The sequence below is a fragment of the Zonotrichia leucophrys genome, chromosome 12 (assembly GCF_028769735.1).
Source record: "Zonotrichia leucophrys gambelii isolate GWCS_2022_RI chromosome 12, RI_Zleu_2.0, whole genome shotgun sequence".
Taxonomy (NCBI): Eukaryota; Metazoa; Chordata; class Aves; order Passeriformes; family Passerellidae; genus Zonotrichia; species Zonotrichia leucophrys.
In genome coordinates, this window is record NC_088182.1 from 19,016,082 (window position 1) to 19,077,029 (window position 60,948).

The 60,948-nt window shown below is 47.5% G+C and overlaps 3 protein-coding genes across 8 annotated transcripts; all 3 read left to right on the forward strand.

Annotated features, from left to right (window-relative positions):
- Positions 1-28,046: 28,046 nt before the first annotated feature.
- MAJIN (membrane anchored junction protein) lies at positions 28,047-44,309 on the forward strand. Of its 4 annotated transcripts, none has more exons than XM_064723931.1 (11): positions 28,047-28,170; positions 29,001-29,125; positions 29,416-29,461; positions 30,733-30,808; positions 34,680-34,805; positions 36,059-36,090; positions 36,866-36,975; positions 40,014-40,068; positions 42,835-42,907; positions 43,013-43,157; positions 43,949-44,236. In XM_064723931.1, exons 2-11 carry the CDS (start codon positions 29,025-29,027, stop codon positions 43,992-43,994), a joined length of 810 nt encoding a protein of 269 aa, XP_064580001.1. In that variant the 5' UTR covers positions 28,047-28,170; positions 29,001-29,024; the 3' UTR covers positions 43,995-44,236. The 4 variants fall into 4 exon arrangements, with proteins under 4 accessions (XP_064580001.1, XP_064580003.1, XP_064580004.1 ...); XM_064723933.1 differs by having other exon boundaries at positions 28,103-28,350; XM_064723932.1 differs by lacking the exon at positions 28,047-28,170 and adding an exon at positions 28,734-28,878 and having other exon boundaries at positions 43,949-44,309.
- A 3,626-nt stretch (positions 44,310-47,935) lies between these two features.
- LOC135453418 (T-cell surface glycoprotein CD1b-3-like) lies at positions 47,936-49,834 on the forward strand. Its single transcript, XM_064724454.1, has 6 exons — positions 47,936-48,014; positions 48,330-48,587; positions 48,747-49,028; positions 49,118-49,402; positions 49,509-49,605; positions 49,774-49,834. The coding sequence occupies exons 1-6, from the start codon at positions 47,936-47,938 to the stop codon at positions 49,832-49,834; spliced, it is 1,062 nt and encodes a 353-aa protein (XP_064580524.1).
- Positions 49,835-53,197: 3,363 nt separating this feature from the next.
- Positions 53,198-56,551, forward strand: LOC135453381 (T-cell surface glycoprotein CD1b-3-like). Of its 3 annotated transcripts, none has more exons than XM_064724390.1 (6): positions 53,198-53,335; positions 54,564-54,821; positions 55,362-55,646; positions 55,736-56,020; positions 56,145-56,241; positions 56,367-56,551. In XM_064724390.1, the coding sequence occupies exons 1-6, from the start codon at positions 53,263-53,265 to the stop codon at positions 56,410-56,412; spliced, it is 1,044 nt and encodes a 347-aa protein (XP_064580460.1). In that variant the 5' UTR covers positions 53,198-53,262; the 3' UTR covers positions 56,413-56,551. The 3 variants fall into 3 exon arrangements, with proteins under 3 accessions (XP_064580460.1, XP_064580459.1, XP_064580461.1); XM_064724389.1 differs by having other exon boundaries at positions 54,561-54,821; positions 56,367-56,539; XM_064724391.1 differs by having other exon boundaries at positions 53,209-53,335; positions 54,645-54,821; positions 56,367-56,546.
- The last annotated feature ends 4,397 nt before the right edge of the window (positions 56,552-60,948 follow it).

Consider the following 60,948-nt stretch of genomic DNA (forward strand, 5'->3'; position numbering starts at 1 on the left):
CTTTCGCATGTGAACATCATCGACTGATCTAATCTAAATGCCATCTCACACTGTGCCCTCCCTTCCTCAGGACCACTAGATACTACGATCTTTCCCGCAGGAGAGAGAAGAGGGTAGAGGTCAAGGGTTATGTTTCGAGGATGTAGTTCCCCATGCGAATCTTCCGTATAGATTACCGAGTTTCGCGGTTGTGATCCGGGTGGATCTTCTCGGAAGTCACTCCACTGACATGAGATTGGGCTCTTTTGCTGGGTCCAGACAGTGGGCTGGCCCATCTTCACTGGACTAAAGGTAATTAAGTTATGTTCAGGGGCTAGCATCAAGGGTTTAATTGTTAATACTAGCCGCCTTGTTCTCCCTTCTACCGGGTCAAGTTCTCGACACCCAATTTGGATTTGGTCTCCCTTGTATGCTACCATGGAGGACTGATCCCATACTTTACTCGGATATGGCTGATTGTTACGCAGAGCATAAACCTCGAAATAGGGTCCCTTCGTTTCCAACTCTGGGTGGATACACTGGTGTGCATAAGACCATGGGTCTATTGGGGCATAGTCTTGGGGAAGAGCTATACTTATCGAAAGTCCAATGATCAAAGTTGTAAGGGTTTGAGGTGAAGTCAGGATCATGATGTCTGCTCTTGTTTGTTCTCCGGAGCTTTCTTGACCCGTGAGTAATGGATCCACGCAGGTCGCTCCTTGATCCGAACCGCAGTGAAGGTAGTCAGCAGCACTTGGAAGGGTCCTTCCCACTTCTCTTGTAGGGGTTTTCCTAAAAGATTCTTAACATACACCCAGTCACCGGGATTAAACGGATGCAATTTGCAGTCAGGTTGTTTAGGTTGGTGCTCTATCATTACAGTAGCATTCTTATCGAACTGCTTCCCCACCGTAACTACATAATCGTAAATGTACTGATTACCAATTTGGTCTATAGCGTCCCCATTTACAACTTGCATAGCATAAGGTCTACCATACAGAACTTCAAATGGGCTTAACCTTTCTTTTGACCTTGGTTTGACTCTTAGCCTCAGCAGAGCAATAGGCAAAGCTTGATACCACTGCAAATTAGTCTCCTGGCATATTTTGGCAATCTGCTGTTTGATAAGATGATTCATCTTTTCTACTTGCCCACTGGCCTGTGGACGGTAAGGCGTGTGTAATTGCCATTTGATTTGTAATGCTTTGCTTATTGCTCTCACTACTTTTGCACAGAAATGTGTACCCCTATCTGAAGAAATGGTCTTCGGTACTCCAAATCGTGGAATAATTTCATTCAATAACACTTTTGTTATTTCTCTTTCCTTATTTGTCCTGCAAGGGAATGCTTCAGGCCACCCAGAAAATGTATCAGTTAATACCAACAAGTACCGAAACCCCCCTTTTCTTGGGAGTTCAGAAAAATCAATTTGCCATACTTCACCTGGGAATTTACCTCGATTTATTGCTCCCTGGTGTATCCTAGTCCCTGTATTCGGGTTGTTCTTCAGGCATCGCTCACACTGGGATGTGACATGTTTTATGGTGGTAAATAATTTTGGCCCTGCTATCCTAGCTTGCAGGTACTGATAGAGCGGATCCAAGCCCCACTGGGCTTTTTCATGTTCTGCTTTTACAAACTGCCACATCACGTTTCCTGGTATTACTAGCTGTCCCGTTTCCAATCTACCCCAACCATTTTCTAGTATTTTGCCCTTATTCCTTTGAATCCATCTATGATCTGATTCCTGGTATTCTGGCTGGATGTTGGTATCCAGCTCTCCTGGTATTAGGGCCATTATTTTCACTTCCCTAGCCCTTGCGGCAGCCAAATTAGCTTCTGTATCTGCCTTCCTGTTCCCTATTTCTGGAATAGTATTACCTTTCAGGTGTCCCTTACAATGCATTATGGCCACTTGTGCTGGGAGTTGGACCGCCTTTAGCAATCGCAGAACCTCCTCTGCATGCTTGACTGTTTTCCCTTGTGTAGTCAACAGTCCTCTTTCTTTCCAGATGGCCCCATGGGCATGCACAACGGAAAAGGCATATTTAGAGTCTGTCCATATATTAATTTGCATGTTCTGCCAATTCCAGAGCTCGAGTCAAAGCTATCAGCTCTGCCTTTTGGGCTGAAGTCCCCGCAGGCAAAGGGTTTGACTCAATTACTTCTTCTGTGGTAGTAATTGCATAGCCAGCCAGTCTTACTCCCTGCTTCACAAAGCTGCTGCCATCCGAGAACCAGTTGTCTGCATCTTCGAACGGCTCCTCTTTGAGATCCGGACGACTGGAGTAGACGGCTTCAATTGTTTCCAGGCAGTCGTGTTCAATGGATTCTGCTGGGGCTCTTCCTTCTAGAAATGAAGCTGGGTTCACAATGTTAGTTACCTGAATAGTTACATCATCTGATTCAGCCAGGATGGCCTGGTATTTTAGGAACCTGGAGGGCGACAACCAATGATTGCCTTTCTGTTCCAGCACAGCCGACACAGTGTGAGATACCAGCACAGTCACCTTTTGACCCAACGTGAGCTTCCTGGCCTCTTCTACGTTAATTATCACTGCGGCCACTGCCCTCAGACAGCCTGGCCATCCTTTACTTACTTCATCTAGCTGCTTGGAGAAGTAGGCCACAGCTCTCTTATGTGGTCCCAACTGCTGTGCTAGGACTCCTAAGGCCATCCCTTGTCGCTCATGGGAGAACAGCCAGAATGGTTTTGATACATCTGGGAGACCTAAGGCTGGTGCTCTCATTAGTTCCAGCTTTAACTTCTTGAAGGCCCCTTCTGCTTCGGGAGTCCACACTAGGACATTCTTGGATCCCTTCAACAAGTCATACAATGGTTTAGCGAGTATTCCGTACTGGTAGATCCATAGCCGACACCAACCTGTCATCCCCAGAAAGGCTCGCAGATCTCTCACCGTCTCTGGTTTAGGCATCTGGCAGATGGCCTCTTTCCTAGCTGCTCCCAGGGATCGCCGTCCTCTGGAGACTTCGTATCCCAGGTACACCACTTCCTTTTGCACCAGCTGTGCTTTCTGTTGAGAGACTCGATATCCGCTTAAACCCAGGAAATTTAGCAAGGAAATGGTCCATTCAATGCATTCTTCCTCTGTCACCGTTGCTATTAGGAGGTCGTCTATGTACTGCAAAAGGGTACCATCTCCCAGTGGCCTTTCCCACTGTTCTAATTCTTTGGCTAACTGGTTCTCAAAAATCGTGGGGGAATTGGTCCATCCTTGGGGTAATACCGTCCAGGTGAGTTGGGTCTTTCTCCCTCTATCTACAGACTCCCACTCAAAAGCAAAGATCTTTTGACTCTCAGGTTTGGGTTCCACACAACTGATTGTTAGGCTTATAGCTGTAATCAGTTGTTCCTCATTTACTTGAAATTCCAATTTGTCTTTGTTGAACTTTATTACGGCTCCCAAGTTTTCCAATAGGTCTCTCCCCAATAAGGGTTTTGGCGAATTTGGTAAATACAGGAACTGGTGAATTCCCATTTGTTTCCCAATTTTGTATTTAATAGGTTTCAAAAAGTAAGCCTTTTCTGGTTGGCCTGTTGCTCCCACAACTTGTACAAATTCATCACTTTTAGGTACCAATTCCTGATTTAAAACCGAAAAGGTTGCTCCCGTGTCAAACAAAAAGTTCAATTCCTTTTTACCTTCCCCTAGCTCCATTTTAACCAGTGGGTCTGCTAGGGTACGGCCCACCGGTCCCCCTAATTCACTATCCTGATGTGTGGTAGTAGTAGTGGCCATCAGCCTTTCCCTTAGTCGGGGCATTCTTGCTTCCAGTGTCCCATTTCTAGGCAGTAAGCACACTGATTTGGCCCTACTCTAGTTGGGTGGGGTTGGTACCTCCCCCTCCCTCCTATTGGGTTGCCTCTACCTCTTCCCCTAGTTCCAGGTTCCGAGTAACCTGTCTTCTGAGCTGCCACTGCTACAGCCACTACTGAGCTATCTTCCCGTCTTCCTTTTTCTTCTCCTCAACTTCTCCTATCCTCTATCTGAATTACTATATTCAGTTTCTGTGAGCTGTTCTCTGCCTCCCTTTCACGTCTCATCATTCTTCTCACTATATCTCAATTTAGAGACGTCACTTCCCAGTGAGTTACTTTTGTCCCCAGTCCTTGGTGTGCTGGTTTCCATTCTACAGATGCCTCCACTTCTGGGTGTGTGGTTATCTTCATATGGACTGAGTTTGGGCAGGCTACGTGTCTCCCTTCGGCTCTCCACTCCTGACGGACTGCCTTTCTCCCCTTCGACTTCTAGTCTGGGTGGGCTGTCAACATCCATGTAGCTTCTCGACCCCTGTGGACTATCTAGTCCCTGAGGGCTGCTTATCTTCTCATCGATCCCTGATTTTAATGGGGTACCCCCCCCGAATTCTTCCCAAGTCTTTCCAGTGCTTTAAGATACATCCTAAGGGGGTTTTCATATTTACGTCCTTACTCTGTTGACCTCCCATGGCTATTTTCTGTGTCTGCGTTTTTGGTTTAATCTCTTTCTCGCAAACACTGTATGTCAATTTATTTTAACACTTCATACACACAATTTCCAATCGCGTCTCATCCACTCTCATCCACACCCACACACTTTAATCCAAACCGTCCTACCTTTCCGGTCTATCAAAGTACACCGCTTTACCCCGAGATGTCGCTGGCAAACCTATAGTACCGATACTGGTCAACTTCGGGCTATTACACACCCGTAAAACAGCTGTAAACCAAGGTACAGTTTGCAGATGATATCACAATAAATTCTTACACACAAAAAGGTTACAGTTAACACAAAATACCAAATCCTTTACGAGATTCTTGCAAACAACATAACAGTTAAACAAAGGTGTAGCACAAATGTATCTCCTCAAAACCTTATCAGAGAAAGGGAAAAATTGGACAAGGTCCCGGACCTGGCTGGATACGTTCCCAGGCGTAGTTTAAAAATTCAAACAAAGCAACAACGCTTTTAAAAATTCAAACAAAACAACAACATTAAGGAAAAACATACACCCTTTTAACAAATAATCTTTTCCTTTCCTTTTTTTTTCCCTTTTTCCTTTTTTTTTTCTTTTTCTTTTTTTCCTTTTTTTTTTTTTCTTCCTTTTTTTTCCTTTTTCCTTTTTTTTTCTTTTTCTTTTTTTTCCTTTTTTTTTTTTTTCACTCTTTTAACAAATACTCTGATTCCAAATGGGGACTCAAACCCCGATACCAAATGGGGACTCAAACCCCAATACCAAATCCAATACCAAATGGGGACTCAAACCCCAATACCAAATGGGGACTCAAACCCCCAATACCAAATGGGATATACAATGGGATCCAAGGCGTCCCTATGGCTCCCATCGGGCGACTACGTCTAGTCCCCGTTTCCCAATTAAAGCGCTTTGTTCCAAATTCAATATGCAATAAACAATTAAAATACCTCTTAATTGGAGCAGGAGATGCAGGAAACCCCTCGTCCACCGAAGAGCGCTGGTCCGGGGGGGGGAGTCTCTTCTGACAAAAATCTGTCAGGGGCGCCCGAGGGTCCCGGCCCCGGACCCAGCTCCGGAGGACGTTCAAGGGTCTGCTCTCCCGTCTAGTGTCCCATCTGGGTCGCCAGATATGATGCCGAATTTTGCCCCAAAAGGCGAGAATAACTGCCTAAGAGACTCAAGTAAGTCAGCATAGACAGGAGGTATTTTATTACGACGCGTCGGAGAAATCACAAAGGGATTTCTAGCTACCTCATAACAGAAGCAAGCTTTTATACAATCTTGGGTGCAGGGTTACATCATATTCATAAGAGGCGTGGTGTGGGCGGAGCGTGGGCGGAGACATCTATTTTGAGGATTATTCATGGTGGTCCTTCGTTGCCTTCCTCATGGGCGCGGGTCTTCTGATGAGTCTTCCTCTTTAAACTTTTGAACTCTTATCCTAATATGGTCAATTCCCAGTGTACCTGGCTTGGTTCCCATGGCTTGGCACGGCTCTTAGGGTCAGTTTGACATTGTCACGGCTCTTAGGGTCAGTTTGACATTATTAGCTCTGATCATGCTTAGCTCGACAATTCCCTTATCCCTATCTCTCTTTATTGTTTGCCCTGCTTCAAACAGAAGGATCCACCAGGATTGCTTCTGGATTAATGAATAACCTATCATACAGCATTATCAATAATTCCAGGATTGCTTCCGGATTAATGAATAACCTACCATACAGCATCATAAGCAATTCCTGAGTGTGGATGGGGGCGAATCCCCTTGTACCTAACATGAGACCACCCGCCGGTGATATGGGATATGGCTCCAGTGTTAGGGGTCGCGTGAGTAGCTAATGGGATGGGAATGGGATAGGACTGCTCAGAGTTGATTTTCAGTCTGTGGCTCTGCCTAAGCATTTTGATAACAAAGTTATGTTCTTGTGCAGTAGTAAAATGCTGATCGGATGGGCAGTTTGGGGCTTCACTGAGCTTTGGCCTCCCTATTTTTGTTTCTGCATACTCTAGCAGCCTTCTTGAACACTTCCTTAGAGACCTGACCCTTCTTCCAACGCTGATACATCCTCTTTTTATTCTTAAGTTCCTCCAAAACCTCCTTGCCCAGCCAGGCTGGACGTTTACCCCGTTGACTGATCTTTTGGCACACAGGGATGGTCTGTTCCTGTGCCCTCAAGATCTCTGTTTTGAGGTATGCCCACCCTTCCTGAACTCCTTTGTTTTTTAGGGCTGCTTCCCAAGGGACGCTCTGAATAAGTCTCCTAAACAGGCCAAAGTCTGCCCTCCGGAAGTCCAATGCAAGAGTTTTACTGGTGCTCTTCCTGACTTCACCAAATATTGAGAACTCTATTATTTCGTGATCACTCCAGGGCCTCCCGCGGCTTTGCCAGCTTTCCTTGGCCCGCAGCCACTGCTGGAGGTGAGCGTGGCCGCACTGCAGCTGGTGCAGGTGACCCTGGGCGTGCTGGAGCTGCTGCCAATGCGCTGCGCTGCCTGAGCCCACACCCGCGTCAGCTGCTGCCTTTCCGCTCCCTGCACGGCCTCTGGGAGCTGAAGCTGCAGGCGCAGCAGCCACAGGGGATGCGCATGGTCCCACAACGCTTCTTCCAGCGCCTCAGTGCCTTGTGCTCGCTCTGCCTGTCACAGAACTCGCTCTCGGCCATCCCTGCCGATGTCTTTGGTGACCTGGCACAGCTGCAGTGTTGCAGCCTGAATAGCTGCTAGTAAAGTCCAGGGTAAAGAAGCAAAAAGGGCCTTTGCATAATATCCACAGATGTTTAATTCAGCTGCATGGCAACATGTTTGGGTCCCAGGCACACACACATGGAGGGTCCAGGTTTTTGTCTCCCCAGGGGCCTGGGGACACCTTGGTCTCAGAGCAGTTAAAAGATAAGGGCCAATCAGGGAATAGGGAGGGAGTGGCTCAGGAACATAGGAACAGGGGAAGGAGCCAATGCCGTCTTACCAGCTTTTTGAGAGAAGCTTCTTGTGTTTCCCCAACCCCGGGGATGCCCCCCAGGGTCTCCACAACTCCCCATTTCGATATTATTAAGAAAGCTTCTCTGAAGGATCAATTGAATCAACATAAAATGACAAAAACAATCAAAAGCACTCATAAGACAATTTTTCAAAATGCAAACAATTCCAAATTTATTTTCTTACAGCTGGCAGGACGGATGTAGGGTTTTCTGAGTACGGTTTATCTGGAAACTGAGTCAGGAGAAGGTTCCTTCAGCAGGGACTGGTTCTCTGCCACCTGCGGCAGTGTTGTGGTCTGTGACTGGCTCTGTATGATGTAGTGTAGGTGGTGGTGTGCCTGTTGGAAACTCCAAAATAGAAATTATTAACTTTTAAGAAAAATATGGTTGCTTTAGGGAAACATTCTTTTCTTTCCTTCCCAATCATGCTCCCTCTGGTATTATGAAGGAACAATGGGGAAAGGGATTAGTGGAGGGAGGCCATGAAAAGGGGGAAGAGGAGGTAGGAATTTGTGGGAACATAAAAAAGGGGTAATAGGACAATGGAAAGGAAAATGGGAAAGTGGGAGAGGGGCAGGGAGGCCACAGGGATTAGGGAAACGGGAAGAAGTGGGACTTATCCGATTGGAAGGTTCAGTCATTATGGAGGTGGACTTTTCAATGCAAGACAGCTCGTTGGTGTTCTGTGCCCTTTTGGATTCTAGGCTGTTGCTGGGGTTTGATGGCTGTTGGCTTTGGGTTCTATTTCCTTGATAGGTGTGTGGAGGAGTTCTATGGTGTGGATAATATTTCACAGTTTTGCAGTTCAGTACATGTTCACTACCTTGCACTGGAACTCCACCAGGTCCTGTCATATTGGCTGCTTGGGACTCTTTTATTCCTTGTATTATATTAAATTCCACAATTTCTCCATCTCCTAAACTGTGGAGGTATTTCCTGGGGTTATTCTTTTTAATAGCAGTCTGATGTACAAACACATCTTCTTTGTTAACATTGCAGGTTATGAAACCATATCTGTTCTTTACATTGAACCATTTCACTGTCCCCAAAACATTCAGGGCAAGGACATTTTTACCTTTGTCAGTGGGTCCGTGTTTCTGTTGCTGGACGTGTTGCTGGTATTGGGGTGCTGCTGTCCGAGCTTTGTCTTGCTCCCGGCTCTGGCAGCCATGCTGGACCTTGGCTCCCTCCCGGGAGTCTCTCTTGACTGGTGCCTGTAGGTACTGCCGGCACGAGGCTTTTATTGCAGCGGCAGTGAGCGGGTTTCACTGCCCAGACTGCAGACTGCGGCCCTGAGCCAACCCTCGGTGGGGCTGCCCACCCACCTGGCAACAGCGGTGCCCTGGGGCCACTGGCCTTACCTGCCCACCCTCAGCCACGGTTCCACAGGCTGCCCTGACCGGGCCTAGGCAGCGAGTATCAGACAGCTTGCTATGGCCACATGGAGCGGTGGCGGGGCAGCTGTGGGTTTTCCATGGGGGCAGCTGTTCGGTGCAAGGGGAGACGAATCCTCCTGAAGGCTGTTTTTGCCATAAAACAGAGTAAAGTCAAGGGACCTGCCCAGGAAATTCAGTTTTTAGAAGGAAAATAGCAAGATGGACATTGTCAGATCCCAGTGGATATGGTTAACAAAATAGCAGCCATGTCCCCACTGACCAAGAGGGAAATACAGGCTTTCCTGGCACTGTGGTATTTTGGAGAATGCATATTCCATGTTACAGTCAGATTGTAAACTCTCTCTATCATGTGACATGGAAGAAGATTGATTTCAAGTGAGGTCCTTCACAGCAACAAGCTTTTGAACAAATTAAAGAGGAGATTGTTCCTACAGTAGCCATTGGACCAGTCAGGACAGGACAAGGTGTGGAAAACAGGCTCCACACTGTAGCCAGGGAGAATGGTACATCCTGGAGCCTCTGCCAGAAGGGACCTGAGGAAGTTTGAGGACCACTGTATGGCTCTTGACTCTGGGATACAAAGGATCTGAGTCCAGCTGTACCCCTACACCACACTGCAGCTACTGGCAGCTTATGAGGAGGTTCCATCTGTGTCAGAAGTGATTGGCACCAAAGCACAACTTCTACTGGTGAAATAAACAGGGCAGGAGACTTTTTCTCCTTTTAATGCCTTTATTAAAAGTGATCAGCTCAAGATTGGGAAGCTCGACGGGTCTGCAGTCTCCGTCGTCTCTCCCAGGGCGACTCAGAGGAGGAGAAGGAATGTGCAGCTTTGTCCACTAGGGGCAGGGGTGGGGGTCCAGTCCTCCTGGGAGCCTTGGGCGTGGTGACCCAGATGATGAACACTGCAGCCTCCCCTCTCCGGTGCCCGGTTTCGGGATGACTTTCGTGCTCAGGGTGAGGGGCCACAAAGGTCTCCAGCATCTCAAGCACTCAAGAACTTCTCATCTCAAGCACTCAGCAGGCTCAAGCACTTTGTTCCTCATGTTCAGACATCACTCCAATTTCCCAACTCTATATTGGCTCGTTGTTTTGGGGGTCTTTTCATTATGTTTGGAGTAGTAGCCTCTCATGGCATGCTGGTCCTGAGGCTATTTTGCATGCTCCCCCTCCTATGTCCCTTTTCCTCACTGTCGGTGGAGGTCCCTGCCCTTCACTGTCTCAGGAGAAGAGCCATAAATGTAGCCCCAGCCGGGGCCTTTACTTATACAAAAAAAGAACCATTGTTGGGAGAGTAGCTAAGAATTAGAAAAGTACAAGACCGTAGCTAATTCCAAGTCCTGCACCTGCAAGACAGCGTGTCCTTGGGCCTAGCTGTAGTATGAGAACAAATAGTGAAAGAGACATGAGAAAAGAGAGATGTAACCCCTAAGGAATGGGGAAGAGCTGATGTTGTGGTGTAGCCATTTGGCGGTTATGAGCTTATTACTTGCTGTATAAATGTCTGATGCTCTCTTCAATAAACGGAGCTTGCTGAACACTCACATTGAGGGTCTCGAGCCTTCCCTGCACTGAGACAAATGGCTCATTCTGCAACAAACCATTAACGACAACGACTTGTAATGATCATAACAAACAGGTTGCTTCAGCAGCAACAGTGGCCTGACTAGTTTTTGTAACCTTTTTCTTCACAAAAAAAATTGGCAGATTTTTTGTTTATAACAACTGGCACCCCACTGCCAGTGCTGGGCTGGATGTACAAAGGGAAAGGCTTCTTGGAAGTCATTACGAACTGGCTCTGAGGCAAAAATTTCAGATTTTCATCAGAAGGGGAAAAGGTGAAGGTGGCACATGCTAAGGAGGCCCTGACCAGAAAATGAAAAGTGTCATTCTACCTTTACTGATAGTTCCTGCCATATTGTAGAGATGCATCAAAAATGGATAGCTGCTGTACGGAGTCCTACATGACAACTTGTGGAAGCCACTGAAGGACAAGCTGGATCCAGTCAGGTTACAGAGCTTAAAGCTTAAAGCTTTGGATATGGCTGAATGAGAGAAGTGGCCAACACTCTGCACTGACTCATGGGTGGTGGCAAATGCTCTGTGGGGGACATGCTGATATTTGAGTGCTTATTCCAGGTGTAATATTTGTAAAGCAGGGTAAATCATTTGCATGGCTAGTGGATGGCAGGCACATGCTTAAATAAGCTACATCAATGCTTCAAGCAAGAAGAATTGATCCACACTAAAATTACAGTGAGTGGTTAGGAGAATCATACATCATGTTACAGGATGTAACATGGTTATTTGATTTGTCTTGTCCACATCAGAAGATGTGGACAAGTGGTCAGTCAGTCAGGAGACCTGAATTTTAGTGCTTCATCTTTCCTTTTTAAGTTGACTGCCCTTTGTGCTGGGTCTACGTAGTGCTCCATTAGTTTTTCTGGTATTGGGAAATGTTAAGACCTAGGCTAGGCTTGGTGGGTTAATAGGTGCGAGTTGTTGGTGCTCTTCTGGTTTTTCAGTTTAGAGCAGGTTCAAAGAGTTCTAAAGAAAAACTATAGTTGAGGGAACTTCTCTGCTTCAGCTAGCTAAAAACAAACTAAAAAGTAAAGGAGAGCACTGTCTTGCTGTCTGTCTGTGCTGTAGATAATACAGTCTGGGAGCTGGAATGTGAAGGAGTGAGTGCAGTTTCAGAAACAAACTGCATGCTTCTTTTCTCCCCCTCCTTTGCTCTCAGAACTAGTCTTAAAGGTGTAAAACTTAATTTTGGGCTAAACAGATGAATGGGGATACAATTCAACATCAAAGTCACCCCAAGACAATCAAACAGGATGTAACTTAGTTATTAGATTTGTCTCATCCATGTCATGCAGGAGACCTGAATTTTAATGCTTTGTCTTTTCTTTTCAAGTTGACTTTCCTTAGTGCTCAGCCATTTTTGGTTTGATGTCCAAATCCCTCTCTGTTACTTGCTCTTCTTCATTTTTCCTGCCTGGAATAATTTTGGGTTTAAAAACCCTTAGTAATCCTGCATTTTGCCTGATGCAGGAAGGAGGAAAGTAATTTGGAGATTTGGGAAACAGGAAGACAATTTCTTCCTTTAATGTTATGATAAAACATAGAGGGGAAAAAAACCTGTTATGAAAAATCAGTTCTATTAATTTAAACAATTGCATTGCTTAGCCAACAAATAGTATTGAGCCAGACTTATATGCATATTTTAACTCTGGAAGCCATTTTAAATGAGGACTTGGAAATGTAATCATATAATTTTATTATATTGAAAGACTAGATAGAGTTGAGGGATCAGGAAGATGAATATGAGTCCCTATCTATTATATGTTGCAGTAAAAGTATGGTTTTCCTTTCACTCACATGGAGCCTTACATCTGCTCCATCTGGAGGTGCTTTCATTTGGTGAGAATGGAACATGCTGAAATTCTGAAAAGTCGTGACTGAAATGTCATTCAGTCCTTTTATGGACTAATGCAATTTGTTGATGTATTCAGTAACCTGATCCTGTGGTCTGGAGTCCAGACCAATAGGACTGTTTCTCCAGATTTTCACTCAAGCAAATAAATGGCCTAGTTTCTTCTGATGGTACTAGGGAGACAACCAGATGCAAAAGTTGGATTAGTTCTTTTTTCTGTACAAATGTGCAAACTAGATTTGGGGGTTTTGTCTCTGGGAAGAGGCAGGGATGAAACAATTCCTTAAAAGGTCAACAATGTTTGAGCATCCATCTGACCTTCACAAGATTATTTTCAATTTTTTTATTTTTTTCAATGCTCTTCTTATAAGACCTCATGTTTGTTTGCCTGCTTGGATGGGGTTTTTTATGTATTTGACACTTTTTAGAGTTCTTTGTCAGGTTTCAATACGGAAATCTTAGAAAAATTATTACACCATTTCAACTCAGTATAAATACATAAATAGAACTGCTAGCTAAAAAAGGAACTGTTTGGGCCATGCTTGTGTGGGTGAAGGGAAAAACCATAATGCTTATTCCTCTCCTTTGTTTGTATTTGATCTTGGATGTTCTAATTTGATGAAATCTTGGCCTAAACTTGAAGTTTTAGTATTCCTCTTAACTGCCTTTTTTTACTTGTAGTGAAATGTGTTCCAGGGTGACTTGATAAAACTGAGTAGCATACTCCGGGCTAGAGATGTAAGCAAACATCTGTGGGCTGAAAATTCTGATTTTGTTAGCAAGTGGAGCACTTAAGTAATGTTTCTTTGAGCCTTTCACTTTATTTCAATTTCTATATGATAAACCCAGAATATATTCTTCAAGGTCTGCATTTGTGGAGGCACTTTTCATTCACTTGCAGTAAGGATACCTGAAGACCCAGTTTGCCATATTCACCCTTGTGTGACCTCAAGGAGCAGCTCCAGAAAATGAGTGTTCTTGAAGTTCTGTGGTATATCTGGCAGCCTGTGCAGGTCTTTCAGGTTCTCCAGTGTCTGAAACAGTTCTTGGAACGTGCATGGAAGTGTTTCTGGCTTCCGTTTGAACCTGTAACTACAGTGGTTCTTTCAGTGTCACAACTCCTAGCATTACTTTCCATTTTCTGGTACATAGAATCACAATTTTCTGTGTCAGTGTTTCTGGCTTTATCTTGCATTCCAGGAACTTGCAGTGTTCAATTTTTGCAGTATTTTGTTGTTACATGTCATCTTACAACATGTATGTGTTGCAATACATAGAAGCCATTTTATAAACTAATTACCAGCTGCCTTAAGAAACAAAGATGTTAGGAAAAACATTCTCTTGGCTTCCTAGTCTCTTCATATTGGTGATACTTTTCAACAATGCAGATAGATTTAATCCTGAAGTTTCTGTATTTGTTCTTTTGTTTGTTTGCTGGAATTCTTCCCTTCTTCTGTCCTCATAGATCTTCAAACAATTCTCCAGAACTAGTGTTGCTACTACTGGATGATTAAAAAGCCTGTGAAATGAATTGTGCTAATCACTTAGCTGTGACTTAGCTTGTTTTAGAGCAAGAAACTTGTGCCTTTAAAATTGTCTTATTTACTAAATATCCTTTGAAACCTCCTGAGGAAGCTAGTCACGTTCACATGGTTAACCCAGTCATGTCACTACAGATTGCTTAGCAGCTTTTGATTTGTGCACTACAATTGGGCTGTATTTGTTTTTGATCTAAAGTTTTTCCTCTTCAAGACAAATTCTGGCCTTTTTTTTCTGTAGGGTTTTTTCTCCTCTAATTTTTGCCAACCAGCTCAATGGATCAGAAGCAGCTGCTTCAGGAGCCCTAGTCCATCTCAGTAGGGTTGTCTTGTGCCTTTGAGGTTTGAGTTTAAGAACTTCTTGCTCAGTGACTGATTCTACTTAGAATACAGACGCATTGGGTAAGAGATGGAAAGTGGGCTTTTTGTTTGCTTGTTTGGTTGGTTTTCCGAATGCTTTAAGTACAAGACACCTTATCTTATTACAAAGCAGTTTCTTAGCTGTGTATGGCAGACCAAAGGAGAGACTATGTAACTTGATGTAACTGAAATCAGCAAATCAGCAGGTGTGTGCCACTGTTGATATGCTGGAGGAGAATTTGGAGCAAAAAAATCTCATGCAGTTCAGATTTGTCCTACACATGCTTCCAGAATTTAAAGATGGGTCAGATGTGCACCTTTCAATTTATTTTGCTTCTGGTATTTCTGGGAATTTCTCATTCTGTAATTCTTGGTGGCTTCTTAAGACTTTTGATGAGTCCTTCCTAGCAGTGGTGAATCTCCAGTTCTCATCCATACAGAAGGCCAGGACTGACCAGTTCTCCGGGTGGTTTGGAAACTATGGTGTGTAAAACAGTTCTGTTATACAGTCAGGTCTCCTTTTCCCTGGGATGTATTAACCTTAGAGTTCCTCATTAGATTGAAGTGCTTAATCATAAATTGTACTACTCAGCCTATAGTTTGGAACCTGATATTGTAGCAGAAAATACATTTTTTGCCACTCTTAGGAGGAATTGCAATGTGTTGTTTTTTAGTTAGTTCTGTATGGTGGTTGAGATGCAGTTGATAAGATCTCCTGTCTATTATATTTTAGGTGTCTATTAAGGGTGTTTGTATTTTAAGTTGCATTAGCTATGTTCACCATGGTACTTGCTATTCTTGTGGGTCTAGTCACTTCATTGTCTCTAGATTGCATTCAGGGTAGGGAGTTTAATTTCTAGAGGGCTCCATATGTTGTTTAGCTGTTAGGACAGCTTACATTCGTGGACACTTAAGCTAACGGGCACTGCCTGTTGACAGGACTGTTTCTACGATGGATGCAGAGCTTTCAAGATGCTTTTCATCATCTGTCAGACAGTTTGTTTCCTCCAAAGTATTTGCTGATGGAACCTGTGTAGCAGATAGGGCCTGGCGTTCGGAAGATCTCGTGATGTTACGGGAAGACAGGGCCCCTGCCCCCTTAGATAAGAAAATTAACATAGGAATGTAGCCCCCCAAACCGGATTCCAGTAACTTTCCACTTGCCCAGGTAACTTTCCATCCCCTACTAACCATAGATGGTAAGGACAGACCCTCACCTGACGTAGAAGCCCCCTAGACTATAAAACCCCACGGGAAGAGAGAATAAAGGCCTTTGATCCTCCACCACATTGGTGTCTGCGTGTTTCTTAGGCCCGAGCGACCCTGGGGAAATGGGTCGCCGTGCTGCTTCCTGAAACCAGGCCGCCTGCCTTGTATCAGAAGGCAACATTCTGGTGCCGAAAACCCGGGAAGCCGATCAGCGCCCGGGGAACGGGAATTCGCCTGGACGGGAAGCAGCGGCTGCAGGGGCCGGTTCCGTCTGCAGCGTGGGGAGACGTCCCCGGACCAGCAAGGAACATGGAATCCATTGCAAAGGTCGTATCAGATATGCATGCACAGTTTGGGTTAGAATGTAAAATTAAGGATTTATCTCTCGCATTGCCGAGATTGGTTAAGCTTGGGGCTATAGAAAGCCCCACGGATATCCTCCATCCGGAGGTTTGGGATGGTTGCACAACGGTCCTGGCCGAAGACACTATGTGTTCCGGCTCAGGGAAAGCCCTAAAATCCTGGGGCAAAGTTCTCCAGGCTTTACAGAAAGCTCGACAAGAGCAGGAAGCCTGGAAAGCCGCACAAACCTGCTTGCTAGCCCCCCCACAGCCCGGGGTAGGTGCGGCGACACAGACTGCGGAGATTCTTGACCCGGGCGGTCTCGCGGGGGGGGCGCGGTCGGCGGAAACCCCCCAGAGAGCGGACTCGCCATCGGGGGGGGAAGGACACGCGCGGGCGTTCTGGCGGGGGTTGGCGGAGGAGGCGCGGAACGCGGCCGACCCCGCCGGGAGCGGCGCCGGGAGCGGCGCCGGGAGCGGCAGGGACTCCCCGCCGCCATATGGGTTTGAAAAAAGCGCCGAAGCACATGGTGAGGGCGGAAGTAAGGAGACGGGGGGCGGAAATGCAGTCAGCGCGCCCCAGAACACATGTGCGGGAGAGCGGGGAGAAGGGGCGGCCCCCGCGGTACGGCGTAAGACCAATCAAAGCGCTCTATTCAAATTAAGTCCTTATAGGGCAAGAACCTCCTCCAGCAGGAGGCGGGGGGACCCCAGGGGGAGGGAACGGCCCGACCCCCGCAGGAGGGGGCGGGGTCGGAGCCCGGGAAAAAGGCAGAGCAGCCCGGAAGTGCGGGCTCACTCTGTTTCCGGCTCTGACTCTGACTCGGTCTGGGACGAGGGGGATTCAGAGAGTTCGGATTCGGAGAGCTCGGATTCGGATTCTAGCTTTAACAGAGGGAGATCAGCGGCATACGAGGTTTCTAGTCGCAGGGCTCCCGCATGGGTGAAGGGGTCATTAGAGAAAGACCGGACTCCGCTTACGGATTGGCGGAAAATAAAGATGTTTTGCGCGGAGTGGAGCCCGTCTGCTAACCTGGTGCTCCCGGTCCGCGTGAGGGGAACAGGCGATAACCAACAGAGGACTTACTCCCCTGTAAACCCAAAGGAAATCCAGGCAATAATCAAAGCGATTGCAGACAAGGGAATTAATTCTGCCATGGTTACCACACTTATTGATGGCGTTTTCGGAGGGGATGATATGTTGCCTTTTGATATTAAACAGATGTGTAGGATGATTTTTGATGGCGCGGGCATGATAGTTTTTAAACAGGAGTGGGAAGATCAATGCACAAAGGAGCTGGCCCGAGTGACGGGACCTAATCATCCACTGCATGGCTCCAGTTTACAAAGGCTCATGGGCAGAGACCCCACCATGATTACCCCCCAGGCGCAGGCTGAGGGCTTGCGGGCTCATGAGGTTATGACAACCACCCGTGCTGCCCGGGAAGCCATCCGTGCTGCGGCTAAAGTAGTAGCCAGTCCAGCCCCATGGTCGACCATCAAACAGAGTGAGAGCGAGAGCTTCACTCAGTTTGTGGACAGGCTTCAGGCAGCATTGGACTCCTCTTCGTTGCCATCGGAGGCTAAGGGTCCCGTGCTGGCAGACTGCCTGCGCCAGCAGTGTAACTCAGCCACCAAGGACATCTTAAGGTCACTGCCACCCGAGGCTAATGCAGCAACCATGATTAGGCACGTTGCAAAGGAAGAGCATCTGGCTCCCATCCAAGCAGCGGTTCACACTGCAATAACCAGTGTGATGGCATGCCTTAAGTGTGGCCAGGCAGGCCACCTGGCAGCAAACTGTCCCCAGCCAAGGCGCCTATCAGCAGCTGCTCCGCCACGCCGAGGGGGACTTAAGGGACCGTGCTGGGCATGCGGGAAGAAGGGGCACTTGGCTAAGGAATGCAGATCCAGGCTTCAGGGAAACGGGAGAGGGGGGGGGCAGCCGGGCCGTGTCCAGCCCCCTCCCACCTGGAATATGCAGCGGCCCAGCTACAGCAACCCCCACTGGGGCAGGGGACCCTCATATCCTATCCCCCCACAGGGAGTAGCCAATTTTGCATCCCTGCCTACGGTGCAATGGCAAAGCTATGCAACCCCCTCAGCACCCTCACACCCCCCACTGCCACAAGCTGCGCCGGTGGTACAGGGCCAGCAGGAGACGCCCCAGAGCGGGATCCCTGGGTGGCCCTGGCTATGAAAATAGGGAGGGAACCCTTGATGGTGTGGGGAACATGCCGGCTTTATGGCAGTCAGGATTCCCATGTCATAGGGTTACAGTTCTGGGCAGACACGGGTTCAGACTGCACGATTATTCCCCAAGCACATTGGCCCAGACATTGGCAATTCAAAGAAGTCCCTCCAGTGAATGGAGTGGGAGGGCAGTCTCGGGCATGGAAAAGCACCCAGCTGGTGGCTATAACACTCCACACGAAAAAGGGACCAGAACAGACAGTTGCGATCCACCCATACATACTGCAAAACTCTCCACCCCTGTTAGGAAGGGACATTCTTTCCATGCTAGGATTCCGGATTACAAATTTATCCTAAGGGCCACTGCTGTACACCCTCCGCTGCCGATCAAATTGACCTGGAAATCATCAGACCCCGTATGGGTTGAGCAGTGGCCCCTGACAGAGCCTCGAGTGGCAGCCTTGCTGGAACTGGTCGACCACGAGCTGCAAAAGGGTCACATAGAACCCTCCATCAGCCTCTGGAACACCCCCGTATTCGTGATCCCCAAAAGGTCCGGAGAAGGCTATCGTCTCATCCACGACCTGAGAGAGGTAAACAAAGCGATTCAACCCATGGGTCTGGTCCAGACACTGCTACCCACGAACTCAGCCATCCCTGCAGGGCGGCCGTGCGCAGTGCTGGATATCAAGGACTGTTTCTTCTCAATACCCCTGCACCCTGAGGACAGAGAACGATTTGCCTTTTCCGTGGCATTCCGAAATGGCGAACGGCCTAACCTCCGCTTCCAATGGCGGGTATTGCCACAGGGACTTGTCAACAGTCCTGTCATATGCCAAATCACTGTGGACAAAGCACTGATGCCAGTTCGACATTCCCATCCCACCGCAACCATCATCCAGTACATGGACAACATCCTGGTAGCAGCTCCATCGGCAAGTGAAGTGGATCACCTGGTATCCACAATCACGGAAACCCTTCAGGCCAACGGCTTCGAGATCGCAAGCGCAAAGATCAAGAGAGGACCCTGTGTGACCTTCCTGGGAGTGGGGATCACAAGCTCCTACGTGACACCCCCCGAGGCGAAGGTCAGTCGAGACGTCAAAACACTACACGACGTGCAACGCCTGGTGGGATCACTGCAGTGGCTTCGCAACATCGTCCTGATTCCTCCTGAGGTCATGGACCCCTTGTTTGACCTCCTGAAAGGGAAGCACCCCTGGGAACCCAAGGAGCTGACACCGCAAGCGACGAGCTCCCTTGACTTCATTGAAAGCCAGATGTCCAGGGGCACACTTGCCAGGTGGAACCCAGCCCTGCCACTGGACTTATACGTTCACTTTACACCGAGGGGGGGAGTGGGAGCACTGGCTCAAGGACCTTCTGAAAAGGCCCGACTGATTCAATGGGTGGTTCTCGGAAGACCTGCTCGTGCTTTCTCCCCAGGAATCGAATGCATTGCTAACCTCATCATGAAAGGCAGGAAACTCGCTTTGAAACACCTAGGGACTGAGCCAACAAGCATCCACCTTCCGTTTCGCAAGCAACCAACTACGGAGTCAGCCACGATATCGGAGTACCTAGCCCTTGCTCTCACCGGCTTCGGAGGAGAAATCTCCTACTCCTCCAAACCACCCTGGACTCAGCTGCTGACCATTGTCGACATGGACATACCGCCAAAGGTCATGGACCGACCGCAGCCAGGACCAACGGTCTTCACAGATGCTTCCTCCACGATTTCAACCGCAGCAGCAGTGTGGCAGGCAGGAGAGCAATGGCATTGTGTCAAAGCGTGTGACCCCACACTGTCAGTGCAACAGCTGGAGGCGACAGCAGTCGTCTTGGCGTGCGGACTCTTTCAAGAGGAACACCTTAACATAGTAACGGACTCTATATTCGTGGCAAAGCTTTGCCTAGCCATGGCAGGACCAGGAGTGTCTACATCAGCAGCAGCCCTAATGCTGGAAGAAGCACTCTCCTCGCGACAGGGCACCGTGTCAGTCATTCACGTTAACAGCCACGACCCAGTCAAAGGCTACTTCCAGATCGGCAACGACAAAGCGGACGCCGCAGCAAAAGGCGTGTGGACGTTGCAGGAAGCTCGTCAGCTGCACGAGTCGCTCCACATCGGAGCCAAAGCGCTGGCGAAGAGATGCGGGATCCCGACCGCAGACGCAAAACACGTGGTAGCCACCTGTCCTCATTGCCAGAAGTCGCCCCTGTGGACCAGTGGAGTCAACCCGAGAGGTCTCAAGCCTTCTGAGATCTGGCAATCGGACTTCACCTGGTGTGAACTACTGAAGCCCCGAGCGTGGCTTGCAGTGACAGTGGACACTTATAGCGGAGCGATCATAGCCACACAGCACCCCAAAACAAATTCCAAGGCCACAATTCAGCACTGGCTGACAGCCATGGCCTGGCTTGGTATCCCCAAGCAGATCAAAATGGACAACGGGTCCAATTTCACCTCCAAACCAGTAAAGGAATTCGCCTCAAAATGGGGCGTCACATTAGTGCAAGGTATCCCATATAACAGTACCGGGCAGGCCATAGTGGAAAGAGCAAATCAGACCCTGAAAACCAAGCTAGAGGTGTTGGCAAAAGCAGAGGGCTTTGCCAATGCTATTCCCCCAGGAGATCAAGCGCGCATGCTGGCAACTGCTTTGCTAGCACTGAATCAGTTCCCTAGGGGAGATGAAACAAACAGTCCCGTTCAAAAGCACTGGGCCACCCGAGCGCAAGAGGAGGGCCCGCAGGTGGTAATTAGAAACGAGCTGGGCGAATGGGAACGGGGCTGGAGGCTGATGCTCACGGGGAGAGGGTATGCAGCTGTCAAAAAGGACGGCAAAGTCAGGTGGTGTCCACTTAAGTCAATTAAGCCCGACCTTCATAATAAGCAGGATGAGACTGACGAGAATTGTGAGTTTCTGTTTACAGGACATGCTCATAGGACGTCCTCGTGACGCGTACATGCCCATCCCAGAGGAAAGTGACAGACCACCAAGCCGCTTGGCAGAGCCCGAAAGACCCGCACGGGTGAGACCCAAGCATCAGCGGTGTTTCTGTGTGATTTTGCTGTTGGGGCTTGTTGCCAGAGGACAAGCCAGCCCAGATCACTACCCCCACCAGCCTTTCAGGTGGGTCATGCGACACCTTAGTAGTGACAAGGTGCTCAGGGAAGTCACCACACCAAACGCCCCATCCTTCGTGCTCCGCATCACGGACCTGTTCCCAGGACGACCAAAGGTAGACCCCAATTCCCCACACGCCACCCACATGTACCTATCCTACTGGTGCCCAGCTTCAAACCCAGGAAAAAGCTACTGCAATCACCCAGGGTGGGGATATTGTGGGCACTGGGGCTGCGAAACCATTGTTACAGATGCCAGACCGTCGGGGCCTGGGTGGGATCCACAAGAGCCCGACAAATTCTTACAGTTCGCCTGGGCACCCAGCGGCTGCAAAACACCCATTTTCCTCCAGGGAAACTTTTATCGCAATCACCATAAAATCCCAAAAATTCGGAAATGCACTAGCTATAACATGACAGTCTTGCAGCCACATCACCCCAGTTGGGCCATAGGCCGAACGTGGACAGTTGTCCTCCAAGGGTCAAAAGAGAGAGTAAATGTGCGAATTATCAGGCTCCAACCGTCGGCACCCCGAGCGGTCGGACCAAACAAAGTGATTAAAAGCGTGCCGAAAGGGAAAAACGCAACCTACCCTAAAACCCTACCCACTAGAGTTAGCAAAGTCCCAACCGGCCATGCGGAGGTCTTTCAGATAGACCGTGCAGCCGGATCGGACTCAGACCCAATACTTCGTATGTTAGAAGCTACCTTTATATCCCTGAATGAATCCAACCCTAACCTAACCAAATCCTGCTGGCTTTGCTATGATGTCAAACCTCCCTTTTATGAAGGAATTGCTTTAAACACCCCCTTCAGTTACTCCACAGCCGATGCCCCTCACCAGTGCAGATGGGAAACCCCTCGGAAAGGAATCACCCTGAGGCAGGTCACAGGCCAGGGCAGATGCTTTGGCAATGCAACCCTAGCTAGGCGGAGAGGCAACGTCTGCACCAAAGTTGTCAAGCCCAACAGGAAAAACAATAAGTGGGTAGTTCCATCCGCACCTGGGATGTGGGTTTGCCAGCGATCTGGAGTGAGTCCCTGTGTGTCTCTTGCCAAATTTGATGACTCTAACGACTTTTGTGTTTTAGTTCTGATTGTTCCTAGGGTCCTGTACCACTCAGACGAAGAAGTGTACCACCTTTTTGAGGAACCCAGCCGGCTCCACAAAAAAGAAATAATAACAGGTGTAACTATTGCGATGTTGCTCGGTTTAGGAGCGGCAGGAACGGCAACGGGTGTCTCAGCCCTAGCGACACAGCACCAAGGACTGTCCCAGCTGCAAATGACCATCGATGAGGACCTGCAAAGGATCGAGAAATCCATCTCCTTCCTGGAGAAGTCAGTCTCCTCTCTCTCGGAAGTGGTCTTGCAGAACAGGCGAGGTCTGGACCTCCTGTTCATGCAGCAAGGAGGCCTGTGTGCCGCCTTGAGAGAGGAGTGCTGCTTCTATGCAGACCACACAGGAGTCGTGAGAGACTCCATGGCAGAACTCTGAAACAGACTGGCTCAGAGGCAGAAGGACAGAGAAGCCCAACAGGGCTGGTTCGAGTCCTGGTTCAATCAATCACCATGGCTAACCACTCTGATTTCTACCCTAATAGGTCCATTGGCATTGCTGCTTCTAGCGGTTACCTTCGGACCTTGCCTGCTGAACAAGCTGGTCTCATTCGTTCAGGCCCGCCTGGAACGAGCCAACATCCTGTTCATCGGGCGGCGAATCCAGCCAGGGAACACTGCCAGCCACAAGTCCTAACCTTGACTGGCGAAAACTTACTCAGATTTACCAAACACCCTTTTCCTTATCGAACTGCAACCTTATACCTCATTTCAGTATATGACTACCTCATTCATTTGTGAAAAAGCGGGGGGAGATGTAGCAGATAGGGCCTGGCGTTCGGAAGATCTCGTGATGTTACGGGAAGACAGGGCCCCTGCCCCCTTAGATAAGAAAATTAACATAGGAATGTAGCCCCCCAAACCGGATTCCAGTAACTTTCCACTTGCCCAGGTAACTTTCCATCCCCTACTAACCATAGATGGTAAGGACAGACCCTCACCTGACGTAGAAGCCCCCTAGACTATAAAACCCCACGGGAAGAGAGAATAAAGGCCTTTGATCCTCTACCACATTGGTGTCTGCTGAGTTCTATGAGGCTGTGGTTTGTTGCAATGAACACTGAGTTTCACGTTCCCTGGCAGTACACAAGTGGCACCTGTGTTCCATGAAACAACACATTGTTCAAAATTGAAACTTTTTTCCCCAAGATATCTCGCATCACAGTGGTCTCCTGGGTTCCATGAGGACCTGCTGCAAAAGACTTCACTTGCATCCATGAGATTCCACTGTCTAACAATGTTCTCTTGTGTTCCATTAGGCCCAGTTGTGTCACAATGGAGGCTTGCACAAGCCTGGAAACGTCTCGTTGGCACCTGGGTTCCATCAGGCCCTGCTGTGTTGACAACTTACTCTTTTTTCCATGAGATTTCATTGCCTCACAATGGTTACCTTGGTTCCATGATGGCCCTCTCTGTTACAAGAGAGCCTTAGTGTCTCTGATATTCCCTTGCGTCACAATATTCCTGTGTCCTCCTGTGTTTCATCAGGCCTGGATGTGTCATAATGGACATTTGGTTCCATGCACAGTTGCAATGTCCCAGTGGTGCCTGTGTCCCATGAGGCCATGCTGTGCTACAAGTGACAGTTTGTTCCATTATAATCCATGGAGCCACAATGGTCACTTGGGTTCTATGAGACCTCGCTGTTCTGAGAATCGACACTTGTTTCCTCAGGATTCCATAGCTTCACAATGTTCTCCTTAGTTCCATGAGGCCACACCATTTCACAACAGCCTCTTACTTCCATGAGCCACGGCACAGCCCCAGTTGCCCCTGGGTTCCATGAGACCATGCTGAGTTCACAATTGACACTTAGTTCCATGAGATTCCATTGTGTCACAAGGGTCCCCATGTTTCTGCAAGGCAACACTGTGTCACAATGGACACTGGAGTCACAATAGACATTGAGTTCTGCCTGCCCTGGCAATATCCCAGTAGCACCTGGCTTCAAGGAGGCTCCGTTGTGTTTGCAGCTGACACTTGGTTCCCAGGGATTGCACTGCACGGCAGGGGTCTCCTGGATATCATGAGGCCTGCCTGTGTCACAATGGACACTTGCTTCCATCAGACTGCTTTGTGACACAGTGGCCTCCTAGGTCCAATGAGGCTTGCTGTGCAATAATGGAGCTTTGTTTCTACTAGGCCCGGCAAGGTCCCAGAGTAACCTGTGTCTAATGAGGCCCATCTTGCCCAAACTAGAGCCTCGGATCTATGACATTCCACTGCATCACAAAATTGTCTTTACTTTCATGAGAGCCTGATGTGTTTATATTGATGCTTGGTTCACCACGATGTCATGGTGTCACTGTGCTCTCCTGTTGTTCATGAGCCTGTGTTATGTCACAATGGACACTGAGTTCCACCTGCTCTGCCAATATCCAAATAGCATCTGGCTTCAAGGAGGTCCTGTTGTGTTTGCAGTTGACTCTTGATTCCCAGAGCTTGCATTGTGTCACAGTGGTCTCCTGGGTGCCATGATGCCCTCCTGTGTCACAATGGACACTTGCTTCCATCAGATTCCATTGCGACACAGTGGCCTCCCAGGTGTCATAAGGCCTTGCTGCACGATAACAGAGCCTTATTTCTGCTAGGCCTGGCAATGTCCCAGAGGCACCCTGGTCATTGTAGAGCTTTGGCTCCATGAGATTCCACTGTGTCACAATGGTCAGCTGAGTTCTATGAGGCTGCGCTGTGTCACAATGGACACTGAGTTCCACATGCCCTGGCATTATCCAAGTGGCACCTGTGTTCCATGAGGAGCTGTGTTGTTCAAAATTGAAACTTTTTTCCTCAAGACTCCTTGCATTACAGTGCCATGAGGCCCCAGTGTCCAAGTGCTGACACTTGCTTCCATGAGATTCCATTGTGTAACAATGTTCTATTGTGTTCCATTAGGCCCAGCTGTTTCAACAATGGACACTTGCTTGCATGAACCTTTGAAATGTTGAATCGCCCCAAACCAGGCCAAGAGATATTTCTGAGACAAAGTCCAAGAAACAAGTATTTGCTTTATTTAGTGTGCTGGGTGCACAGGGATCAATCCTCCTAGCATCACCACACCCAAGGTACACAGCATATTACAATACGTGTTTATACTTCATGCGTTGTTTTCCTTAGAAAAGTTGTGGTTATACAAACTATTTCTTAGAACTCATCATTATCATTAGCATATGCAAAACAGAGGTACAGTGCACCCAGGTCTCACAGAGGAAGGCTTTGCATCCTCCTTGGTGGTCCACTGATGAAGGCTGGATGTCTTTATCATCGTGACCATTTCACCTTTCTCCTCTAGGCATGAGCAGTCTCTTGTTAGCTGTTTCAGCAAATTTCTCACTGGTTTTAGCAAGCTTTGTACTGCATTGTTCGAAGTTTTGTTCCCCATTTTTTGCCCAGTTTCATCCTGTGTCCAGCTTGTGACTAGGATTTGCCAGGTTCTCTATTGGCTACAATGGATCTTATTCTTGCCCAAGTATGCCTAGGCACGATGCTTTTAAACCTTTCAACATCCTATTGGCACCTGGCTTCCATGTGGCCATGCTGTGTTGACAATTTACACTTTGTTTCAGGAGAGTCCATTGCCTAACAGTCTCCTTGGTTTCATGAGGCCCTCTGTGTTACAATGGAGCCTTGGTGTCTTGAGATTCCATTGCATCACAATTGTCTCCTGCATTCTGCTAAACCTGGCTGTGCCATAATGGACACTTGCTTCCATGAGCAGTGCCATGGAGTCAAAATGGTCACTTAGGTTCCACGAAGCCCAAGATTTTGGCAATTGACACTTGTTTCCATGGAATTCCATTGTCCCACAATGTTCTCCTGGGTTCTGTGAGGCCCTGCTGTCTCACAATGGCCCCTTGCTTCCATGAGCCATGGTCCAGTCCCAGTTGCCCCTGAATTCCATGAGGCTATGCTGTCTTCGCAATTGACACTTTGTTCCATCAGATTGCATTCCAATGGTCTCCATGTTTCCATCTGGCTGTGCTGTGTCACAATGGACACTGGATTCTACAAGAGCTGGCAATGTCCCAGTGGCACCTGTGTCCTACGAGCCCTTACTTTGTCCAAGTAGATGCTTGGATCCGTGAGATTTCAGGTTGTCACAATGGTCTGCTGAGCCATGAGGCTGTGCTGTGTCACAATGTACATTGAGTTCCTTGTGGTGATGGCTAGGTGACAAGATAATGCTTGAGCTATGCAAAGGCTGTAGCTATGCAGAAAGTGTAGTTACTTTGGAACAGGGTATGTGAAATCAGCAAATTTAGCAAATTTAGCAAAACAAGCTAACTGCAAAAGCTAACCAATGGCTCTTTGAGCAGACAATCTTATACAGTTTGCACCGAAAACAGAGGTGAAAAATTCAAACCCCAGGACGACTTACAAGCCTTCATCCAAAGCAACAACCAGGAGCCTGAAGATCACCTCATGTAGAAACTGCGCATGTGCTACAAGGGCTTACATAATCGTATAATTAGAAAATACATTGCAATATGAAGGTTAGAAAAGTATCATATACATCTTATGTAAAAAAGTATAATTGTAGTACTGTGCAAAGAATGGACAAGTGAGTTTGTGGTGGAGCTATCCCCCTCACTCCTGGCATCAATTAAACAAATACCTGCTCCGTAGGCCCTATACTATGGACTACTGTTTTCTTGCCTAATTTTCAGGCATCAGTTTGTGACACTGTGGCAAGATGGGACTCTGCCTAGCTGCAAGATCCATTAGTGTTGAGGACTCCCTTGGTGTGCCCCAAGGATTTCTTGGAGGGATTCCTGAGGGTGCTGTTTTACTGTAAAGCCAACTTAGAGCCTCTCATTTGCTATTGAAGAGCAGTTCAAACAGGACATAGCCCTTTTTGCTGAGATGCACCCAGAAGGGTGGGCTCAGCATCTTTAGAGAAGGTTAGAGTAGTTAGTGAAGGCGTGTTTTCCACTGCGTTATCTGCTTGCTTGAACATTGGTAGTTGCCAATTTCCTGCCTGTGCATGAAATCAATGCATCAATTTACTTCCTGACTCCCTAAGCTTATTTTGCTTTTTTTTTAGGCCAAAAGACAGTGAAAATAAATTCAAAATTGTTCAGCAGCTGCTGAATTATTCTCTACATCATGTCTTTACCAATGCTGAGGGGTACCATCATGCCACTACTTATAGGAAGTGGACTTCACCTCACTGACTGAACAGCAAGGGATGCTGTATCAGTCCCTGGATATTAACTGTCACAGACATCTTTTCATGAAAAATCCTTTCCTTAGGATTTTTCCTCCTGAGAAGCTGAGAGGCCTCAGGAACAAAATGTAAACAATGGTTATCTGCTGCTGTGGAATGTAACAGGTGGGTCTTTGATTGGCCCATCTTGGATGTTTATAATTAATGGCCAATCACAGCCCAGCTGGCTCGGACAGAAAGTCCGAGACAGCTGCCTTTGTTATGATTCTTTCCTTTCTATTCTTAGCCTAGCCTTCTAACCTTTTCTTCTATTCTTTTAGTATACTTTTAATGTAATATATATCATAAAACAATAAATCAAGCCTTCTGAAACATGGAGTCAAATCCTCCTCTCTTCTTCCCTCATCCTGTGAGGATGGAACCCCTGTGAACACCGTCACAATTAACACTGTGAGAAAAGGAACGATCTTTCAATTCCAGTCTTTCTTAAAGAGATGTAGTATATAAAATATTCCAGCTATATAAAGGGCGGACAACAGGAAGCAACAGAAGTGGAGCAGGGAGCTGTGTGAGTCAGAAAGGGAAAAGAAAGAAGTGCTGTATGAGCTAAGGATCGAGCCCTAGCCCCTCTCGCCGCAGGTCTAGTGCCTCCTGGAGCCTCCTGGTGCCTCTGCCTCATCTGAAATGCCACCTCAGCACCCCGGCCAACTCCAGCACCCACCAGCCGGATGTCCGGTCCCGCTACCCCTCCGAGGAAAGGGGCTGCAGAGCTGCGGACCCGTTCTGGGCCATGCCTCCCCTCCCTATCTGCAGCCGGACTTAACTGGGCTCGGCTGGGCTGCTCTTGGTTCGTCTCCATTTGGCTCTGTTCGGTTGTGCTCCACTAGGTTCGGCTAGGCTCTCATTGGTTCGGCTCCATTTGGATCGGTTTGGCTGTGCTCGGCACCGCAGCCCCGGCTCGGCCCCGCCATACGCGAGGGCTTGGTGGGCACAGTGGGACCACTGGACGTGGAGCGGAGGGTGGCCGGTAGGCGCTGGAGCTGTCCGGAGGCCTTCCAGGCCTCCCCCGACTCGGGAAAGGGGGCGGTATGTCGCGTCTGGCAGGCCAGACGCTGTGCCGGCGTCCGCAGCAGGGCCCGGCCTTGCACCAGAGGGCCTGGGCTCTCCGCCCCACCCCGGGGGCGGCCGGGCACTGCTCGCTGCTGCTGCAGCGGCCGGGGGGCACCGGGGACGTGCGGTGGGAGTGGAGAGGAATGAGTTCTTGCGGGCCGGACTCTCAGGGGTAGCCAGGATCCGCGGCTTCCTTCGCATCCGGTGCCGGACGCGGGCCCCACAGGGCTCCGCGGAGGAGTCGGGGGCGGGGGCGGGGGACGGAAAGGAGGCTTGCCATCCCCGTAGCACGAGTCCCGTAGAGCTTCAGGGACCTCGGCAGAGGCAATTGCAGGGCAGTGCCGCTGAAGACGAGGTGACCGTCTGCTCTAGGCCTGTCCTCGGATCCTGCTCAAAAACACAGCGCTATTGACACGGGACACTCAGATCAGCCGTTTGCTGACTGGTAGGAGAGTTCTCTCTGCAAATGTCCCCTGGAAGAAAAACTGCATATAATCTTTCCATACGACAGAAAGAGATGTGGTGAGGGGTTTTAGGAATTAACCTTTGACTGTCCTGCTTTCCTAGTCTGGCGTTCAGGGAGAGAGAGAGATGTCGTTGAAACCATTCACCTATCCATTGCCCGAAACAAGATTTCTTCATGCTGGCAGGCATGTGTACAAATTTAAAATCCGGTATGGCAGCTTCAACAGGTATGTGTGTTAAAGCCAAGAAGTCAGTCTGCTGTTTGTTGGCTGCATGTGGCAGTGAGTTAATACGCAACCTTAAAAAACAAAAGGCAAGTGGATAGAAGGGTCACACGGAACAATCCTTGTGAACAAGGGATGTTTTTTATGAGTAATAGGTTAGGAATTAATCTGCCCACTAAGTATTTTTTCCTGTTCAGTGGAAATTATGTTTTGTTTCTGTTTAAACTCTTATTTGAAATGTAACTTCATTGCATTTTGACTGGGATGGTTCCAATTCTCTCTTTGTTTCACAGCTCTCCCAATCTCAGTCTCACTGAAAGCGCTGCCAAGGAGTTGGAGGTAGGAGCTGAGGCAGGTCCATAAGACTTCAGATGGGTGTTAGTCTAAACAAATAATATGGTTGTTACAGGACTGAGAACATTTTTTCAAATGCAGCATTTCAAGTGTGAGCAATGGGGAACATAGGGGGAACTTCCCTGGAGAATCTGAGCATAAAAAAAAACCAACCAAACAAACAAACAAAAAAAAAACAACCACACAAATGAAAAATGTTCCTCAACAGGCAAAATTTAGTGTAGAAGAGTCATGCTTTTGTTTGAAATATTCTATAGAAGCTACTGACTGTTGAAATTGGACAAAGGGAAACTCCTCTTTCTTGAGCTAGTTGCACCCAATTCCTGTCTGATTCCTCTTCAGAGTCATTCTTGCAGGAGCTCTTTCCCAGGATTTCAGTCTCAACCTCGAAACTTTCAAGTTGTCAGACTTGATTTAGCTGTTAATCCCTCTTGGTTTTTCAGGAGCTGTGGCAGTATGGTGAGCTGGCTCGATGGAGGCTAATCAAATGCTAAATTGCATGTGCTTTCCTTGCAACTGTTGAACCAATGAGTGTTCTTTTAATGATGCCATTGCTTTGTGTCCAAGCACAAACTGATGGTTACAATGGATGAGTTGTGTTGTTGTCATCTTCTTCCTGACACAGAAGAAGGTCCCTACCATTTCTAAGAAATTGAAACAAATATACTGCCTGCTTAAAAATGCTCCTCCCTATTACTTAATTTCTAAAAAACTTCAAAGTAAAGTAATGGCATTGAAAACCTTAATGAAGGAAATGTGCTGATTTTAATTTATATGAAGAAGTACAATTTTTTTCACTTTTGAAAATGTTGAAAGGTATTACTAGAAAATGTTTTGTGTTTGTAGAGGAGTTTGTTGGGGCTTAACTGCATTTGCCTTATAACTGATTTGGGTCAATATTCAGAGAAAGAGGAGTAAGTAAATGCTGTGTGTGTTTTGCTGGAAAAATTAAATTACACTCCTTAAATTTAAAAGCACCACCCCCATTTTCCATAGTAATTCTTCTATGTTTATTCAAGGTTAAGGTACTCATTCACCTAAATTTCTCTGAGTCTGTCAGTGCAGTACACGCTAAAATGGCGAGAGGGAGTGGGGAGAAGAAGGGGAGGAGGAAAGGCCTAGAACCTGGTCTTCCACGATTCATGCAAACTGTAAAGTAATGTTAATTTTTCCCCAAGTCTTGAAAGTGTACTTGACAGTGGAATTGTCATTATGTTTTTAATATTTTTCCTTTGTTTATTTTTTGGCCTCTCCAGGAAGTGATTCGAGTAATCCTTGGAAATCTTGATGATTTACATCCATTTTCTACAGACCACTTCACCGTCTTTCCATGTATCCTTTCTGTCCTACTCAAAAAAGAAAAGATTCAATGACTTGTATCTTTTGGGCATTGCATAAGTCAACATTTATGTGTAGGAGTGTGTAGTTCTTTAGCTGGAGTAGTACTACTTCAATCTTTGCCGTTTGACATTGGCTGAAGGTATTGTGAGCACTTCAGGTGTTGCCTTCACCAGAGAACTGATGTGACAAGAGTGTTTTGCAGTGTTTTCATCCAAACAGCCCTGTGTTCCAAATCAGGTTTAGCCAGAGCAAACAAAGGTATACATAAAGTGCCAGGAAGCCCATCTCATGTGCTCAGAAGCACAGCCGGTGCATTGTTCCCAAAGGTTCGTGGAATGTAAAACACTCCTTACAGGCCCAGCAATGCTGGCTCATGAGCAGGGAAACTCACATATTTGTTGTTAGGTCCCTCAAGCCATCATGAGCCTTTGGGGATGGAGGACTGGAGCAAGTGTGAATCTGCACTCATGTCTCCACAGAGATGGCTGAGAAAAGCAAAAAGTACCTCACAGAGTGAGCTTTACAAGAAGCAGTAGTTGAGCTAAGATAATTGGAAGTCCAGACTGGCTTTTAAACACACAAAGCCTGCAGGATTGTCATCCAGTTATCCTGGTTCCCTCTTCAGTCCTTGAAGCCTAGAAACAATTGTGAAGCAAATGTCATCGGCACAGTATTCACTTTACTGCACTCATGCCTCTCACCCCTATGGGACCAGTCAACAGATCTTTTCTGTCTTCCCTAAAGTTTGCAGAGGCATTGAGCTGCTGTCAGTCTGGCCTGCTGTCCACAGACAGTGCTGTAAAAGCTGTGTGCAATTGCACAGCATAGTCATATAGAAGCACAGGTTTTGAGGAGTGTAGTTTCCCAGGATTTCACTTTTGATACAGAAGTGCTGAGGCATTTGACATTGGATTATTCTAGCTAGTGGCTGTACTACAGGCTCTCCTCTTTCTAGGTGTTCTATCATCAGAATACTTAAGTGGCCTTCATTTTTTTTCTTCTGGCTTGGGCAACTGGACAGAATTTAGTCGTGTCTGCTACATATTCTGCAGATTTTTAATTTAAAGTGACAATCACTTGATAAAAGAGATGGTAACTGTTAGTATTTCTCTTGTAGTTGCTGCTGTGTATTAGGTTGAGAATTTACTCTCCTGAGACTTTTGTTGAAGAGAAAAGTAATCCAGTTAAATGTTAGTGTTTTCCAGTCCTAAAGGTGTGTCCATTTTTGGATCAGATCTGGCATCACTTCCTGTGATTCTGAGTGCCCTGGAGTAATGAAAACCTCTGAGGCATTCCCCTCCTGTCTTAGAAGACTGCATTATGCCTCCTAATAGCAGGCATAATGGAATGAGAAATGAGGCCATCCTTTTTCTCTGTCCGAAGCAGGTACATATGACAGCAACTTACTTACATTAGAGTCAAGAAGATGAGGTAGCCAAGAGCATCGTTATACAGAAGACGCCCAATCCAACCAACCTTATTAGTTTGCTCTAAAGCTCAACCAGTTCTGTCTGTGTATTGAAGAGTGTTTGGTTTACAAACTTGTATTTCTAGAACTTGTAAGTCCGTCCACATGCTCGCCCAGCACTGGGCCTGGAAGAGAACTGTGAGCTCAGAGGCCTGGCATGAGGGGTTGTCTGACAGTTGGTGTGTCGGGCTCCTCTCTGTAGAGTGACAGTGTCTTTGTTAATCCCCAATGATGAGTCCCTCAAGCTAAAAATCAGGCAGTTTCAGTCCTGAAAGGAACTGATTGTATCAATGTTTCATCGTCTTCTGTCCCCAAGACTTTAGTTTCTGCTAGCAAATGAGGACTAACAGTATTCATTTCACCTGTTTCTCCCTGAGATCAGAGGTGTGTAAGGAGACTTATGTCCAGCACCATTTGACCTTCCAAGCAGAAGCTCCTGCATGTCAGAACTGCACTCACATGAAGGAATGGCTGTCATGTCAATTATCTTTTTTCCCCTGTTTTGAACTGTGAAGTAAATTTAATGATGCTGTGTCATGGTTTGACACTGGCGCAATGCCAGTGCCCCCATGAAAATATATTCTCCCTGTTGTCTGCTGTGAGATGTGACCAGGAATACAGCAAAGCAGGCTCCAACTTAGAAATAAAGAAAAAAAACTTTATTAACCTACAGCTATATATAAAAAAAACCACACACAGAACTCAGAATGAAAACCCTCTAAAAACATTCCTCCTCCCCCCACCAAATTTCCAATACATTATAGTAGTACAGAACCTTGGATTCTCAGTTCCGTTACCACCCCTCAGATCACCAACTCTCAGTCCGTCACCACCCTTTAGATAATTAATTCTTGGTTCATCAAGGAGAGAGGAGTCCCTCTTGTGCCATAGGCTTCCCCTGGAAACACATTCGAGACCTCTTGTGTTTCCATGTCACACGTGGCACCACCTGGAGATCATCTGCCATCGTGACATCTTCCTTTCATGCCCAGTGCTCTCACCATTGCACATGGACCAGGGCTGCTTCTAGGGTTCCCCTTTTGAGGATGCTTTGCCCAATTCCAAAAAAAGCACAGTCCCTCACTTTTGGGACACCTGTCCCCCCAAATTTCACCCCATGGGGCCGAGGGGGTCTCAAGAACAGAGATCTTCTTCCCTGAAGATGGAGGACACCACCACCCTCCTCACCCGTCGTCTCTGTTCATGCACTCCTTCATATAACATCACTGCACTCTCTTGGTTCCAAGCCATTGCCTCCTGCTAAAGGCAGTCTCTGTGTCACAGGAAAAATGGTTCTATCCATGGCTATACAAGTCCAGCCAAAGGCCACTCCATCATCTCCTTCCACCTAGGATTCTTCTCAACTTATCTTGGACATCTTTCACTTGCACAAACTTGCATCACATTGGCCCATTTCCTCTTATCTCATCTCTACCTCTCTTCTCATTCAACTCCAGGAGGATCAGCCTTTGTTAGGTTTCCATCACCCAAGAAAAGGGTTAAAAATCTCAGGTTCTGCCTGTCCAGAACTCCCACGCTGCCCTGCCGGGCACCATCTTGCTGTACCCCCCCCTTTTCCTTCTCAGCTGGCCGTGCTATCAAATTTCAAGCTGGCACACGCACAGGCACGGGCTCTGTCTCTCTCTCTCTCCTGGGGGAGGGGCTGCCCAATGCCTCTCAGTGCTCCTCCACCCTTCCATCCTTCAGGGACCATCACCTCCCTTCTCAGTCCAAGGCCCGGCTCACCTCACCTGGCCACATGGCTTCCCCTCCCGCACCCAGCCCGCAGCCAGGCAGGGCAGCTCTGACCTCCTTCATGGACGGAACCCAAGAGAGCTTCCCCCTGAGTTCTCTGCTTTTAACCCCCTGTGTTCTCAGAGGCGTCCTATGTCCTCAGTGGCCACACCAGGTGCCAATGTTCAAATCTGAGCACCTATTGGTCTGACCACAGCATCCTGAAAAACTCACTTCCTTTTCAAACCAGGACATGCTGCTTCTATGAATCCAAATCCTTTTTAATTTTTAAATAAAATTTTAAAATAATTCCTTTTTAATTCGAAAGACTGTTGAAAAGGTTTTTTTTATTTATAGGTTTGGAAGGCCGTGGGTTAGCTTTTTCAGGAGAGTGTCAGTACTGAAGGCAAGCACAATTAAGGGAACAGAACACTATTAATACAGGTGACTGATGGGACAGTGTGGATAAATAAATATGGATAAGTATTTCGTGTAGTGTGTTACTAGTGCAGTTTCACAAGTTCATAGAACAGGTTGTATTTGCTCCCTTGTGCACATGTACAGTGTGCTGTGATTTCTGAAGCTTTAGAAGACATTTTCAGGACTCATGTTTCCTTGAAATGTTAGTGTTGTGTTTTTTGGTCTTACCATTCTTCTCAGATTTGAGTAAATGGGAGCAAGTATCAAAAATGAAATTCAAACATGAGAATGTCCATCTCATGCCTTATCCCTACATTTGTACGTTGTATCTAGAATTGAACTCATTCCAGGGAAATATATCTTGTGGTAAGTCACTGTGATTATGTTTGGGTAATTTCTGTAAACATCTATGATCTATGTCTTGCTTTTCTCTTTTCCTTTGTCACTGTATCTGAATCGGAGAGCAAAACTGCATGTGGGATGCCTGTACCATGAGTTTGAAATAGTGCTTAAGAGGGTGTTCCTTACTGTCTCATATTGCTTGTCTAAAATTCCCTGAATTCCCCTTTGTCTTTCCAACCACTGGTGACTCTTTTGCTGGTATTTTTGTGAAGCTATGCCCAGTGGCTCCCAACCTTCATTTTTTTGTCAGTCTACTACATTTGTTGACATAGAAAATCACACTCTTTGTTGCTATGTTCCTAAAGAAATAATAGATTTTTGTAAAAAACAAATGATAGTAATCATGTTAATAATATCTATTATACAATTAGCCAACATTTTCACTTTATCAGTGTCACAGTTTCCAGGTTTTCTATGAATTCTCTGAAAAACCTCAAGACACAGCTAAGGACTCTGTAGGACTCTACATTAAAACTCCCCTGATGTGAAAACTGAATATTTAAAGTGTTTCCTGTTGTGATTATCAGTCTCTGGAAAAACTTACTGTTTTTCTTTAATGACTGCCTAGCAGATAATGGGATCTTTATAAGATGGCCAACTTTCTTAGTCTTGCCTGTTTGCATTTCCTATCAAACATACCATGTCTGGATGTAAAGACTTCTAACCATGGAGAGTTCACTCACTTCCCTGCACACCTGCTGCAGTATTTAATTGCCTTATGCAGATAGTTGTACAGCATTGCTATTCTAAAATTAGGAGCAGTGTAAGGCACTGTTACTTTCAGACTTGACGTCTCACATTTCTCTTGGTGGGGATTTTTCTTCAGGGAAATATGTGTGAATCCCATACATCCTACAGCTGGCCAGTATTCTCTAGAGGCTGTGATCCAGATGTCCTTTCATCTTCCATCTGGTGCCCAAAGCACAGTGAGATGCTAACTGGTTTTCAGGCCCTTCTCTTCTGAAGATACCTTTGACTTCTTTAAGACAAGCAGTTGTCCCATCCCAATGATATCTGGTGTTCATAGCCAGGAATTCCAGTTCAGAAAGAGCTGTATTTGAACGTTTTCTATTTCAGTGTATCATATGCAGGTCCAGACTGTTTCACAGTAGTTTATCTTGCTTCTGGAAGAGAAATTGCACTGCAAAAATGTACTTTTCAGTTGGTTAAAGAAAGTTGAGTCCAAATATTCACGAAGTTTTATACTTCTGTTGCAGGTAAAGAAGTAAACAAGGGCAGTGATGAGCTTGTAAGTTGTGCATTTGGTTTTATTTTGTTGTTTAATTTATGTTCTAAGTATTCTTGAGAAACAGAATCTATGCCTTAAGGCAATGCTAGAGTTCTACCACTAGGAGTTAGGCAGTGTAAAGTGGCACCGAATTCTCATGTAGAACCAAGGGGAAAGACATTCTTCTGACAGTTCTGCTGAGCTTGGAAAGCAGTCCTGTATCAGGACCTAAGAGCCTGCTGCCTTCAGTTCTGTGGATTTTCTGCAAGCCTGACTGAGTGAGCTGTCCAGTGTTTTCATCCCTGGAAGAATCTGTGAGGTTGATATTTCTGAGTAATTAAGTAGTTCCCTAGGTAATGTGTCATAAACAGCAAAGTTATGCTTATTTGAGAAGTTTTTGTGTAATGAGAGTTCAGGATAGGATTATTTTCAATATAGTAAGTGTCTGAAGTGAATTAATGAAGAATAATTCAAATCCAAATTCCCCCAAGGAAGTGTCCAAATTCCCCTAAAGAATTTTTTCTATCTCTGCATTCCTGCTATTACATTCCTTGGCAGTCCTCTGAAAATGGACAAAATAGGATGTTCCTAGAAAGAAATACTTTGTTTAAAACTATTGAGCATAATTCTCTGGCTGACCTCCCAGTGCTTGTTTTAGTCTTGAATCCTTTTTTTCTTTGTTTTCAGAGTATAAGCAGAAAAATTTTTGCAAAATATGAATGTACTAGGAATTTTGTTCTAAAATAGAAAAGTCAAAATCAATTGTTACCAATACCAAACTTGCAATCCTTTGAAGGTCAGGAAAAGAAATGAAATGTCAGAAAGTACTGCAATGAAAGAAGCAGTGAAGAGAAGAAGAGTGGAAATTAGAGATGATACCTCATGCCCACAGTCCTGTATGGACAGGTAAGTTGACTGCAAAAGAGTCTCCCAGGACACATACTAATATTCCTAATGTCTCTTGTACCTTCTTCATGCTTCATTTCTGTGCAATCCTTTGCCCCATTTTCCTTCTTCCTTTTCTTCCTTGGCTAACAGAATCTAAGCATCATTGCTCATATCGGGAAAAAAGTGGTCCCGTACTTTCCAAGTTCCCATGCTATTGACCAGAGCTCTGCCTGTTTAACTCCTCTGTGTTCACATCACCTTTTGAGTCACAGTGAGGTGATAGCTCAGCGGCCAGACAGAGCAGTGCACTGGCTTGCACACCTGAGTCTAGGACGGCAAGGGAAGAACTGGAAGCAGTTTTCCACCTGCCTCCCAGCCTGCTCCATTGAGCCAGCTGATAAATGCTGCCCTCTTGGCTTGAGGCTGATGGCAACACCTTGGAACTTGCTCTTTTCCAAGTGCTTTAAAGTCTCATGAAATTGCATGCATTGTGTGAGTATTCTCACACAACTTCACCATATTTCTTCAGTAGCTAAACTTCTCATGGTGATTTCCAAGTAGATCTCTATCACTGGATTTTACAGAATGGTTGAGGTTGGACAGGTCCTTTGATATCAAGGTTCAGACCCCTTCTGCTCAAGCAAGGTCACCCAAAGCAAGTTCCCTCAGACTGTGAGGGTGGAACCACCACAACTGTGGAGAGCCACTTGCAGTCTATGACCACAATTCCAGTCAAAAAGGTTTTTCTTGTGTTCAAATTTAATTTCATGTTTTGTAGTCTGTGCTGTTTACCTCTTGTCCTGCCAGAAGACAAGAAGGTTGAGGAGAGTCTGGCTCTCTGTTCTTCATTTCCTCCCATCAGGTGTACATTGGTTAGATCCCATCCAAGCCTTCTCCAGACTAAACAGCCTCGTCTCTTAAAGCTTCTCCATTTGAAAAAAAAATTCCCCAATCCCATCATCATGTTTGCATGTGGCCCTTTGCTGTGAGTCCACTCATGTACTGGGATTTTCAGTCCATACTGGGGCAGAGGGGCCTCAGCAGCCTTGAGCAGAGGGGAAAGGTCACTGCTTGAGGGCAATGGTTTGGCAAAGCTCTGCCTAATTCAGCTCAGGGTGAATCACTCAGCTCAGATGAATCACTCTTCCGCATGAGGGTACAGGGCTGGCTCTTGGTGAACCTTGTGCTTAGTTCTTGACTACCTCTCAGATATCCAGTGTTACTTGCAGGCTGGCAGACTTCTTTCTTCTTAGAGTGTATTTTTTTAAAAGAAGAAAATCTATACCTATGCTGAATCCTCACAAGTTTGTGGCAAACAGTCCTGGATCCATCAGTGCGCACCTTTCCCCTCCCATGTACAGACTATATCCAATCATCTACCTTGGTGCCTTATATCCTACCCAATTCCCAAGCGTGTTTCATGCAGAGATATTAACAAAGTCTGAAGCCAGTTCTTTTCCTGCTCATGCAAATGTACTCCTTTAATCCCACCCCCATCCCCCTGGCCTGTTTCTACTCACAGTACAACTGTTGAATATGAGGGAGGAATGAGCCCAGGATTCAGAATTTTATTTCTTTTAGCCAAAGACACAAGTTGTAGATTAATAAAATACAAGGTCAAAAAGGGCTATTTCATGATCCAGTCTGGCAGTTCTCTTTAGGTCCTGAATCTTGCCACAGCAGTTATGATTAGAACAATCCGTAATTCTTAAGTGTATGCTTGAATTCAAAATCAAATTGGTGAGCACTAGCTTCAAACCTTCTGTCATTTTTTCCAGTTAGACTGTTAGATTGAAGAGCTCATTCAGGCTGAGCATCTTCCCTGCCCCAGGAAGGAGTGTGTCTGCTGCAATGAGACCAGCTCTCTGTCTTCTTTCTGGACAATCTCTTTTGCTCCTGAATTGTCTTGGGGGATTTGGATTTTCTTGGGGTGCCACTGAGTGTTGAGAACTCAGAATCTCCAAGTGGCACTTCCAGTGATTCTCATCACCTCAAGTGAAGCCAGGGTGGTTTTTATGCACATGCATCCCTTCATACTTCCCCATATGGAGTTTCCTCTGCCATTTTAATGCCCCATGACCAAGTCTAGCAAGATCTTTCTGTGGTTCTTTACTACCTGCCCGTGTAACCTTGTGGGATTCACAAGCTTTCTCAACTCTATGCTCATCCCCCTTTTCATGTAATGCTTTTTCTCTTTAACTGCTTGTTTGTCATCGTAGAATGTAAGAGCCTAAATGAGAGACGTGGGACTCCAGGCAGCTCTCCAAAATGCAGTTTATTCCATCCAAGACGTTACAGCAGTCCAGGATTGTGGGTGACAGAGCCTGTGCCTACAGATGTCAGCTCCAGCTGCAGGCAGGCCTGGAGACCCTTTGGTTTTGCTTACATTGCATTATATACTTTTCTTTGCTTAGCATCTTAGTACAGTAGAACCAATGTATACCTTAACTATTATCTATAGCCTATCATAACTACTGTAATTACCATATTCATGTTACTATTCTCCAATCACTAAAAGTTAGTACATTACAGTTTAGGCTAGAAATTGTTTTTCAGTTTTCTTGCAGTGGAAAATTCTGAGACCTTTTTCCTACTTGCAACTTTGCTGACTTGTTTGCCTGTGCTATCTTTCTGCTTGGTAAAAAGATCTTCTTGTTTGAGGTGGGTTTATCTTTTGCTCTAAGTCATAAAAACCCCTTCTGACTAACCCCTTTGCCTTCTTGTTTATCCAGTAAGACTGGCTCAGCAATTCTTTTCTTCTATATCAAAATTTGCTTCCATCTCTATTCCTTCATCAGACTCTACATTTAAAAATCTTTCTGCCAAGCATACATGTCTGTGAGATTTTCTTGTCAAACTTTCATCCTTCCCAATAGTAGAAAAGCAGAATGAGTGCATATTTCCATTTTTAAGGAAGACTTTGAAACATGAGTACAAATATAGATTAAGGGTATATATCTTGTTGAGTAGAGTCTACTAAAGTCCTTGTTTCTAGTGAAGTACTTGGAGTCGCTGCTTCCTTTTTGTAAACTCAGTTTTTACTTACTTTTCTTTAGAACTGGAGCTGACTGTGTTCACCACATGAGTAAAGCAGAGCAAGGATTTGAAAAGGTAAGCTACGGAAAATTCAGAAAGAAACAACATCACCTATTTAGTCCTGGACCCTTACAGTGGCAAGCATAAAAATGCCTGCAGGTAATTTGTCCCCTTTTTCCCTGCATCGCCCTCATCATTTTTGACTCCTTACGAGACTTAACAAAGGGATGAGTTATATTTTTTTTGAGATTACGCAAACTTTTCTGATTGTCAAGCTACAAGCATAGGGGTAAGCTCAGCCTCTGAGAGGTGAGCCTGAGGGATGCCCTGCCTTCTCTCCAGGACTCCAGTCCTCTGTCATCTCACATGCCCCTTTATGGAGAACTCCACAAAGGGCCAACAGTGAGTGCTGGCATCTTGTCACTGGCGTTGCTGTGACCATGTGCCACTCCCCACCAGTGTCCCTCTCTCTGCTGATGGCTGTGCAGGCATCACCCTGTTCCTGAAACAGTGCCATGCCTTTTCTCACTACGTCACCAGAAGGCAGATTCATGACAGGATTGTTCCGGAGGGATTGGCTGTTGCTCTGTGTTCTCCAAAGACCTTGTTAGGAGGAGAAGATTCTCCAAGCCTGCTCAGATAGAGCTGCTCTTAGTCACACCCTAACACCTGTGTCCTCCTAGATGTTGCACATCCTCCCAAATGCACTTCATATATTTTCTGGATACCCATTCTGATGCTACACTATCACTTTTCTGGCTTTTTCCCCCTCTCTAGCTTTTTGGAAGAGAATTTTTTTCAAGGAAGCAAACACATTTCTCTTGGGTTTGCTCACAAAAGAAGCCAAATACATTATTTTAGAACAGGGTTTTTTGACAGGTTTGTTGAATTTGCAGGATAGGAAGAAGACTGACTAATAACTCCTTGGGAGCATTCAGTAAAGAGTAACTTACCTAAAAAAAGCAGGTTTATTTGTCTGTAAAACTTGTATCCCTTTTCCTGCCCTCCCCTCTGCTTATCTTTGCAGTATAAGTGACAGGTCTCTACACATGCCCTCTCTGGCTTCTTTCCTCAGGTACTGCAAACACTGTTGGTGAGATAAGGATCATTTTCTGAAAGATGCTTCTTTTGTTCTCCACTTTGCTATAATCAATGTCTCCAGAATTCTTCTGTTGTTTATACAGTTTTCAAGACATTAGAGTCCTTGAATGCTGGAGCTCCAGATTAGCAGCTTGGACTCTGAGAAACAGTATGACAGTTGGCAGACGTTACGCTAAGTTCTTCTTGTGTTAACTAATGTGGGAGGGCATGTCATGAGCACTTTCCAGGTAAACTGGGACTGTGATAAAAATAACTCAGTAAATACCAATCCAGGTGAAAAGAACCTTCTCTGGAACAGCTGCTTGTGACATCATGACTTGTCCTCGAAATTGCACTAGTTAAGGCACTCTTAAACTGAGAGGGTTGTCTGGACACAGACTGTTCTGTTGATAAACACCAGATCAGGTGTCACAAGTACTGTGTGAAATCATGGGCAGAAGTCCTCTTCTTAAGTCCTAACATGCATTTTTAGAAGATGAAAGCCAAATATTTCTGCGACATGCTTTCCATTTGGGTTTTGTTTGATTTTTTTCCTTTTAATTCAGGATGAGAAGAAAGATTCGGTTTAGGATAAAAACATGTCAGTAGCTCCTATATTTTGTTGGAGTTTTTCTGGTTGTTCTTCCAAGGCTTCTTCTCAGTTTATCAACAGTGTGTGGCTTTGGTTTCAAATCCACCTGTTATTTCATAATGCTTCTCAAAAAGGGAAGGGTTTCATTAAACAGGAAGGAAATCTGTCTATGTAGTATGTGTGGGATCGACTTAGGGATGTTGGATTTGGAATGAGGAGCAAAGAATTTCCTCAGGCACATGACTGTTCAATAGACAGCATTTTCAGCTGTCATCCAAATGTCTCCCAGGCCTGTGATGGTGACATCTGGTCAGGATGAATGTGGTCAAACCTGCATGTCTTCACTTACACAGTGCACCAGTGAGAGTCAAATAAAGAGACTCATCCTGTCTCTCCAGAGAATTTTCCTAACTTAGTTAATGCTCTCAGACTAAACTGCAAAGATCTCAGGCCATCAGAGGCTTGGAATTTTGTGTTAACCTGAGCTTAGATGTGGCATTTGGGGACATGGTTTAGTGATGGCCTTGGCAATGGCGGGTTAGCAGCTGGACTCAATCTTAAAAGGCTTTTCCAACCGAAATGGTTCTGAGATTAGTGCAAGGGAAACACCATTAGGACCTGTCGTTGTTTTAGGGTTTACTCTCTTTTAGAAGCTTACCTGCTGATTTTGCTGTGTTTCTATATGCTTATTTTGTTTTGTGTGGTACTTTGTGTTGTTGATCACCTTCCTAATGGGTATTCCTGGCCCACCTCTTGCTTCTGGAACTTTTCATTTTTGACCCTTCCGAATTAAGTCTGTGTCCCAGGACCATGTCCTAGAAGGATGAATTTCCAGGGGCCTGCACTGTCCATGGGCTGTCGTTTCCCACAGCTCTTCTGTTCATGTTTTTTGAAATCTCTGCCTCTTCCATAGCTACTATTAGTTCACTATCTGGTATGCTAAAATCTTCTAAATAAATTATAGCTTTATGTAATGTCCTTGTGAAGGAGGTGTAAAAATGCCTTGGTGAAGAAAGTCCTCATTGTAACAGAAAAAAATCCCCAAATGAAACCACACAACAAAGACTTAAACCTTGCCTTTTAATACTTTTAGGAAGCAAGCTAACAAAAATCTCTGTACAATCGAACTTAGTATTATGTAATAGTTCTTGTGTTACTTTTCCTTTTAGAATTCCTCCAAAGCAAATGAGCTTGAGTTCAGCACAGCATCCCTTACTAAAGACTGTGATCAACTGAGTTTCTGTGAGTAAGGAATTCCTGGTTTCCACTGAGTTTCATTCCCCTGGATACACGAGGAGTGTGTAGAGAGCGAGGTTGTGGTTTTGTTCTTGCTGCTGTTTCTTACAGGCGGGCCTGTGGAATTTGCCCTTGAACAAAAAAGAGCAGTCAGTCAGGCTGAGGGTGCAGTGCAGCTGCTGCAGCAAGTGGACCAAACAGGAAAGAAAGGAAACATGAAGTCAGAAGGAAGAGGTCTCTCACAGTTCTGGAGAAGGTACTAATCCTACACTGATGAGCAGAGGCAGTCCTGGCTCTGTCCAAGCCTGTGTTAAAGGCTGATTCTGGCAGTGCCAGGTTGTTCTCCATAATTTTGAAGGACGGAGACATTTTTTCTGTGGTTAAACCAAAGTCTCCCAAGGCAAAAAAAAAGGGATGTCATTTTATTTCATGCTAAGGGGCAGCATTACCACTAAATCTTCCTCTTCTGAGCTGTCTTTGGGAAAAACTCCTGATGAGAGAGGGTGACTGAATCTCCATCACAGCCATTATACAAAGTGGCTTTTCTCAGCTGCAAGTGCCAGCTAAAAGGGTCTTCCTGGACAGATCGTCAGCCCCATGAAGCTGCATGTGAACTTTATTTGGCCATTGAACAAATCTGGACTTTGACTCCCAAAGGCACCATTTTAAATGGAAATAAGTGTCACTGTTCAGACATCTGCTGATTGGCCCAAGGAGTTCTCTCATGCTGCTGAGGCTGGATCCTGTGGGTGCCATCCATCACTGCACAGAACCAGGTGGATATTGGCAGCTGCTGGTTTTTGGTTTTTTTTTTTTTTTTTTCAAAAGTAAAACTCCTTGTTAATTGTAAAATGTGCCATTCCTTTAATGACTGAGACCAGACCATTAGTGCACAACTATTCAATGTTTCCTCTATTTTTTTCAGTTTCCCTCTGTATTGTTATGTACTAGCATTTTATCCTTCCGCACAGAAATCAGCTTTTTTCCCGATATTCAGAGAAGTATTTTAAGTCTAACGTGCTCTTCTTGTTGTTACTGTTTCCCCAGCATCATCTTTTCGCCACTACAACATCTTTTTGGTGGAAAAAACTGACCTGGAAGTACTAATTGTTGTGGAAAGGTAGATTTGTAGTATGAATATTGGGTTGCACTGTTTCTTCTGTAAGCATTGTAAACCTTTCTCCAAGCATTGCTTATCTCAGCTATTAAGTGTTTTAAATTAAATTCTACTTTGCTAATGCTTTCAAAGTAACATTCTGAAGATGTTGGGTTAGAACAACATGTTGGGTTTTTCTTCACATCTTAGAAGTTTTGGAATAAAGCAAGAAACTTTAGGATTTTGATGCTTAAGTGTCATAAATTGTGAATTTCATGTTATCTGGTATTCTAATAAAACAAGCATCAATTTTGAACTGTGTGTTATTTTAATCAGACTTACCCATGTAGAAGAGACTCTTTCCCTCAAAGAAGTAGCAGAGGTTTCTAGTATTAGATGGACATCAGTACTATGCTTCACAGCTTTAAAAGGGTCAAAATTAAACATTTTGCATTAGATATTGCCACTACGCTACACTTTGGGTAATTACTTATGCATTCAAAATGTAATGGGATGAGGTTGGAATTGAAGATTTCAGACATGCCAAGGCCACACTCAGGCAGTTTTTTGTTGCCATGCTTATGCTTTTTAAATTATCTATCATTCTTGAACGACCCCCTGAGCTGGGCTATAGGTGACTCTGCTTGGAGAAGGGCTTGGGCTCAATGGTCCGCAGAGTTTCCTGCCATCCTTGGCCACAGTGTGATATGAGGAAGTGTTTCCTGGGAGAGCTTCTTTCCCTTGTTAAACCGTCTGTGTCTTGACCCATGAGTGTTTTCTCATGCCTTTGTGAGTCTCTCTCCTGTCCCCCTGAGGGAGTGGGAGTGGGCAGCAGGATGAGGGGGTCACCTGCCAGCCAGGGCCACCCCCTCCCACCCCTTAAGGGACTGCAGTCTGCAGAGAAGCCAGGTGGGAGCACAGGCAAAGCAAGAGCCTCTACTCTGTACACAGACCCTGTACCCTGCACTTGGGTAATGGCATGGAGTGTGACTTGCAGCTGTAATGAGCAGGAGGAGACAAGTGTGAGGGCAAGCTGAGCCTGGGAAAGGGCAGGAAGGAAGACTGGCTCACTTCAAATAAGCATGTGTCCTGGGTAACTCAAGATGTTATTGTAGTCCATATCTATCTGTGCCCAAACTTATTACTGTCTCTTTAAGATCCAGTGCCATGGATGAAAGTTGACATGCAAGGTGCAAAGACCCCTTTTCAAAGTCAGGGGTCTCTCAGGCAGACCCCTCTTGCCTTGTTATCTTTGCTCAAGGCAGAATCTTTGGGGCTTTTCTTTTTCCCCCTCCCTTTTGTTCCTCTCTTGCATCTTGGCCTGCCTCAAGGCAAATTCCAGGAGTGCCTGTCACCAGTGCTGTGCATAAGGAACAGAGTGGCTCTGCTCCAGTCTAAGTTGCCCACAGCTTGCCAGCAGCGCCCAGCTGAGGCAAAAAGGCACCAAGTCACCCAGCCCAGCTGCTTTGCTTTGCCTTGCTTTGCCTTGATTTGCCTTGCTGTCCTCTGCTCCAGTGTGGCAAAGTCTCTCCATGAGTTGTAGCTGTTTGCTAAGTATCACCTGTGGAAAGTGCCAGCCACCTTTGCTGTTGGAGAGATAAGCAGAGAGGAAGCCTGACTGCATTTTCCCTTTGTCTCCCTAAACATGGTTGCCTGTGGCAGATGCCATCTTGAAAGGGGAGAGTACCCTCTGTTTTGGGTTTGTCTTTGCTTCTGTGGAGTTTGTGGGATTTAGCAATTTTGTATCTAGTGATTATTTCCACCAGTAAGGAGAAATGAAATATGAGTAGATATAAGAGGATTGTGTACTCTGGACCTCATCTTGAGGTACAGGGGGCTGCATGTTATTTGAGTTTTGTCACATGCACCTGCACAGGACAGAGGGCTGCGTATGGCCTCTCAGCTGCTCAGCAAGAAGTGACCAGCAGTCGTCTCAGGGGAAGCCATGGGCACAAGTGATCACCTCACAGGACTGCAGAGACAAATGCCCCCTTGTCTCTTCCCTCCCTGGCTGCCCCATGGCTGCACTTTGCCATCCTGACAGGCAAACAGTCTCCTTGGGTCTAGGACTAGTGGGAAGGATGTGGACCTTGTGGTGCCATAGCTGGACATCCCCTGCGTCATGCTGCTGGGGAAGTTGGTGTCATTTCTGGGCCTACCAGACCACCACAGCATCCCTACTTCTCTCTGGGACAGCTCCATGGAAGGGAAGGGGTTCGGTGTCCTTTTGTCCCCATATCTGACTCAGTGTCATGGGGTGCTGGAGCTCATCCTGCAGCATCCCTATATGGGCCTTCCCCATATCCCTACAGCTGGAGACACCAAAAATGGTGTCATGGAACAGTGACACCTGATCCTAGTTGTGCTTGGATGGGTCACATACCAACATGGATACCTCTGCTGTGTTTGGTTGTTCTCAGGGCACCCCACCTCAGACTTCCCCTTGGCTATGGTTTTAGCTCTGCCTTCACCCTCAACATGGGCACCCCTAGGAAAGGGGGAGAGAAACTGCAGGTGAGGGAGGAGCAGTGGATATGGGATTGTGGGGAGAGGCTGGCTCTGGTCACCACATTGTCCCTCCAGCACTGGACACTGCTGCCAATTTGGACAGAGCAGGGGCATGGCTCCCACCGTTTTTGTTTCCGTGCACAGGGGTCTCTTGGGGAGGGGGACTGGATTCCTCACCAAAGCTGGTGGGAAGGAAAGGGGAGTTGCCAGGCTGCAGCCAATCCTCAGACCCTCCCCTGTTGGGGCATTTAGGGCAGACTTCAGGCTCCCCTACACTGTGAGGTGCAGGGAAACAAAGAGGCAACTCCCAGATCCCATGGCATTGGATAGAGCTCTGTGGAAATGGGGAAGCTGCATATCCACTGCAACTCCCTGGAATGGGCTTGATGGTGGGGTCCCATCCTCATCCCAGCTTGAAGATCCTGTCACTGCCACTGCTCCAGGAGTCTGATGACTGTCAGTGGGAAACAGTCCTTTCCAGGGCCTGCAGCCTATCTCTCCGCTTGGGGACCACCACACTATAGCTGCTCCACTCACTTCACTTCTTGCACCCCAAGAAGAGCTCCTGGAGAACTGCTTCCTTAGCCATCCCTGACCCCACAGCTGTGATCGGGGCTGGAAGTGCTCATTGCCTCAACTCTGTAAAGTCCCTTCCCCAGGATGAGACCAGCAGTGCTGAGGGGTCAAGGGATATTACCATTAACTTTTCTCCTTCACTCTCTTATCCCTCTGAGCTTTCCAAAGCCATGACCCAGCTCTCCTGCAGGTTTGCCACATCACTGACTTATATACCTGTGGCCCATCAGAGTGGCCTGGCTGTGGGATGGTTGGAAGCTGACAAAGAGGCATGGGACCAGTGCACAGCCTTGGGGCACAGAGAGCCCAGGCATCAGGCCCTGGGGTCAGAATAGGGCTTGCTTGTCCTGTGAGAAAAACAGCCATGTTGTTGTGAACCCACCTGGCAGTGCAGAGCAGGTGGCAATGTCTGTTCTATGCAGGGCCAGATATGCCAGACATAAGTAAAGGATATTCCTATCAGGACAATGGATGCAGCACATGGCCAAGAGACACACTGACCTGAAAGGGAGGTAGAACAGAGGACTCAGTTCACCCACATCACCCTGATTGTCAAGGTGCTGCTGCAGCCATGAGGGACTGCTCCTGCATGCAATAGAACAACTTCGCTCACAATCAAATTCTCCCAGCACTCACAGCCATACTCAAGATGCCCCAGCTCACTCCAAGTGGGAACCTCAGAGCCCTCCCCTAAACCTCAGTGCCAGCCCCATTGGCTGCCAGGGCCATTAGCACCAGCAGAGCTGCCCATGCAGAGCCAGCCTGAGGAGACATCTGAGGCCACATCTCTCAACAGTCTATTCTTCCTGCTGCTGCACTGACTGCTGCACACTCTGGGCCTCACTGCTGAAATCATGCAGTCCCCTTGCTGCTGCCTTCTCTCCCTCCTCCTCTACCTCTTCTTCCTCTCTGAGACATGGGCAAACCTGGAGGGTAAGTGGGACCTCTGGCTCATACACATCTACCTCCATGGGACTCCATAGGGGAGAGGCTTCTTGCTTCACACCCACCTTGGGCACTTGCTTCCTCACTCCTCCTTGTCCCCCGGCTTCACACCTCCTCCCCAGCAGGGATGCAGCCACCCCAGGTGGGTGCAGAAGATGGGAACTGGGGCTGCAAATGTGTAAGGGGCTTATGGGGAACCCACGGATCCCTGCAACATCAAGGACCCATCCCTCAGTTCCTCCACTTTCCTCAGCCCTCTTTTCCCAGTCCCATCTCCTCCCTGTCAACCCTTGTCTCATGCAGGGACCTTCACTGTCCGGCTGCTCCAGACTACCACCTTCCAAAACACCTCATTTGCAGACACAGAGGGGCTGGGCCTGCTGGAAGACATTGAACTTGGTTCTCTTGATAAACACACATGGTCCATCCGTTTCTGCCAGCCCTGGGTGCGCTCAGCCCTTCCCCGTGCTGACTGGGACACCATTGAAAACCTGCTTAAGATCTATTTGCAGCAGTTTAACCATCTAATCAATGAAGGGGCCACGCAAAAGGACATCCCCTGTGAGTGCTCGGTTTTTACTTCATCCCCTTTCTTGAAAAGCAGATGGGAGGTGGGGAAGGATCTGATAGTGCTGGTGCTGTATAGGAGACACTGACCATGTCTAGAGGAAGGAAATCCCAGCCCCTCACGCAACCTCTGTCTCCTCTTTGCCCTGCCAGACCCCTTTGTTGTTCAGTGCACAGCAGGCTGCATGCTGTACCCCAACAGAACCTCCCTGGCCTTTGGCTATGTGGGTTACAATGGTCAGGATTTCCTCAGCTTCGACACAAAGAATCTCACCTGGACCCTCTACCAGGACACCGAGTTGTCACGGTATGTCCAGTCCTTTCTCCACAACTACACCGCCTTGAGTGAGCTGATGGAAACTCTTTTCAATGATACTTGTGTCGATGACATGGAGGTGTTGCTGCACTATGGGAGGGCAGCTCTGGAGAGACAAGGTGAGACCACCCTGACCCTGCAACAGCCAGCCCACAGGCCCCCACCCTGGGGCCCAGCTGTGCCCCACCCCTTTGCTCTCACTCCCCAGAGCTGCCTGTGGCCACGGTCTTTGCCCGCACCCCCAGCCTAGACCAGCTGCTGCTTGTTTGCCATGTCACTGGCTTCTACCCCCGTCCCATCAGCGTGGCCTGGCTGCGGGATGGCCAGGAGGTGCCTCCGGGCCCGGCGCTCAACACCAGCACTATCCTGCCCAACGCTGACCTCACCTACCAGCTCCGCAGCATCCTGGCCGTGGCCCCCCGTGATGGGCACAGCTATGTCTGCCGTGTGCGCCACCACAGCCTGGGCACCCGCAGCCTTCTCATCCCATGGGGTAGGTGCCACCCGTGGGGGATGAGATGGGGGTCCTGAGCCACCCTGCACCACAAGATGGAGCAAACTCCAGAAAGCTCATGGCAGCTTCTCCTTATGTTTCCCAGGGAACTCAGAAGTGGTGCTGATCACAGGGCTCATGGCCGGGCTGCTTGCAGCCATGGCTGTAGCTGCCATGTCAGTGCTTTGGGTGTGGAGACAAAGGTCAGTCCCTGTCTGCCCCATGGAGCGGCATTGGGAGAGGAGAGAAAGGCATGCTGTGGGGATTTCTGCACTGAGCAGAAAAGCTCTTGCTTGGACCCTGGCAGATGCTGTCTGCACTCCCGCAAGGTTTCTGCCATGCAACATCCACCCATCTCCCTCTTTTTTCAGAAAGCACCAGCAGATGGAGGAATCAGAGTCCAGGAACTCCATCCTGAGCAAAGAAGCTTAGCTCAGAAGAGAGCTAACAGTCCCCATTCCCTCCCACTGCCTACACAGTAACCAGAACTACCTTTTTCTGCTTCACCTAAGTTTTGGGCATTGCCAATTGCAAGACTAACTTGATTCAGAGATGCACAAAAGAAACCTGGAGAGAGAAATCTGAGCTTTTGACACACCTGAATTTTCTAAACAGATGCAAGTGCACATCTGTGACTTCCTCCCTTGTTACACATGATGGTCTCTTCATGTGTAGCATGAAGGTGGTGGCACTGGCCAGTCCACCCACTGATGCCGTAGGACACCTCAATACCCAATGGCAAATCCTCCTGGTTCTGCTTCAGTAACACTTTTGTCAGAAGGTGGAAAGATGTCCCCTTCTACTGTCACTTTCTGGTAATTTTTTTCCTAAAAATTGCCTTTATTAGCCATATTCCAGAAATATTTGTGCTGAGACTGAACTGTTCCACATAGACTAACAGAACCTGGTCAGAAATGGCTTTACAAAGTGCTAAGTAATACTGAAACTCTGATGTAATGTGTGGGAGTTGCATGCGTATGAAACGAAAATAAACCATTCATATTTTCACTAAGTAATCTGCCTTTCCTTAGCAGTTGAATGGGCTTGGAGAGGTTTTGATCAGCCATGTATGCAAGTTGAAACACCACTGAATTATAGGCACTAAATTGCAGGAAGCAACAAGGCATAGGGGAAAAACAGTACATGTGTGCCTGTGCATATATGAACATGTTCTCAGATATTGCATGGAAATAAACAACTGTGCACATGGGGGTAAAGTATCTCCAAGGCTTCCAATAAAGGAGAAAAAAAGAAGCCCATGTCCCATGAAACATAGCAGAGTTCACACACACACAGGAAGGCATGCAGTTCATGCTCCCAATCAACTTGAACATGTAGCTTCAAAAGGTTTGGTTTCACTGGACAACTTCCTGCAGTTTCCCAGGATAAGTCTGGCAACAATGGCAAGCCAGAAAACCTGGCTGTCTTGTGGCCATATCCATCACAAATCCAATGGTGTTTGTTCCGCCCTGGCCAGAACCTGGAAACCACAATGCTGGGGTAAGTACTGTGTTTCCCTAGCAGCCAGTGTCACCTGCTGGCATCACACGGCTCAAGGAACTCACTGCAAGCCTCTCCCAGCTTCTGCTGACTTGGGACAGGCAGATTAAATGCTTAGGTGTGGGCATGCCTCCCTGTGGCCTTGGCACCTGCAGGGCAAATGGGGCAATTCCTCTCCCAGGTAGAGTGGAACATCCTGCAGCACTCATGATACCAGGCAGACCTGGAGATCAGGTCCAGCCAGTCAGGAAACCTGTTGAGGAAAGCTGTTCATGTGAATGACCTCCCAAGAGACCCTACAGTTCCACACCCACTAACAGCTGGTACCAGAGGGTGTCTGCAAGTGTTTGCTCACATCCCCTAAGAGACCTTACAATAACACACCCCATCCAGGCATTTTTAGAGGGTTCTTAAGGCACCCTATCACAGCCCAGTGCAGTGGTTGCTGCCGCTCACCCACACGCCCAGTATAGCACCCAGAGGCACTGCATCCACTGCAACTCCCCCAGGCCCAGCTTGGGGGGTTACAAACTTCACCTCAAGGGAGATTGCAAGGACCAATGACACCTGTGGGGTCTTTGAGGACCAGGGGCCACATGAGAACCTCAAAGTTCAATAGTGCTCTAGGGCAGGGGGGAAGTGAGGACGAGTAATCACTTCAGAGGACTGTAAGGACCGACTGATGTCAGCTGAGGAAACTGTGGAGACCAGTGGTAACCTGGGTGTGACTCTGAGGACCAACGGACTGTGTGGACCTACAGTCAGTCCCCTGTCTCCTTGGGTCATTTTCAGACCAGAGAAGAGAAAATATGAAGGAGGAAGAAGTTGTGAGCAAAAAAGGAAGTGAAAAAAACTCCTGACATGAGAAGTACATTCAATAGAGAAGTGGAAGGGCTAAAGCAGAACTGTAAAGCACATCCACTGAGAGAGTGGGAGACATGGAAGGAATTTCTGTGGGGGCTGGACACATTGTGACCACCCACACAAGCCAGGTGCCTGCTCCTCTCCTAAGAGCAACTCAGGCAATTCACAGGACAGAGGGCTGCGTATGGCCTCTCAGCTGCTCAGCAAGAAGTGACCAGCAGTCGTCTCAGGGGAAGCCATGGGCACAAGTGATCACCTCACAGGACTGCAGAGACAAATGCCCCCTTGTCTCTTCCCTCCCTGGCTGCCCCATGGCTGCACTTTGCCATCCTGACAGGCAAACAGTCTCCTTGGGTCTAGGACTAGTGGGAAGGATGTGGACCTTGTGGTGCCATAGCTGGACATCCCCTGCGTCATGCTGCTGGGGAAGTTGGTGTCATTTCTGGGCCTACCAGACCACCACAGCATCCCTACTTCTCTCTGGGACCAAAGTATTCAAAAGCTTCATGGAAACAAAAGTATTCAGTGTTTGGACACTACTGAGCTGAACTCCTCAAACTTGCCCTTGCTTGTGGTTTTGGTTCTGCCTTTGCCTCCAGTGCAGGCACTACCCAAAAGAGGGGAAGAGAAACTGCATGTTGAGGGGGGGGGAGTTGAGAGGAGGAGTCGATTGGAAACATTGTGAGGAGAGGCTGGCTCTGGTCCCCCCATGATCCCTCCAGCACTGGGCACTGTTGCCAATGAGGACAGAGCAGGGGCATGGCTCCCACCATTTCTGTTCCCATGCACAAGGGGCTCTTGGGGAGGGGGACTGGATTCCTCACCAAAGCTGGTGGGAAGGAAAGGGGAGCTGCTTGCCCCACCCCCAGGTGTTTAGAGCAGAGTAGGGGCTCCTCAGCAGTGTCCTACAGCTTTGGTCTAGGTGGAACAGCTTGTTGCCTCCTCCCTGGGAGCCCCATCCCCAGAATTAGGCAAGTGACGCAGGAGCAGCCTAAGCTGGAGGTGCCAGGAGAGGGAGGGGGTATCCCTTCTCCCTGTGTAGGGGTTAGGAAGACAGCAACCATCTTTCTCCAGTCAGGTCTGAAATCCAAAAGCCATCGTCACCTCCATAGGTGCTGATGCATCCCACAAGAACAGCGATAGGACAACAGGTGGGGAGGGGGAGTCAGGAAAACCCAGCTTAGATGCTTGAATATCTATTTTCCTAGTGCTGTTTCATTGGTCTCTTTTTCCCCGCCTTCTCCTTCTGGCTGAGATTTCCCCAGCCCCAGCCTGTCAGGGCATTTCGTGCTCAAGACCTTACTTCAGCTTCTGTCTCTCCCACACATCCCCAGCTTTCAGCTTGGGACCTCTGGGCCCCTCCCTTGACACATTGATTCTCCAATTGGTGGAGAGCCACCGCAGTGACTGCTGGGCTGGGTTAAGCTTAGGTTCCCACAGGTTCTTCCTCCTCCCCCAGTCACTGCTGCTGCTTCTTCAACCTTGCCGCGTGCACCATGCAGCCCCCTCACCTCCTCCTCTTCCTCTTTCTGCCGATCCTCCTCCCTGGGATGTGGGCAGACCCAGAGGGTAAGTGGGAGCCCTGGCTCACCTCAACCACTCTTACCACCCCCACCCTGTCAGAGAACCCCACAAGTTCTGCTCAGGGGAGGCATGGCCAGGCCACTGTGCCATATCGGGGGGGGGGGGGGGGGGGGGGGGTGGATGATTCCCAGCATCAGAGGGCCACCTCCCATCGTGCTCCACCCAAACATGCCTTGTCCCTGCCCACCCTTCCTGCATCCAGCTCAGGACTTCTGCCTCACCAGCTCCAACACAAGGCCTTGGGCACACAAGCAGAAGAGACAACAGTGGTCCCCAGCCAGGCCTTGGGTGTGGAGTTACCCTGCAAGATGTCCTCCCCCTGCAGGGAGCCCATGGGTGCCAGGCAGATCTCAGCTCCACATGGTGCTGAGGGCCTCTTCCAGCAGCCTCTCTTAGTCAGGGAGCTGCACCTGCCAGAGGGCTTTTTGGGCACTGCTGTCACACAGAGAGTTTTACCACAACCCTGTGAGACCTTACGCTTCCGGGGCAGGCAGTGTCAGACACAAAAAGTCAGGACTGATCTCTGGGCTTGGCTGGTGTCCTGGGCCTATCAGGGACCCCCAAATCTGGACAAAATGCCCTTTTCTATCAACCATCCTCCATATCCTCTGTACCATGTCCAGATCTGTGGCAGATACAGGTCCTGGCACAGGTGTTTCTCCTGGGGGGAAACATCACTCCAAACGAGCAGCAAGGTGCCCTTTCATCTGCTCTGCACAGTAATACAGCAGCTGTGGCCAGGAGGGAGGCATGGAAAGGAGGGCACAAAATGCCTAAAATCCTCTGCAGGAGACAACCACTTTGCTGAAAGAAAAATAGAGAAGGAAAAAGAGCAGTGAAGTTAGAGGAAGTTCAGACAGGAAAGCAACCCTGAGCAGGATGAAGAGCATAGAGTCATAGAAGCGCAGAAGGATTTGGGGTGAAAAGGACCCTTAAAGGCCATTAAGTCCAACCCCTCTGCCATGGACAGGAACCTTCCCTGCTCAGAGCCCCAAACAACCTGGCCTTGAATATTTCCAGGGATGGACATCCACCATATGTCTAGGTAACATGTACCAGTGTCTCACTACCCTGCACTTAAAAAATTTCTTTCTTATTATCTAGTCTGGATCCCCTGTTTCCCCTCCAGCACCTCCACTTCGTGTTTCCCCTTTAGCACCTCCACTCATCTCCTTCCTGCACCCTTTCCTGTCTCCATCCTCTCTCCTAGCAGAGCCACAGGTTATCCAGTACCTCCTGACTAGCCTCTTCGCCAACATCAGCTCTGCTGAGGTGTCATGTGTGGCACTTGTAGGGGACATAGCCATCTTTACACTGGATCCGGCCGACTGGAGCATCCACTTCCACTGGCCCTGGGTCAGCCAGGCTGCAGCTGAAGATGATGGGGAAAAGATGATGTCCCAGTACAAAATTGCTCTGCGCAATATGATCCGATTTGTGCACGACACAGTTCAGCAGACAAAACAACACTGTGAGTACAGAAACGAGCCCTGCCACACCCCTAGTCCTTCTCCCCAGGTTTTGGCTATGGCCTGCTCCCCACCAGGATGGCATTTGGGGGGATCTCACAGGGTGCAACAGCTGCTGAAACACTGCAGCTGCTGGGGAATATGACTAGCAGGGGTGGGTAGGGCAGCAGACCAAAAATACCCATTGGGGCTTCTGCCATCTAGCACAAGGAACCCCTGTGTATATCAGGGAGCTGCCACCCAATTTACTGGAGCTGAAGGATTGACACAGCAAAGATCATGAAAGAGAAAACTGGGGCAAATACTTTGGGGACAGAATTCTTTTTAAGCAAGCACTCCACACCAGTATCCACTCCATTCTTCCAAGGGGCCTGAGGGCTTGCAGGGTGTGTGGGGTCTCCTGAAGCATGGCCTTACCCCCTGCTGCCCATTGCACCCTGCTTTCCACTGCATCCCTGTATGTGCTCTCAGACACATCCCACCTCATGCCACCCACGTTCCACCCACTCATGGGACCTCTCCATTCGCTTTGCTGTTGACAGACCCCTTGGTGGTTCAGTTCCGTGCAGGCTGTGTGCTGTACCCCAATACGACGAGCCAGGGCTTCCTGAATGTTGGCTGGGATGGCAGAGACCTCGTAGCTTTTGAGGTAGATAAACAGGGCTGGGAGGCCCAGCAGTCATCCCAGATGGCAGAGCTGGTCAGCAACAGCCTCAACAGGCAGAAGTCTCTCAGAATACTTCTGGAGCACCTTCTCTCTATCTGGGTATGCCAGAGCAACTTCCTCACCCTGAAGAGGTATGGGAAGGAAATTCTAGAGAGACAAGGTGAGACCACCCTGACCCTGCAACAGCCAGCCCACAGGCTCGCACCCTGGGGCCCAGCTGTGCCCCACCCCTTTGCTCTCACTCCCCAGAGCTGCCTGTGGCCACGGTCTTTGCCCGCACCCCCAACCTAGACCAGCTGCTGCTTGTTTGCCATGTCACTGGCTTCTACCCCCGTCCCATCAGCGTGGCCTGGCTGCGGGATGGCCAGGAGGTGCCTCCGGGCCCGGCGCTCAACACCAGCACCATCCTGCCCAACGCTGACCTCACCTACCAGCTCCGCAGCGTCCTGGCCGTGGCCCCCCGTGATGGGCACAGCTATGTCTGCCGTGTGCGCCACCACAGCCTGGGCACCCGCAGCCTTCTCATCCCATGGGGTAGGTGCCACCCGTGGGGGATGGCGTGCAGGCTGCAGATAGCAGCCCCGAGCCCTGTGAGGGTGGCAGCTCCTGACTGGTGCTGTGACCCTCACACAGTTGCCCTCTTCTCTCCCTGTCCCAGAAAACCACAGTGCAGCTCCAACCATAAGTATCACCATTGCAGTGCTGGTTCTTGTGGCCACAGCCTTTGCTGGGGGTTTTTGGTGGTGGAAGCGCAGGTGAGCTCTCCCTCCCATCCTCCTGCTGTAAGATTTATGGGCATATAGGTCAGTTCAGGGGTTGCAGCAGCTCTGTAGGGGTGAAGTCTCTGACTGTCACCACAGCTCACACATAGTCTTTGCAGGAAAGGTAACGAGGCTACATGGGAGACCCAGGAATTCATCATTTGAGGCCTTGCTGCCCACACAGCAACAGCTGCTTGCTCTCCGTTCTTACTTTGTGCCCCACCCCTGACCCATCAGCACCAACACGATTTTGTTCTGGAAAACAACTGCATTAAACAGCTATGAACTTCTTCTGATACATATGGTTCCTGTGTCTCTCACCCTTCTTCTCCCCTCAGGAGCTCTTCTCAGGAAACTCCTCTGTGCACTACAGATACTCCCTATTGCAGGCAGATGCTCTTCCTTTTCCTGGACTGTGGTTTGTCTCCATCTGGCATGTCAGGAGAAGCCAGTCCTCTGACAGCCCCTTCCACATCTCCCCATGGCCAGTGTCTATTCCTGACAGGGCAGTCACAACCCAAGGCCAGACCACTGTGGGGTTCCTGAGTGAGATGTGTGATGGTGCAGGCCACAAATCAGGGATAGGTGGAGAGATGTGAGCTCTTCACTGGCGAGACAAGGGAAGGGAGGAACTAAGTAACACCCCTGACATCCCTGACACATTTTGAGCACACTGAGCTGCTCCATTTCCAGGGCTGACCTCACCCTTTAGATCAGGATCTCTTCCACTTCTGACTCCTGCCCCCATGCTTCCTTCCTGTCGCTGTAAAAGCTGGAAAGATGAGGGATTGTCACCCTTCCACTATGCCTGAGAGCTATGAAAGAGCCATGCAGAGGCTCTGGGAGACTCTGAGCAACACACCCCACAGCAGGATGTGATTGTCATCAGTTCATTTTGCATTGTCCATTGGTCCTTCCTCCTCACCCTGCTCCAGTGTGAAGTCCCACTTACAGGAGACAGTGTTCTACAAATGTCTCCATCATGGGTCCTTTCTGTGGGCTGCAGTTCTTCACAACTGCTCCAGCATGGGTCCTTTCTATGGGGTCACTCCTTCAGGAACGGGCTGCTCCAGTGCGGATTGCCCTCAGGGTCACAAGTTCTGCCAGGAAGCTGCTCCAGCACAGTGTCTCCATAGCGTCACAGTCTCTCTCAGGCATACCCACCATTTACGCCATTGGACTCCTCCAAACGCTGCAGGTGGATCTCTGCAGGTGTGGACCTTCATGTGCTGCTGCAGGACAGCTGCTTCCCCAAGGTGTTCACCACAGGCTGCTCGGGGACCATCTCTGCTCAGCTGCCTGGAGCCAGCAGGGTCCCTGCCGGGCCGCTGCCGAGCGAGCTGCCAATGGTGACCGGACTGCACCTGACGTCACCTGGTGCCCGGTAGATCGCCGGCGCCTCTGCCCCTCCCGCCTCACGCTTCCATTGGCTATGCCACGGCCCGCTCGCCAATGCCATTCGTGCTCCTCTTACGTCACCGGTCACCGGGCGAGCGTGGGACAAGCCCGGCGGGGAGGTGGGGCTGCCCCGGACCCCCAGTCCTTGCCCTCGGCCCCTCCAGCCCCGGGCCTGAGCTTCCAAGCGCTCGCTGTGGCTTGCTGCCGATTCCCATATTCCCGGGTCCAATCCTCAGCCACCCCCAGCACCGAAGAGCCGGGGATGAGCCCAAGGCGTTTCTCACCTCAGCTCCCGATTTCAAGATAAAGGCAAAAAGCCAGGAAGATGTTTGCAATTGTCAGGCCTGCTTAAAAACCCAAAGCCATGCTCCATCCCCTGTCTCGGGGAGCCAGAGAGACATGACATAGTGAAATAACCCAACCATTTGGTCCAGAATGATTAGAGCACTGTGGGCCTCATTGTCATGACATTGTTTCCCTCTTTATCTCTTTCTGTGTGCACATACCTATATGTATGAATACAAAGCATGTGTATAAAACTGCTGAAAATTTAAACTTCTAAATTTCATACCAAAGCAATAAAATCTCCCTGTTTGGGTGGGTTATCCTGCAATTCCCACCTCTTTTGAGAAACATTTCTTGCTAGTGGATATGCCAGGCAGAAATCTGAGACACCAAGGTACTATCATCTTTGGGGACTGACACCATCAAAACTGCTTCTAATGAGCTCCAGGGTAAAGCCTTTATTGTAAAATAAATTAATTGATGGATATTATAAACTGAAGAGATTAAAGCTTACCTGATCTGTGATCCTTTTATCCCTCATTCAAACAGGGTCTCTGGATGCTTTCAAAACCTTCTCACTAATACCAGTTTATTTGCAGCTGGCTGCAAAGCAGGGACAAACTTCTCAGGGGTCAGAAGGTGCCTTTGAACGGATATTTAAATTCTGATTCAGCCATACCTTATAGCCCTACTGATGACCTTGAGTAAGAACAAGGCCTATACAGGCCTATAATGATCTAAAACCCTATAATGATCAGGGTTTCTTAGGCCATTGGTTTCTCCCAGATGGTCACTAATCCCCAGAAAATGCTTTCCCACCTGCTGCTGGACTTGCAAGGGTTGCAGGAGTGAAGAGAGATAGACGAGAATCTTGACTCCATGATCAGAAGGCTGGATTTATTATTTTATGATATATAATACATTAAGACTATACTAAAAGGAATAGAGAGAAAAGTCTCAGAAGCCTCTAAGCTAAGAATAGAAAAAGAATGAATCAACAAAGGAGCTCTCTCTGATTCTCCCAGGGAGAGCTCAGTCTCTGATTGGCCCTTAATTGTAAACATGGAACATGGGCCAATCACAGATGCACCTGTTGCATTCCACAGCAGCAGATAACCATTGTTTACATTCTCTTTCTGGGGCCTCAGCCTTCCAGAAGAGGGAAAAATCCTAAAGAAAGGATTTGTCACAAAAGATGTCTGTGACACCCACCTAAGTTGTTAATACCTAATTAACAACCCCCAACGGTGATATCTCTGTCTAGATACAAGTTTTCTATTCCCCCTTAAAGGCATTGAAGACCCCAATACTTTCCAATCAAGGCACACACTTTTCAAGAAGCACAGCAGCCTATCAGTTACACTCCAATTACTGGGAAATAAGATCCACGTGGAGTATACATATGTCAGATGAGATTTGTAAATCTGCAGAAAAGGCATTAGCCATTAAAAACCTCCTGATCCCAGGACTGCATATACATTTCAGATCCCTCTCTCAATGTCGCAGTGGAAGTTACAATGGAGACAATGACTGTCAGCTTTGGTAACCTTTCTTGGAATAAATGTTTTTTCAGGACTTCCTTCAGCTCAACCAAGCCAGGTAGCAAAGAGCAATCATGATGAAGTGGTTAATAAATTACCTTCTTTTCACTCCTGGTGGGAAACTCAAGTCTTACTTCCTGCATCCATGATAACAGTTAAAAAATACCAAATCCTTCTGGTTATTGCACACAGCACAGGTTTCACAGGATCTTTTTTAAGTCCTGTGGAGGGATGGGATATTTGGAGCCCCATTTTAGAGAGAAGGAGCTAAAGCAAATGGAGAGGAGCTAATCCTCCCTCCTTTTGCATGCTCTGGTCAAATAACCTGATATGGTTTTTAGAGCACATGGAAGGATGTAGGTGACCCCTCCACTACTCCTCATATGGGAGAGACACCATGTGCATCTCTGCCAGCAGGTTGTTAAGCTTTTCATCTGATGCCAGTTTCTCCAGACCTGCTTGTTAAATTTTTCTGTTTTAGGCAATTTCTCCATCACATTCTTCAGCAATGCCTACCTTATTACTGGCCTGCAAAAATGAATTACCACCTTCCCTTCCATGCTTTCCACAGCAGTTCAGCACAGTGGAAAGTGTGTTTGCATCCACAATTTATGGCAGAGAAACCTAAATTGTTCTTTCTAAGGTACTTCCTGTTTGGAACAAACATATTTAGATAAGGAGAGAGAGCCATCTCTCTGTCATTTGTTTCCTACAAATAATCTGAACTTAGTAAATTCTGGCCTGAATTTTGGAAGCACATCCATCTTTGGTTAATAACACGTCTCTTTATTGCCTTCTTTATTTCATTATTTCTTCTCCTCTTGAAATCTCTCTAAGAGGTGCAGGGCTGATGCTTGTTGTTCACAAGAGCTGCCTGCACCATGATCCCAGAACTGAGTGACTGGGAAAGGATGCAGAAACTGTTTCAGTCATGCTGCAAAATTACTTGTTCCAGATATTTCCTTCTGTAAACATGCTTTGAATTTTAGTAATTGTCTCAAAATTGGACAAGAGATAATTTCTCTCCAATAGTGACTAAATAGACACTTTTCCTATTTCTCCTTCCAGTATAGAAATGGGGATAAACACGCTAAAAGCATCCAACAAATTATTACAGCCAGCTTGACCCCTAATTGCTCTTGTGCTTTCCTGAAGGTAAAATAAGAAGCTCTTAAACTCTATGTTCAAGACCACAGCAACTTACCAGACAATCATCACACATACCAGAGAAAGAAGGGCCAGGAATCCCAGTGGATCCTATTAATCCTTTGGCATTACTATTTACCTCAGTTTAGCCCTTTTCCTGGTGGTTTTGTTTTGTATTGTTTAGTATTGTTTAGGGTGTTTTTCTGTTCAGCCCATGTGTCTGAACTAGTAGTATGCTTATTTTACCTAGCAGCTAGAATCACTCAGCGCCATACACCACATCACCTTCCACCAGCTCAGACCCACGTCCATGGTTCATACAGCTCTCTTG

What these genes read in the sequence shown, in the direction of transcription:
- LOC135453418 (XM_064724454.1), top strand. Translation starts at nt 47,936, where the DNA reads ATGCAGTCCCCTTGCTGCTGCCTTCTCTCCCTCCTCCTCTACCTCTTC. An exon ending in GACATGGGCAAACCTGGAGG is followed by an intron (nt 48,015 to 48,329) that starts GTAAGTGGGACC and finishes TGTCTCATGCAG; the next exon opens with GGACCTTCACTGTCCGGCTG. An exon ending in CACGCAAAAGGACATCCCCT is followed by an intron (nt 48,588 to 48,746) that starts GTGAGTGCTCGG and finishes TTGCCCTGCCAG; the next exon opens with ACCCCTTTGTTGTTCAGTGC.
- LOC135453381 (XM_064724389.1), top strand. Translation starts at nt 53,263, where the DNA reads ATGCAGCCCCCTCACCTCCTCCTCTTCCTCTTTCTGCCGATCCTCCTC. An exon ending in TCAGCAGACAAAACAACACT is followed by an intron (nt 54,822 to 55,361) that starts GTGAGTACAGAA and finishes TGCTGTTGACAG; the next exon opens with ACCCCTTGGTGGTTCAGTTC. An exon ending in GGAAATTCTAGAGAGACAAG is followed by an intron (nt 55,647 to 55,735) that starts GTGAGACCACCC and finishes CTCACTCCCCAG; the next exon opens with AGCTGCCTGTGGCCACGGTC.
- MAJIN (XM_064723931.1), top strand. Translation starts at nt 29,025, where the DNA reads ATGTCGTTGAAACCATTCACCTATCCATTGCCCGAAACAAGATTTCTT. An exon ending in CAGAGCAAGGATTTGAAAAG is followed by an intron (nt 40,069 to 42,834) that starts GTAAGCTACGGA and finishes TTTTCCTTTTAG; the next exon opens with AATTCCTCCAAAGCAAATGA. An exon ending in CTCTCACAGTTCTGGAGAAG is followed by an intron (nt 43,158 to 43,948) that starts GTACTAATCCTA and finishes CTGTTTCCCCAG; the next exon opens with CATCATCTTTTCGCCACTAC.